The 71824-nt window shown below is 39.4% G+C and overlaps 4 protein-coding genes, 1 long non-coding RNA gene and 2 pseudogenes across 13 annotated transcripts in view; 3 read left to right on the forward strand and 4 right to left on the reverse strand.

The window, feature by feature from the left end:
* Nucleotides 1–24100: 24100 nt before the first annotated feature.
* Nucleotides 24101–24709, reverse strand: LOC148296723 (uncharacterized; annotated as a pseudogene).
* Nucleotides 24710–27920: 3211 nt separating this feature from the next.
* On the forward strand, nt 27921–29186 carry LOC148296724 (uncharacterized). Its single transcript, XR_015833736.1, has 2 exons — nt 27921–28500; nt 28790–29186. It is a non-coding gene; the product is annotated as an uncharacterized LOC148296724 (long non-coding RNA).
* Nucleotides 29187–40095: 10909 nt separating this feature from the next.
* Nucleotides 40096–47029, reverse strand: LOC110744609 (rust resistance kinase Lr10-like). The gene is made up of 6 exons (XM_088248739.1): nt 46252–47029; nt 45993–46025; nt 45840–45869; nt 44813–45729; nt 44083; nt 40096–40539 (listed from the first exon to the last, which is right to left on the reverse strand). Exons 1-6 carry the CDS (start codon nt 46985–46987, stop codon nt 40331–40333), a joined length of 1926 nt encoding a protein of 641 aa, XP_088104865.1. The 5' UTR covers nt 46988–47029; the 3' UTR covers nt 40096–40330.
* Nucleotides 47030–47851: 822 nt separating this feature from the next.
* LOC110773238 (rust resistance kinase Lr10-like) lies at nt 47852–50509 on the forward strand. Its single transcript, XM_021977740.2, has 3 exons — nt 47852–48584; nt 49048–49074; nt 49157–50509. The coding sequence occupies exons 1-3, from the start codon at nt 47912–47914 to the stop codon at nt 50272–50274; spliced, it is 1818 nt and encodes a 605-aa protein (XP_021833432.2). The 5' UTR covers nt 47852–47911; the 3' UTR covers nt 50275–50509.
* Nucleotides 50510–51294: 785 nt separating this feature from the next.
* Nucleotides 51295–57905, reverse strand: LOC110773240 (rust resistance kinase Lr10-like; annotated as a pseudogene).
* LOC148296725 (rust resistance kinase Lr10-like) lies at nt 53320–55870 on the forward strand. Its single transcript, XM_088248738.1, has 3 exons — nt 53320–54082; nt 54557–54583; nt 54666–55870. Exons 1-3 carry the CDS (start codon nt 53410–53412, stop codon nt 55775–55777), a joined length of 1812 nt encoding a protein of 603 aa, XP_088104864.1. The 5' UTR covers nt 53320–53409; the 3' UTR covers nt 55778–55870.
* A 10697-nt stretch (nt 57906–68602) lies between the features above and the next one.
* LOC110745240 (S-adenosyl-L-methionine-dependent methyltransferases superfamily protein) overlaps nt 68603–71824 on the reverse strand; it is a 12518-nt gene continuing 9296 nt past the window's right edge. For 6 of the 9 annotated variants that reach the window (XM_088248434.1, XM_088248436.1, XM_088248437.1 and 3 more), the window contains 2 exons: nt 69140–69270; nt 68603–69001 (listed from right to left, as the gene is read on the reverse strand). The gene's annotated coding sequence lies outside the window, so the exon portion shown is untranslated. The other 3 variants (XM_088248439.1, XM_088248440.1, XM_088248438.1) reach the window with 3 other exon arrangements.

A 71824-nucleotide genomic window follows, 5' to 3' on the forward strand; every position in this document is an offset into this window, starting at 1 on the left:
GACGACTACCATGCGTGGCGCCGGTACTGTGCGACGAGTGTGTTCGTGATTAAAATATTTGCGCAACGAAATAGTTTTGTCGCATGTACTTAGAGAGACAACTTCTTTCGTCGCGCAAAATAAAATAAATTCTTTAAAATTTATTTTTACGGTTGTGTATTTTGAAAAACAATTTGCGCGACGGAAACCGTCGTCGCGCTAAAGCAGAGGGACGAGAGTATATTCGTGTCTAGAATATTTGCGCGACGAAATATAGTCGTTGTAAGGACACTGCGCGACGAGTAACGTTCGTGGCGCAGGTATTGTGCGACGAGTGGATTCATGTTTAAAATATTTGCGCGACGAAATATTTTTGTCGCATTTACTTAGAGAGACAAATTATTTCGTTGCGCAAAATAAAATAAATTCTTTAAAATTTATTTTTACGGTTGTGTATTTTCAAAAAAAATTTGCGCGACGGAAACTATCGTCGCGTAAAAAATAAATATATTATTTTTAATTTAAAATTAAATTGAATTATTTTGGTAAAAAAAATAATAATGAAATGAAATTGCAATTAGAAAAGGTAATAAAGAGAAATATGTAAAATGTTATAACATAATGTATTTAGTACAATAGAAATATTTAAAATGTAATTAAGAATGTCAAAATCTAATCAAACAACCCTCCAAGATCTACATTGTCGTCTGGCAAATGCAGCTCGGAGGTCTGGACATTGTTGACAGGGGGAGAGGTGTGGTTGCCATGCTCGGAGGTCGACGGGGGAGTAAAAGGCGGGATTGAAATGCCGGAGTGAGCGAGGGACTGTAGAATATGAGACAAATGACTCTTGAGGTCCGCCACCTCTGTCTTCAAAGCAGTCACCTCTTCATTTGACTCTGATGATTCACGGGGTCTAGGTGGCCGCTGCCTGGCATTCCCCATCCCTCGACAATATGTCCCTGAGCGCCTCCCGAGACTCTGATCCAAGGTTTCAGTCTGGATTTGAAACCCTGCATCCGATGGAGGAACCACGGACTCGAGCGGCGTATCGGGAGGAAGCTGGGAGGCGGACTCCTGAAGAACCAACTGGCTCCTCTCAATCATAGTCGTATGTTGAACATAACATAAAATATGAATTAAAACATTCATATAATAACTATAAAAACTTGAAGGCTTACATAATAATTTAAATTAAAGGCTACTTACATGAAGGGACTCCGCCAACTCATTCCCAGGTCGAACATAAACGTCGCCAAATACGTCAATCTCTGGGAATTTGGACCCCCCCTTAAATTGAGCAGAAAAAAAAATGTTAGTACGAAAAAAACAAATTAATATTAATGACATATTAAAAAATAAATAAAAACGACTTTATTATTACCTGGCGCCGCGCCTCCATCCTATAAGAGAAGGGCCTGGAACCTGAATGGTGGAGAAGAGTCTTCCTCTGCCTATTGCCCTTATTTGCTTTGGCCTTCTTCTGTTATACAAAAAATAAAAAGTATTAGTTGAAAGTGAATTTATAAAAAATTAAATACACATTAGTAAGAAACATGTAATAAGTTTCAATTTAATATATAAAAATACCACATAATCGGCCTCTTGAAAATGACCGCAGAGCCACTGCCAACTATCCTCCCGGCCCTCAAGCTCCTTCGGGCAACCCTCTTGAAGAGCAACCTGCGTATCATCATATGCCTGAAAATGGTGATGCAGGTCGCTCTTCCACTGCTTGTACCTGTCAGCAAAGAGTCTGTTGATGTAGGCTAACAACTCTTCGCCGACGTTCTCCAAATTGTAGTTTGTCTAAAATAAATTCATTACATACATTAAATATTAGAAATAAAATTTGAAGGGAAAAACAATGAAAAGGTATAAAATACATACCGACAGGTGTCCTAACATCTCCATCCGCACCTGATCAGGCATGACCCTCCAGGACTTCCATTTGATCGGGCAATAAGTCCGAACGACGGATCCAATGTCATGGGCCAACGAGCTGTGCTGGTCAGCCGTTGGTGCAGCCCGATGTCGTGCATCGTATGCGATGTTGATACGACTGTTGTTCACCCGGGTGACTTTGGCCGTCATCAACTGGCGACAGGGTCCTCGGGTGTTCTTCTTGGCTGCAAAGAAATATAAAATTAACATTAAATAACAAATCCTACTAACATTCTTGGTCTGAAACAACTAGAGTTGAAGGAAAATCTTTACCTGGTTGTGACCCCGACGCACTAGCAGTAGATGGTGACGTGGTGTCGGTCGTGCTGGGAGGGCGGTGACGCCGCCTGGCACTAACTGGTTGCGCCACTGATGACTCTGATGACACCGGGGCCTGGGAGACGTGGGGAGAAACTGGCATATCCTGCGACTGTGCTACACCAGTGGGAGCTGACACCGCAGTCGGGGGAGCTGAACTAGGTGAAGTCATCACCGTCTTACGACGTCTGATAAGTTGTGACATCTGATAAGGTCTTACAATTAAAAAAACATCCTTGGGTAAAATTATTATTTTGTAAAAAAAAAAACCTCAAAGCCTAAAGAACAACAAATTCAATATTTAAAAAACAAACAGAAACATGTATTCTTTATATGGCAAAAAACAGAAGCACATTTTTTAAAGCAAACAAAATAGAAACATGTATGATATTACAAAAATCAGAAGCACATAATAAAGAAAAATCAAATTGCTGCCCAATTTTGAAATAGTTTGGTTAGTAGCACATAGTTTAAAGCCCCCGAAAATTAATCAAAATACAAAAAACAGCAGCAAATGCTCCAATCAAATCTGAAATCTAACAGCAATACACCTAAAAATTCACAAATCGTACACCACAATGCAATTTCAATACAAAAACAAATCTGAAATAAAAAATACAAATCCAATAAAAAAACAAAATTGAAACAGCAATTTAAACACTTAATATGCCGCAATACAAATCCAATACAAATCCTAACCAACCATCAGACTAAGCAGCAATTTAAACAATTACAAAATAAATATACAAATTGAAACAGCAAAACAATTCCAAACTTAATCCGAAAATTTCTGAAATAAAACTTAAAAATTGAAAAAATATATATCGGGGAGCGTTGGGAAATTTACCAACTGGGTTTTGAGGGAGACCGGAGAGCACGGCAGTTCGGCGGTGGCGAGCGAGACAGAGAGTGGGGGGCCGCCGTCTAACAGGGATGAGCGGAGACGGAGGAGGCGACAGACTGACAGGGGACGGAGGAGAGAGGGACTGAGAGGGATGCGAGGGGACGGAGAAGAGAGGGACTGAGAGGGATAAGTGGGGACGGAGGAGATTGAGAGGGATGAGTAGGGACGGAGGAGAGAGAGCGGGCCGGAGGAGCCACGATATGCGAGGGATGAGAGGGTTCCGGGGAGAGAGGGACTGAGAGGGATGAGTGGGGACGGAGGAGAGAGGGATAGAGAGGGATGAGATAGAGGGAAAGGAGAGAGAGCGGCTGCGAGTTAGGGTTCGAATCGGAAATGGAGGCTGCGATTTTGATGTCGAGACTGAGAGAGTGAGAGAGGTTGAAGACAGACCAAAACTGCGCGTTTCTTTCCCTAAATGTTTGCGTCATTGCGCGACGAAAACACATCGGTCGCGCAAAGTTAAATTTCGTACTTTGCGCGACGGATAAATAAATGGCGTCGCGCAAGAAATTTTTAATACGCGGGATTATAACCGCCAAAAATTTGAGAACTTGCGCGACGAAATGAACAAAATCGTCGCGCAATATAAACCCTAAACCCTAAACCCTTTCAGAACCCTAAATCCTGAGAAGTACATTGAGCGACGGCAATTTCATTACGTCGCGCTATCATTTATTGCGCGACGAAACAGACATATTCGTCGCGCAAACTACAAAAAGTAAACAATATAACATGTTAGTGAATATGTTGTTTTAATGGGGCTACGCATTGTACGATGGGTGTTTCACCGATCCAACCGTCAAACTTGTTTATTTATACTTAGAGATCGTGCACACCAAAAATTGAAAAAATGCAAGATTCATAGATGATGTTACGGGATCAAAATTTTCGACGGTTATAAACTAAAAATCACGATTTAACGGTTTTTTTTAACTCCGATTTTGATGATTTTTTACAGGTGCACTCCTTTACTGTATATGAATACAATGATTGAATTGGATCGTCATTTAAAGATATTTACAATAGTGGATACCACAAAATTGTATGTTCTATTTAACAAACATATACAAAATGTATTCATTTTTTTTTAATATAGTGTTTTCATGACACACGGATTCTAGGAAAGTAGTTTCAACGATCCAACCGGTAGAGTTGTTGGTTTATACTCAGAGATCGTACACGCCAAAATTTAGAAAAAATATACACTCACTCATGATGTAACGGGACCAACATTTTCGACGGTTACAAATGAAAAATCAAATTTGAACGATTAATTTAACTCCAAATTTGATGATTTTTTACGTCTACAAACCTTGACCCCGTATGAATATAGTAACTGAATTTGATGTTCATTTAAAAATATTTACAGTTTAATTTCGACTTTTTTTTTAAAACACACTTTGCGCGACGATTATATACGTCGCGCAAAGTGAAACAGAAAATAATAAATAATTTATATTGATTATTTTTTAAACGATTATTGCGACGAGGCTGTATACATCGTCGCACAAGGTTCTTTTTGTTATTTCGCACTAAGTTGAGATTTGTAGGGACATGTCTTTTGCGCGACGTGTAAAGTTTTTCGTCGCGCAAGATTATTTTCTATTATTTCAAAAATTTGTTGCATATTTGTTAACTGCCGCGACGAAATCCGTCGTCCTGCAAAACCTCCTCTTACGACGGGTAAATATTTTCGTCGCGCAAGATTATTTTCTATTAATCAAAGATTATTGCATATTTGTTAACTGTAGCGACAAAATTTTTCGTCCCGCAAAACCCTCTTGCGCGACGCTATAATAGTATTCGTCGCGCAAAAATGAGACCGGTCAGAGACGACCGGTCGTTTTTTTACAGATTCTTTGGCCCTTTTTTGCAATTCCGACCTCTGTTCAGTTTTTAATCTATAACTTTCTGACCGTATGTTCAAATTTCGATTTCTTTATACGGTTCGATTCAGCACAGAAAAACAAACAACACTAAGCGGACCAAAAGTCAAAAACAGTTACGGATGAAGATTTCCGTCCCGCAAAAATGACGACCGGTCGTTTTAGACAAAAGTACTTTTTTTTTTTTAGTACAACTCAAGTACATGAGCATTGAGATTCTTTCTCAATTTGAGATGTCGCTGACCAATTGGGAAGACGTGCAACTTTTCAGACACGAGATTCATTTCCTAACCGTAATAATTTGCATTTACGCCATAATTAAATGTAAAATAATTTAATTACAAAAGTATGAATGACTTGAGTTCATTGCTTTTTACATTAATCTTCTCAGTAAGTATATCCAAATTTTTTAAACTTCGTTTTATTTTTCCACATACATATATAATTGGAAATTAGATATAACAAGTACATATATTCAACAAAAGTAGAGTTGCCAATATATTTATACTAACGTAATTACATTACAAGAAATTACCAATACTAAAACATATTAAGCAACAAATAAATTGCATTATTCATCATCCGAACTATAATAACCTTCGTTGTCTTCGCTATCATCACTTTCAGTCTCCCAATCATCCTCATCCTCCTCCTCCTCCTCCTCCTCCTCCATAACTACATCGTATCTAGGAAGATCACCGAGGTCAATTGTAATGGATTGAATTGGTATTTCTCTTGAAGAAACTCCTTCGAGCTGAAATGGTTCCTGAACAACATTTGTATCGCGAAGCGTTTCCGCATCATTTTCCATGCAAGATTCTGACCGTTGGTCAGCGACATCGACGTCAGATGGGTCTAGTTCTGGTATAGCATATACGTTCCTGTGATCCATCTGCTGAACAACTTTCCACCCGCTCCCTGCTTTAGGGTCATCTACATAGACAATTTGTTTTGCCATGTTTGCCAAAATGTATGGGTCGTCATCGTACCAAGTTCTGTTCATGTTCACAGATAGTAACCCTTGATCGATTTTAACAAACTATCGACACTTAAACATGATGACTTGGTATCGGTCTTTGTAAAGCAATTGCACGACAGTTGTGAGTTTGCCATAGAAATCAATGTCCGTACTTTCCCCTCCACCTGGAACATGGACACCGCTGTTTTGCGTACACAACTTGTCATCTCGTGCAGTCCCTAAAAACTTGACGCCATTAACATGACAACCCGAGAATAATTCAGCTCGAATTGGGCCGAATGCCAAGTTATACGACTTTTCACTGTAAGTGGGGGAATTATCTGATTTCAACTTATTCACCTAATATTATACAACAACATTCACATGTTAGTTTGAGAAAATGAAATACTACAATATATATGTCAATTACAAAACACTTATAACTTACATATTCCAAAAACCATTTTGGAAACAATTCACGGTGTTTCTTGGAATACAAATGCGATGGATGTTCTCGCTTCATCATCTCTTCATGCTCATCTAAATATGGCATTATCTCATCACAATTGTTCAATACGAACCAATGCGCCACCTCCATGTCATTTTTGGAAAACGACTCTCCTCGTACAGGATCTCCAAAGGGTCGTGCACTTTGGGCAAAAACAGAAAGTTGCTCATTTCTCACACCTCCGTCATTATTGCGCTGAGGTCGATTGAAAGCCGTGTCCACGTCTTTTAAATACATTCCACAAAAAGTAAGCGCCTCATATTGAACCCAAGCCTCTACAATTGATCCTTCGGGCTTCGCTCTGTTGCGTACGCTTTTTTTCAGCTCTCCGAGTAGCCTGCCAAAATAAAATGAAAAGATGCAAATTAGCAAGTAGAAATCATTCACAGTCCACATAACTGCCGCCCGCAAAGTGAACATCTTCCCAGTGGATTTATCGTACATACGCACACCGTTTGTCCATAAATCCTTGAGCTCATCAACCAACGGCCTTAAGTACACATCGATTGACCTGCCAGGATCCTCAGTTATCAAAACATTCATCATCATGTACTCTTTTTTCATGCATTTCCAAGGCGGCAAATTATATGGGAATACGAAAATCGGCCAAGTGCTGTGGTGTTGGTTTAGAACCCCGTACGGATTGAATCCGTCAGTGGCAAGTCCCAACCTAACATTTCGAGGATCAGCAGCAAACTCGGGGAACGTTCGATCGAACTCTTTCCATGCCTCCCCATCTGCAGGATGCCGCATCACATCGTCGTCTACCCATTTTTCCTTATGCCATCTCATGTCTGTGGCAGTGTGTGTCGACATATACAATCGCTGCAATCTTGGCTTCAGGGGCAAATAACGCATGACTTTTTGTGGAACCTTAATCATTCTATTCTGAGACGTCTGTTTGAACCTCGACTCATTGCATATAGGGCATGTATCCAATGTTTCATACTCTTTGTAAAATAACATGCAATTGTTTTTGCAAGCGTGGATTTTTTCATAACCCAATCCAAGACCACTCAACATCTTCTGTGCATGTCTGTGGTCTTTCGGCAAACAATTGTCCGTCGGAAGCATTCTCTTGAAAACCCCCAAAAAGTAATCGAAACACAGGTTCGACATACGATACTTTATTTTTCCGTGCATTAGCTCCACAATCGCCGTAAAAACGGAAAAGCTCTCGCACCACGGATATAACTCTTGGTTGGCATTTCTTAACAGTTCTTCATACTGTTCAAACTCTGTACTATCCATTGGTGTAGGCACGTCATCTTCCCCTTCCTGATTGCTGCTGATTGATGCAAATGGAAAAGCATCATGTATAATATCCATGACTTGTTCATTAGCATCCACAATAGGTTCAACATTGTCCACTCTTGTGGCCCTTGAAGACGAACCAATGTCTAATTGTTCCCCGTGATGGTTCCACCTGCTGTATGTCTCAATCATTCCATTCCTTACTAAATGAAATTGAACATTTTCAATTGTATCCCACAACATGTTGTTACACCTCCTACAAGGACATCTGATTCTAGTTGCACCCAGGTTGTGTGACCGTGCAAAGTGAATAAATTCCTCGATTCCATCCAAGTATTCGTCTGCGCACCTGTTAGGGTTCTGTATCCACCTTCTGCTCATAATTCCTGGAATCACAATCACAATACAACAATTATGTTGTATTCTTAGAAAATCACAACGTCACCTTATGCCTCCGGTAAGGGCCCTATCCCATTCGGAAATGCATAGTCATGCCACGTAATTTACAGCTACATGAGATTAGATTTCGACGTGGATGAATTTCGGCAGCATCTCGCTACAGTTCTTGAGGTGTACAGTAGATATCAAATACCTACGTACCACCCGAAGAACGTACCGAGATGACACCGAAATCTCCACAATCGAAACCTAATCCTGTAGCTGTAAACTACGTGACACGACTATACATTTCCAAACTGTCCAAAATATAGGACAATTCAAGAATTAATTGGACCGTAGTCGTGGTTTACCCACCCATGCGCGGTCCAACTAACCTCGAACGGGAACTAAGCTTTACAATAAAAAATGTATGAAGTTAATTTCAATTAACTTCGTACATTGCCGTGCATAATTTAACAACAGAATACAAATATAATTTCACAAAAACAATATATAAAGAAATTAAATTGATATTTTAAATAAATACAAAACAAATAAAATACCTTCTTCAATATGTCCTGAACTGATTTGCAGCTGAGAAAATGGAGAGAACGGACAGAGAGAGGGGCAGAAGCAGAGGCAAAACTGATTTTTCAGTTTGCCTCTGCAATGGCTGAAATGAATCTGTTATAGAAGACGGCTTTGAGCGACGAAGGCTTAATTCGTCGTGCAAATAAATAAGTCGCGCAAATTCCATTTCAGCGACGCGCAAAGTCCTGCCGACATCACATCTTTGCGCGACGAACACAGATATTCGTCGCACAAAAAAAATTTGGTCGCGCAAAATCGACATGCTTGGCGCGCAAAGACGTGCCGACATCACACCTTTGCGCGACGCCAAAATTGTTTCGTCGCACATGATATTAGTCGCGCAATAGAGAATTTCCGTCGCGCAAAAGTCCAGTTTGACACGCACGCAGCCACGCTAGCCTCCTTGCGCATCACTTTATTTTCGTCGCGCAAAGTTGTGGCGCAAAACACCTGGAACACTGTTTGTTTTCCCGCAACTTATTTTGCGCGACGTATGGATTTTTTGGTCGCGCAAAACATCATATGGCGACGAATAACTAGTCGTCGCGCAAACGTGTTGATTTATAACATTTTAATATTTTGTCCCATTTCTAGATCTCTGAATATTTGTTATTTGCGATTTTTGGGGTATACAATCTCACAGTATATACAAACACGTTTAACAGTTGGATCGTTGAAATTAGTTTTAAATAGTTGAATGAACACTTTTTAGTTTCAAAACATATGGAGGTTGATAACCCTACAAAAAGATTCATACGTAAATTGATAACCCTGAAATTTATTCGTATGGAGGTTGATAACCATACAAAAAGATTCTCCTCTACCATTCCCATAATTAAAAGGGTATGAATGATGATCTTCACTAAAATCAATGAAAAACATATGATTTAGATGGCAAAATTAAAATTAAGGCTTAGGATTAATGGTTTTGTATATCGTACTTTGCGCGACGGACAATTTTTGTCGCGCAAAGATGTCATTTGCGACGAGTTTAGTCGTCGCGCAAAACATCCTAGAGCGACGAATACGTCGTCGTCGCGCAAACAGTTGTCGCGCAAACGTGTTCATTTATAACATTTGAATATTTTGTCCCATTTCTAGATCTCTGAATATTTGTTATTTGCGATTTTTGGGGTATACAATCTCACAGTATATACAAACACGTTTAACGGTTGGATCGTTGAAATTAGTTTTGTAGAGTTGAATGAACACTTTTTAGTTTCAAAACATATTTCGCGCTGTTCTCTTCGTAGGGAAATTGATAACCCTGAAATTTATTCGTATGGAGGTTGATAATCATACAAAAAGATTCTCCTCTACCATTCCCATAATTAAAAGGGTATGAATGATGATCTTCACTAAAATCAATGAAAAATATATGATTTAGATGACAAAATTAAAATTTAGGCTTAGAATTAATGGTTTTGTATATCGTACCTTGCGCGACGGATAGTGTTTTGTCGCGCAAAGATGTCATTTGCGACAAGTTTAGTCGTCGCGCAAGAATTAGGCCCCAGAATATTTGTTCGCGGTTTTTTCACCTTGTTTTACGCGACGGTCGTTTGTTCTGTCGCGCAAAGTTGTTTTGCGCGACGAAATTTATTGGTCGCTCTATTTTGCGCTACGCATATGATTGTCCGTCGCGCGATGATCTTTTATACGACGAAATTTCTTCGTCGCGCTAGTCTGCGCTACGCATATTATTGTCTGTCGCGCGATGATCTTTTATGCGACGAAAGTTCTTCGTCGCTCTTGTTTGCGCTACGCATATGATTATCCGTCGCGCGATGATCTTTTATGCGACGATTTGTCCTTCGTCGCACAAACTATCGTCGCGCAAATAGAAAAATGTAGTAGTGCTCGGGGGTTGTTCAAAAACTCCAAAGATTTTTGTGCAAAAACTCAAACCCTAAGAGGGTGTTAATGTGAATCTATATATATAAAGCAAAAGGTAGAGAATGGTGAAACATTCAAAATACCAGAAAATGCCCTTAGTTAATGCAAACATTAAGAATTGAAATTATTAATTAAATGAGGAGAATATGGTAAATTCACACTTTTTCATATTAAAAAATTTTAAAATTAAAAGAAAAATCAGATAATGGATCCTTAATAAACTAAAGTGCTAAAAGTTCATAACTTAATATTATAAGGGTAAAATGGTAAAATGCTTATCATTTAAGTCAAATTGAAAATATAAAACACAAAACCAACCCACTCAGGATGTGCCATTTACCTCCATCTCTCTACCTCTCTGATGCTTTTTCATTTGTTTTAATAATTAAAACTACAAATATAAAACACGTAAAGATTAAAAGAAATATGTTAATTATGTAAATAAATAAAAAAGCCGGTTGGCGCTCGTGAGTGCGTACTAAGACACTAGTAATTCATTAAAACATTATAGAAAGAAGAAACTTTAGAAGAGAGATCACTTACGCGATAACCTTGTATACCGATACGGAACCACACCTTCAATGATAAAGGAAAAAATAAAATAAAATTAGCAAACGTGGTCACTAAAATTCAAAATTTTCATTTTTGTTAAACTTTTATCAAATAAGAACTTCAATTTCTTTTTCTTTTCCTTTTTTAACAAAAATTCAGAACTTCATTAGAAAACTTCAATGATACAATATTAAAGCATCAACAAGACATGCAAATCACCAAGCTAGAGAATGCAACAAAATTAACATGCTAAAGAAGCCAAACTAAAGCAAACACAACAACAACTACTAGCCCGCAACACTACAATTAAGCATAATCTCACATAAAGTTCACAAACCCAAAATAACAAAAACCATAAAGCAACACATGAACCCTACTGCCACCACCTGAAGAAGAGAAAAGTGTTCAATACCATGACCCACTCTATTTGTAGTCGAGTGGATATGGGTAAAACCTTCTCAAGTGATCTGTGATAGCAAGCTCTTAGGCCCTTCATCACAGAACCAACAAAGGACATATCAATGAAGGGAATCTTAAGAGTTGAGACGATCTTAAGAGAATCACTCTAAAAAACTACATCACTAAAGCCTCTTTCCACCACCAAAGCCGCATCAGGCCTGGATGCCATTGCCTCCACCTAAAGGGCCAGAAAAACATGATCATAGTGTATTGTTCGACTTGCCACAAAGTGCCCATCTAAATTGTGAACCACTATCTCCACTCCTCTTTTTGTGCCAACTGACTTCCAAACCCCATCCATATTGATTTTGAGACTACCAAATGCAGTCTTGTTCCATAATTATGTCTTCAAATGATGGAGAGCAGCACCTCTATCTATTGAGTTCATTCGCATAAATTCTTTTAACTGCACAACAACTCCATGACAAACAATAGCAGGGGTAAAGTACTTTTGCTAACTTAGTTTACTATTCTGAGCATTGATCGGTTCATAATTGTATATTATTTCTTACCCTTCTAGCTTATGATTTGGTTATGTTTTTGAGTTAAACTTGTGCTTTTAATCCTTTTTGTGTTTATCTTTCAGTTAATTGAGCTTTAGGTAACAATGATGGCTTTGGAGAACATAATTCATGCAATTCAAGCATGTTAAGGCCTAATTTGGATGAATTGATGAAGAGCTTAAAGACAAATTCATTATGGCTACAGCCCCCTGCCAGTCCAGTTCCGTAGGTCATATTGCAAGCTTTGTTTCAGCAACCTACATAGCTCGGATGAGGCCACATTCTTCATGAAAGTTGCTCCAATTGGTGTGTACTATAACATATCCAAAATTCAGCCCCATTGGATAACTCTGGAGTCCGTTACCTAGCAAACACAGAACCATGCTCAGGATGGATCTTATCAGCGCGGAAAATGAGTTAGCAATTTGTTTCGGCCTTAACTTCTTCCTCCGACCTTGGATTGGCCCAAATAACATATGGCTGGAAAGAAGACATTCTGAACTTCAATTTAGAGTGCTTAAAGTCCTAATTTGATTAAGAGAAGCCCAAGTTGTAAGCCCTTGAAGTTGCTGGTCATGCTGACCTCAGCATGTGCTGGTTGGATGCTTGGTCATGGTGAGCTAGGTATGAGCTATCATTTCTGGTTGGAAGCTTGGTCATGGTGACATGAAGATGAGCTAGGGCTGCTGGTGGGATTTAGTGGTGAAGTGCATCAACCAATTCAAGATTTTCTAATACAAGTGCATCACCCATTTCAGATTTTCTAATACAAGTGCATCAACCATTTCAGATTTTATAATTCAAGTGTTGTATGCATTAGTCTTATTGAATTCTGATTTTCACTTCCCCTAGGCCTATAAATAGGGAGGTTCTCTAAGCTTGTAAAAACACCCCAAGGGGGGGAGCTCTCAAACACTTCTCTAGAGCTCCCTTCCCTTCTCTCCCTCAAATTCTCTTAGTTTCCCTTTGTAGTTCTCAATTGTTGTAATAAGATCATTCTATTAAATTTTCTTTGTACTAAATATCAAACACTTTTCCTTTCTCTTCTTCTAAATTCTTCAAATACTCTCTTCTCCAAACACTTCCCAAACACTTCTCCCATTTCCTTCATCAAATTCTCTAAAGTTCCTAAACACTCTCTTCCAAAATCCACAAAGCTCTCAAAACACCTCTCTACTTTCTTCTCCAAATCCTCCAAGTTCTCAAACACTCTCTTCCAAATTCCCCATGTCTTAAACACATTCCCTTCCAAAATCCTCAAAGCTCTCAAACACATGTTCTTCCAAAATTCTCTAAAGTTCCCAAACACTTTCTTCTCCCTCCTCAAAGTTCTCAAACACTTCCTTTCTTCCTCAAAGTTCTCTTAGTTTCCTTAATGTTTTCTTAGTTGTAATTTATTTTTCTTGTAATGTACATTCTTTCTTCTTGTTTTGTTCCTTTTGTTTTCATTTTTGTTTTGTGTAGGAAAATTGAATTGGATCATTCAATCACCAATCCCTGTGGAATCGACCTCGCACTTACATATGCTAAACTACCAACGGCTCGTGCACTTGCGAGTATCACAAGTTGAGGATGCAGCTGAATCCATTTTGGTGCAGCTGAATCTACGCAATAAGTTTTTGGCGCCGTTGCCGGGGATCGGTAACATTGTTTGATTCTATTTGGCTTTCCTACTTTATTTTTTTTTTCTTAACTGGACAATTTCAAGTTTTAAAGTTAATGACATTAATGGACAAGTTGTGTTTGTAGTCCAACAGAAAAGGACAATTGCCCAACAAGCAAGAGAACTGGGTTTAAGTCCCAGCTTACACAACCCATTGGTGCTTGTTGCTTTGAAGCATGGAATTGGACATGTGTTGATTTTTCCTTTTCATTTTTAGTTTTTTTTTTATATTTCGTAATCCTTTAATTCTGTTTCAAGTTTTTTGTGTTCGTTTTAGCAATTTATGATAGCTTAATAAAAATGGAGAGAGATGGCAACCTCAATCATAAGAATGGGGAGTGTGGAGCAGTGGGAGAAGTCGCGACCTCCAAATGCATCATGCTCGACCTAATCGCTTCAAGGGGGAGTATTCCAATCCTTTCTCTTTAGTTGTTTTGTTATTACTTCAGTAATTTTAATTTTCTATTTCTTTTATTAAAAAAAAATTAAAAAAGATTTTTTATATTAGCTGACTCGTGGTAACTCCAGTGAGCGTCTCCGTCAATACAGTGTCTAGGAGTTCTTTAGGCGACACCTTCGGTGTCTAAGAAGTTTGGGTTTTAAGTGGGACCTTTGTGACCCCTCCAACCTTCCCGGATCCCCTGGCTGTGTTTTCTGAGGCCCTTAACTGGTCATCCATGAGTTGCTTGTATATTTGTGTGTTTTTTTTTCAAAAAAAAAAAAAAACAAAACAAAAATTAAAAAATTAAAAAGTTTAAAAAAAAATTGAAATTTGAGTTTTTATTTAATTTTCCTTGTAAATTGCAATTTGGAACTTCTTTGTTGTTTTTTTTTTCTTTGTGTGGTCAGTTAGTTGTAAATAATAATAAATTAAAAAAAAAAAAATCAATTTGGAAGTTCTTTGTTTTCTTTTATGTTCTTTTTTTTGTTTTGTTAGGTTAGTTTATTTATTTACGTGGTGTGGTTAGTTAGTTTATTTCTGAGTGTTAAAAACACATTTTTATTTCATTTCAAACATTACAAACAAAGAAAAAAAAAAGTAAAACAAAAAAAAAACAAAAAAAACAAAAAACAAAAAAAAACATTCAAGTAAATTAAAAATAAAAACAACTTCTTCATCTTCATCTTCATCTTCATGGCATGCCTCTATTGTCTCTTACTTGCAGAATCTGCAGCAGCTCCACATGGTCCTCATTTTTTCTCTGCAGTGCTTCCACGTGCTGATTGGCACAGTAGAGCCGCTTCTGCAAGTCCGCCACCATAGCCTTCAAGGAAGTTATTTCCTCGCTCATCGCGGCACACTCCCGTGTTCTCGCCAGCAATCGCATACCCAAATTGGTAGCCGAGACCGCATGGAGAACAGTTAAATTATTGGACTCCTCCACCGCTGCTTTGTCAGACCTCTGTGCCACATGCAGATGATCTGTCGGTGTGAGCTTGCTGCCAATCATGCCTCCAAGCAGCGCTGCTCTGTTCGGCATTGCCTCAGAAAAGTTCGGTATTACCTCAGCAAAGTTTGAGGCCGTACCGTGATGATATGTGGAGTTTGGGAAGACATGGTTTTGAGGAGCCCTTATCTGCGCATTCGGTGGTGCAAGGGACAGTTCAAGGCTAAGATCATCAAGGTGAGTGCATGAGGATGCCATTGTTTTGTTTTTGGATTTTTTGATGTTTTTCTCTGAATTTGCAGGAAGAAATGCGGGGTGCTCTTCTACTTCACCGAGATGAGTTTAAATAGACTTATGCAGATGAGGGAGCCGAAAGCACTTCGGATCTCGAGGGTGTTATCCTGTGCTCTTTTCTCTCGGATCCCTTCATTTCTGGCGCAAATTGCGAGCACGTTTTTTTTTTTTTTTAAAGGGAGCATGTCTACACTTTCACTTACTTTTGCCTCCCTGTTTTCTGATGTTTGTGTTTTTGCTTTTTTCAGTTTTTATTTTATTTTATTTTATTTTATTTTATTTTCAATTATTTTCTTCTTGTTTGACTGGTTTCTTAATAATGTAGTTGGAAGAAGAGACAAAATTAAAGATGCGTCTTGGACACCTGGTGCAAGAATCCCAACTCTTCTTTTAAATTATTGTTTGAATTGCGTGTTTATTTCAGTTTATTTATTTATTTATTTATTTTGTTTTTTATTTAATTAGGTAGTATAATTTAAAACTCATAGGATATTCTTTGAAGGAGCTAAATTTTTGGTAACTCCAGTGAGCAACCGCAGTCTATACAGTGTCTAGGAGTTCTTTAAGGCGACACCTTCGGTGTCTAAGAAGTTAGGGTTTTAAGCGGGACCATTGTGACCCCTCCAACCTTCCCGGAACCCCTGGCTGTGTTTTCTGAGGCCCTTAACTGGTCATCCTTAAGTTTTTCTCTTAAAAGAAGAAGCAGTTATTTGTGTATTTACTTAACTAAAAATAAAAATAAAAAAAATAAAAAAAATCTTGTTTGGGTTTTCGTGTTTTTGTTTGATTGTCATTCTTTAAATTTAGGGTCAATCGTTTCTTTGAGATAGCTAACGTTTTTATTTCCCAATTAAAGAAAAAAAAAACACACATACACTTTAAAATTAAATAATAAATAAAAACTGAAATCATTTCTTCTTGGCGCTCGGTGTCTCGACCATAGGAGCTTTGAGTTTGGCCCTATGGCTGTCCTCTTCCGGGGCTTCACGCACAGCCTCTTGGGGCTCATCACTTGAGCTCCCAAAGATCGCAATCTTAGCTTGAGCGTAACTACTCTCGCGATCCGCTTGCTTGCGTTTACCCGGTCGGTCTAGGTCCTCCAGTTGCTTTCTCATGTCGCGAGAGTACAACTCTACCATCTTTGATAGATTTTTATTCTCGTCTCGCAATACTTCTAGCTGGTGTCGATTCACCTCCACAATCCTTGACCTCTCCCTTTTCAAGCTTTTTATAGCACTCTGACAGTCTTCAACCAAACTTCGCTCCGCCGCCAACTGAGCTTTAAGCACCTCTACCTCATGGGACTTCGCAAGTAGGCGATGACCCAAACTTGCGACACATGCTGTACTCTGCACGCTCAGTGCCAGGGCATCACTCGTGACCCGGTTGTCATCCCTTGTCCCGAACACACGTATATCTTTGGGAGTCACTAAATTTCTGCAAACTCCAATGGCAACATCGTTGTCCAGGAGTATTGAGTCATTGACAGTCACAGGCCCCCGTGCGGAGGCAAAGTAGGGCATCCATACTGGTGCTACTGCTTGGCCTCGTGTCTGAGTCGGTGGAGCTAGGTTGAGATCTAACGAAAATGGGTAGTTAGAGGCCATTTGATTTCTCACTCTCTTTTCTTCTTTCTTTCTTTTCTCTTTTGTGTGTTTCTGAGTTTGTGTTTTTTTTACCCTTTCTTTTTACCTTTTATAGACTTAGTTTGCTAAACCCTAGCCGTTGCGGTTCTAAGTTCTGTGCGGCCCTTACGGCTTATCTCTATATGTCGCCGCACCCGTTTCCCAACCCCCCTTAATTGCATTTTCACCTTTCACCACCTTCTAGTGAAAAAGTCATCCCGCTTCACCCAAGAAGCCAATAATTCTGGCTTGGGGGATGTGACAGCTGCTTCTGCGCGTCGACACGTCCCTCACCCCTTTCACCCGTGACTTCCCATTAACCAAGGCATCAGGGACCACACACTTTCTTTTCAGAAATCCCGCCTTTGCGCTCCCAATTCAAGTTTCATTTTATTTAAAATAATAATAATAATAATAATAATAACAAACGTGTGGGCTTCAGATTTCATTGTGGGTTAGGTTTTCACCGTTGTTAGGTTTCAAGGTGGGTTAACTTTCTTTTGGGTTGGGCTTTCAATTGTTTGGGTTTCAGTTTGTGTAAGACTATCTGTTAGGGCTTACTGTTTTGAGTGTTTTACTGTTTCGTGTTTTTTTATTTATTTATTTTATTTTATTTTATTTGATTGTTTGTTTTGTAATTTTTATTTTGTAATTGTTTTATTTTATTTTTGTATGTTTTGTGATTTTTATTTGCTTTAATACCCTTCATTTGTTGTTATGACATTGGTTGTGGCTAATTTTTAAACATTGAGGACAATGTTCATTTCTAGGTTTGGGGGTATTGGAGTTTAGCAAGTAAATTTGGTTTTTCTTAAAATTAAAAAAAATAATAATTGAAAAAAAAAAAATATTTATTTATTTTTTTGCTTGTTTTTATTTTAAGTATTGTTTTGTTTTGTTTTTGTTTTGAGTCACTTTCCGAACACTTATGATGAGATAGTGATAAATGTTTGCATGACTTAAATAAAAATTGGATTTCATTTTATTTTAGTGTTTTTTTTTTCTTTATTAAAAAATAAAAAAAAATTTGGCATTGTTCTAGCATGATATGTTTGAAACCTTCTTTACACTTGCCATTTGTTTCATAATTTTCCAATTAAAGGATTTGCATGACCCAAAGAATTGTATCAAGCACAAATTAGACTTATATAACCATATAAAGTGAGCTTTTGAGCCTTGTACTTCAATTCATGAGTGTTATATACATACTCTTATTTTCTTGTCATCAAAGTTGTTGTTTGATCTCATTATTTATTGATTTGGTTGAACACTTAAAAGTCATTCATTCTTATGCAATTTGACTTCACGACATTTAAGAAGTGATATTAAGGCCCTCTTTGGATCGTTTGTGCCTTTCAAGCTAACCTTATGCATGCTTAAGCATGATTTTCCATTGTTAACCATTTTGAGCCTACATGTAAACCTTTTCTTTCATTTAACCAATTATATTTCCTCGCCTTAGCCTGAAAAACAAATATTTACCTTTCTAAAGAACTCATGAGCTTTAATTGGGATGTGTTTTTCATACTAAGTTTGGGAATTTCGAAGAAAAAAAAAAATCACACAATTGGTGAAAGAAAAGAGAAAAGTTGTGATTAAGTGGTGGTTGAATGAAATTTCATTTTTGGGCCTTCAAAATAAATTGGTGGTTGTTCAGGAAAGGAGTGAATCAATGTAAATGAAGGGTATAAGGAGTTTTGATCAGGTAAAAGAAAAAAATCTAATCGTGATGATTCGAAGTCTTGTAAACAATTATTTTATGCTCTTGCATTGCGAGTTCCTTGGACTTTGTATTATCCATATCCTTCATTTCTTACTCACCTTACACCCTTGGCCCCATTACAACCCATGTTAAAGACCTAAATTGATCTTAAATGTCATGTGGTTGAATTGCATTCATTTTTCTACTTTTAAGTGTTTGACATCCTTCTTGAGATCATATTAATGCAAGTTCTTCATATTTCTATTGCGAGTTAAGTCCCTTATGGTTTAACTCTATTCTCATGTTTATAACTGAGTGTGCATTATAGCCCTCTTCTGAGTGATTCATTTGTGAGAGGACAACTTTGGTGAGATTTGAAGTTGAACTTATGCTTTGTATGATTTTTGAAATTGTGTGAAAACTAAGATTGGGGAATTTGTTGCATTTGGCTATCACACTACTACACTTTGAGCATATTGTGTTTAGAACTTTGCCGCTTTGTAAATAATGTCTAAAAATTGAGCTTTTATTGTTAAAACGTTTAAGTCATGTGCATGAGTCATTTCTCTTCAGAAAATGTTCGGAAAAATTGTTTTAAGTTCTTTGTGTTTTTGTGTTTGTTTTTGTTTTTGGTTTTGCTTAAGGACTAACAATCTTTAAGTTTTCTAATTACTTTGTTTTACAGAGTCAGTAAAACGTTTGTGGGTATCGTATCTGTTAAACCCTCAGGAGACACAACTCCTCCTACTAGGGATGCCTAGAGGTTTAAAGGCTTGTTGCATATGCTAAATGCAATCGAGTTACCTACGAAAGTGGTTTAGTTAACTTCTAGTTTTGTTTTTAACTTTGTTTTGTGTTGTTTTGCTCGAGGACTAGCAAAATCTAGGTTTGGGGGTATTTGATCGGTTCATAATTGTATATTATTTCTTACCCTTCTAGCTTATGATTTGGTTATGTTTTTGAGTTAAACTTGTGCTTTTAATCCTTTTTGTGTTTATCTTTCAGTTAATTGAGCTTTAGGTAACAATGATGGCTTTGGAGAACATAATTCATGCAATTCAAGCATGTTAAGGCCTAATTTGGATGAATTGATGAAGAGCTTAAAGACAAATTCATTATGGCTACAGCCCCCTGCCAGTCCAGTTCCGTAGGTCATATTGCAAGCTTTGTTTCAGCAACCTACATAGCTCGGATGAGGCCACATTCTTCATGAAAGTTGCTCCAATTGGTGTGTACTATAACATATCCAAAATTCAGCCCCATTGGATAACTCTGGAGTCCGTTACCTAGCAAACACAGAACCATGCTCAGGATGGATCTTATCAGCGCGGAAAATGAGTTAGCAATTTGTTTCGGCCTTAACTTCTTCCTCCGACCTTGGATTGGCCCAAATAACATATGGCTGGAAAGAAGACATTCTGAACTTCAATTTAGAGTGCTTAAAGTCCTAATTTGATTAAGAGAAGCCCAAGTTGTAAGCCCTTGAAGTTGCTGGTCATGCTGACCTCAGCATGTGCTGGTTGGATGCTTGGTCATGGTGAGCTAGGTATGAGCTATCATTTCTGGTTGGAAGCTTGGTCATGGTGACATGAAGATGAGCTAGGGCTGCTGGTGGGATTTAGTGGTGAAGTGCATCAACCAATTCAAGATTTTCTAATACAAGTGCATCACCCATTTCAGATTTTCTAATACAAGTGCATCAACCATTTCAGATTTTATAATTCAAGTGTTGTATGCATTAGTCTTATTGAATTCTGATTTTCACTTCCCCTAGGCCTATAAATAGGGAGGTTCTCTAAGCTTGTAAAAACACCCCAAGGGGGGGAGCTCTCAAACACTTCTCTAGAGCTCCCTTCCCTTCTCTCCCTCAAATTCTCTTAGTTTCCCTTTGTAGTTCTCAATTGTTGTAATAAGATCATTCTATTAAATTTTCTTTGTACTAAATATCAAACACTTTTCCTTTCTCTTCTTCTAAATTCTTCAAATACTCTCTTCTCCAAACACTTCCCAAACACTTCTCCCATTTCCTTCATCAAATTCTCTAAAGTTCCTAAACACTCTCTTCCAAAATCCACAAAGCTCTCAAAACACCTCTCTACTTTCTTCTCCAAATCCTCCAAGTTCTCAAACACTCTCTTCCAAATTCCCCATGTCTTAAACACATTCCCTTCCAAAATCCTCAAAGCTCTCAAACACATGTTCTTCCAAAATTCTCTAAAGTTCCCAAACACTTTCTTCTCCCTCCTCAAAGTTCTCAAACACTTCCTTTCTTCCTCAAAGTTCTCTTAGTTTCCTTAATGTTTTCTTAGTTGTAATTTATTTTTCTTGTAATGTACATTCTTTCTTCTTGTTTTGTTCCTTTTGTTTTCATTTTTGTTTTGTGTAGGAAAATTGAATTGGATCATTCAATCACCAATCCCTGTGGAATCGACCTCGCACTTACATATGCTAAACTACCAACGGCTCGTGCACTTGCGAGTATCACAAGTTGAGGATGCAGCTGAATCCATTTTGGTGCAGCTGAATCTACGCAATAAGCATCCCAAGTGGAATCCAAGCGTAAGAAAGAGATCAAAATCTGATTGCTTGAGAGTTGCAGCTCAAGACAGAACCCACTTGTTTGATCAAAATTGATTCCCAACTCATCAATATAATCCTCACAATTTAGGAATGAGAATGTGCATTACTGATGCGTGAATTTTGTACAAGAAATTATGATGAAGTCAGCTTTCTCCCTTGAGAGCGTTCTTCAGCTGACTTGGGTGTTTGAAGATGTATTTTTGGTGTTACTTGGAGTGGCCAAGTAAGGGTGAAATTCTAGCTGCCAATTACTGCAAGAAGACAAAGAATGGTCATTGCAAAATGGTGGTGAGAGAGCCATTAACCACCCTCTCCAATGCCTAACTTAGCGCTTAACCACCCTCAAATGCCTAACTTAGCGCTTTCTTAAAAGAAGCTATGAAAAGTACTGTACTCAAAATTGAGGAAATTTATATTACCTTTAAGGTTGAAAAGTGCGCCTATTTTATACTTGAGAAGATGGCTTCTTTTCTTGCATTGTTACGATGTTGGAGTGAAGGGTCGTTAGTGACGTGGCATCCTCTCGGTGGTTGGACAGTTGTAGGCAGACATGTGTCTCCTCTTTTGGAGGAATCAATCTTCAAATGGAATATTCATGGGATAATTGGTCCTTTCAAGTGAGCAGCACGTGGACTTCTGGGTGAAGCACTAAAGTGCTCAATGCACCAAGGGCGGTGTGGTCCATGAGTTGTTCCTTCGAGACCGCCTGCATGAGTGAAATGGGCACAGTCAACTTGTTTACCACGTGCGCCTCCTTAAGCATGGATAAGGGCCTTTTTAGGCCTCGTTCCGGCCTTTTAGGCTCGGCCACTTCCGTAAATGATGGAGGCTAGTTACTCGACTTTTTGTCGTATTCCCTCTTTGTATTTGGTATCAACAGAAGACCCCTAAGTCCTTAAGTAGTCCCGTTGATCGAGTACTTTCGCCACGTATAGAGAGGGGAGAAACAATGTGTTGTTTGGCTGTGCGGGAGCAATTGCTTTCATCATGATGGGGACACGTCATTTGTGGCTTCAATGTCTGAAGCATTCAACAATCACCTCAGTCTCCTTATGTCCCCTTGTCCAAATTTCATCAACGGGCACACCGTTCCAAGTTTTTGTGGAAAAATAGAAACATTTAGGCAGAGAAACTTCATTTCCGCCTTCTAAATTCTAAGCTAGAGCCTCTTCTAAATTTCTCTACTGATTCTTACTTGTTGTCATTCATATCATTTCTCTGTTGTCAGTATTTTAAGTGAGTTACTTGATGTGACTTTCCATACGTGTTATTGCTTGTGTCTTGTGTTTCTGGTTCTTTCTAGGTCCTCCACTGAAGTTTCGCTATTTTTTTTGGTATGTTGGTGAGAAATTGAGTATTGTGGTCAAGGAAATGGTGGTAGAGTAGTAGGCGAGTCCAGATTTTTAGTGTATCTCACGAAGCATCTAGGCATTGGGCGCTTCGACGGCGGTGAGGTCCATGCATCATCCTTTCGGAACCGACATCATAAGTGAAATAGGCCTAGTCGGCCTTTTATATCCTGAGGGCCTCCTTAGGAGCGGAAAGTTAGATGTCTAAAGCATTCAACAATCACCTCAGTCTCCTTGTGTCCACTTGTCCGACTTTCATCAATGGGCACACCATTCCACCTTCTTGTGCATAAATAGAAACACTTAGGCAAAGAAACTTTGTTTCTACCTTTTGAATTTCTAAGCAAGAACCTCTTCTAAATTTCTCTACCGATTCTTACTTGTTGTCATTCGCATCATTTCTCCGTCATCGGTGTTTTAAGTGATTTACTTGTCGTGACTTCCATGTGTGTTATTGCTTGTGTCTTATGCTTCTGATTATTTCTAGGTCTTCCACTGTTGTTCCACTATTGTTTCTAGTCCGTTGGTGAGAGAATTGAGTATTGTGGTCTAGAAAATGGTGGTAGAGCAAGCGAGTCCAAATTTGTAGTGTATTTTGACGAAGCACCTAGGCATTGGGAGCTCCGAGGGCCGTGAGGTCCATATGCATCATCCTTTCGGAACCGACATCATGAGTAAAATAGGCCTAGTCGGCCTTTTATATCCTAAGGGCCTACTCAGGCGTGGAAAGTCGCAAATCTTTGGGCCTCATTTGGTATTACCAAAAGCCCACTAGTCAAAGACTTCACTTGGTCATGATAAAATCGGTACATGCCAAAAAGAGCTTATTCGGTTGAGCATGTCTTTCCTTCTTTCTTCTTATTCTTTTTCTTGTTTTTTTTGACATGCACATCACGTAGGAGCCCCAACGTCCTTGGTTAGGGGAACTACATTCTCTTCCACTAAAGTCGCTTGCACAGGAGCAACCATGATTCGAAAAATGGCCGATCTTCAGTGAGGAGCACCTTTTGCACAGGAGCAACCATGATTCGAAAAATGGCCGATCTTCAGTGAGGAGCACCTTTTAGTGGTTGAGCTGCGTGTAGAGAGGGGAAAAACAATGCATCGTGTCGGGTTCATGTCGTGTCGGGATAATAAACATGTCAAGAATCCTCAACCCAAACCTGACCCGTTTAACAAGTTATTAAACATGTTACCTGGTTAATAACCTGTTTACTCAGTCTTAGTTTCCAATTTAAAAAGGGGAAAACATTAAAAAGAGGAAACAAGGGACTACATCAGGTTAACAAACAAGTTATTTCACATTAAAAAAAAAAAAAAAGGAAACATGAGATTACATTAACTTAAAAAATTTATTAAAAAAATAAAATCAGGGCGCGCTTCTTGATTCCACAATAAGAGCCTTTAGTTTAGCCATATGGATCTCTTCTCTTGGGTTTTCACGCACAGCTTCTTGGGGCTCATCACTTTAGCTCCCAAAGATTACACCCTTAGCTTGAGCGTAACTTGTGTCGTGATCTCGATGCTTGCGTTTACCCGGTCGATCCAAGGCCTCCAGCTGCTTTTGCATATCTTGAGAGTAAAAATCTACCATATTTTATAGCTTTTGATTCTCTTCCTGCAATATTTGAGGCTGATGTCGATTCGCCTCCGTCGTATTTTCCCTCTCCCTCTTCAAACTCCTTATCACACGCTGACAATCTTCAACCAAATTCCTCTCTGCAACCAATTGAGCTCTTAGCACCTCTACCTCATGGGATTTCACAATGAGGCGATGCCCCTCACTTGCGACAGATGCTGTACTTTGCACGCTCAGTGCCATGGCATCACTCACCACTCGATTATCATCCCTCGCTCCCAGCACACGCACATCCCTGGGAGTCACCAAACTCCTCGTAACTCTAACAGCAACATCGTTCTCAAGGAGCAAAGAGTAGTTTATGGTAACTAGACCTCGTGAGGAAGCAAAGTAGGGCATCCACAAGGGTGCAGCCCCTTGCCCCCATGCCTATGTTGGCAGATCTAGGTTTAGATCGAGAGATAAAATGGGAATGAAGAGGGCATTTTATTTTTAAGTTTGAGGAGATAGATTTAGTTCGAGAGAAATGGGAAGGAAGAAAATTGGCAAAGTTAGGTTTTTTTTTCCTTATGATTTTGTGTTTTCCCTTGTTTCCCTTGTTTCCTTTTATTGAAGAACTAGTTCTGCCTTTTGCAGGACCGCTCCATAATAATAATAATAATAATAATAATAATAATAATAATAATAATAATAATAATAATAATAATAATAATTTGTGGGGACACTCTGTGTTTTCCTCTCCGTGTTTTCTACCTCGAGCTCCATGCCTCTGATAATGATGGTCTTAATAATAATAATAATTGTCTGCCGCGCAAATCTCACGGCCTGGAGTTCCGGGCCGAGGGGATGTGCGTTAACACGGGGTTTCCTGCTTTTGGGTGCGGTGCGGTTGTGCGCGGGCGTGCCAGCACGGTTTACCGTGCGTTGATGTTTTGGTGAGTGTTGGATGGGTGAATGGTGCGCCTGTTTGATCTGTCTTCTTGGTCAAACGATTGTAGCCGAGAGAGGAACTGGTCTCGGCTGTTAGGTTCACGGCCTGAACTACAAGGCCGTTGAGTGATGGTGTTGGTGGTGGGTTTTGGGGGTTGCTCCGGCGCGCTGCTCAGGGAGCGACGGTCGTGTGATATATGGGGTGAGTGAGCGAACAAACAGAGATGGTGCTTCGGCGCCTTGAAAATCAAGGGTCGTATGATATATTGATGAATGGATTCTGCTTACAACCTAACACTACTCCTAGGAAATCAAGTAAAGATATTGAAAGTGCATTACAGAAGAAAATAAGTTGCTCCGTGGGAGGCTTGTTTTGGTGTTTGAACCCTTTGAATGTAGCTCGAGTCTTGTATTTATAGGAAGAGTCCCTGGATGAGTAATCGAGGCTGAATTTACGCATAGTGGAGTCTGATTAGCGCAAGTGGGCAATCCAATCGACATTTGGGATCGTGAAGTATGGTGATGAGACCCCAGAAATCCTGGTGAATCTCGGCCGCCGCGCTTAATCGTGGGTTTTGAACCTCTGGCCGTGGAGACGCATTTATTGCCTGGATAGCTGGTGAACCAACATCTCAAGCTGTCAGAATCCTTGTGAGAATGTCCACGTCTAATCACTCTGATCTTCATCACCAAATCCTGACTTCAGTCACTTCCCACCTTCCCTCATGCATTAAATGCTACTTTATGGCCAATGGGTTTTGCTGCATTAAACAGGCACTACTTCATTAAATGAAGCCTGGGACCCTGCTGTCACGTGATGGTTTGCCTTTAATGCCTTGGCCCCAAATTTGTTCGGCCTCGGCCTCGGTCTATGCTTGAGGCCGAGATGATCATGCCTAAGCATTTCCTTCTTTTATTTTTAAGAAGGCGAAGTACCCTGGCGAAACGCTGCGTTTCAGCCTCTGCGAACAAGTGCCAGGGCCGAAAGAAAGGGCTCCTTCGGCCAGCTCGTGGCCGTGATTTATCAGGCACAAACAATAATAATAATAATATTTAATTTGATTAGTATATATATATAAGTTACTTAGAAAAACGAAAGAGAGATGAGAAAATAGAGAAGGAAAAGAAAAAAAGAAAGAGAGGACAAAGAAAAGAAAGAAAAAAAAAAGAGGAGAGAGGAGAGAAGGAAAAGAAAGAAAGAAAAAGAAAACAAAACAACAAGAGCAGGAGGTAAGGGGTTTCAAACCCATGATCTCGAGAAATTATAGAATGATACGGTATCACCACGTCATCTGGTGATACTTCCAATCAAAATGCGCCATTTGTACTATTTTTTAAAGAAAAAGTAACTATTTATACAGTTGGATTTAAAATTTTAATTTTATAATTTAAAACCATTAAAAAAACTATTTAAAAAAAACACTCATTAATAATAAAAATCCCCAACAACCACTTCCCTGAACTCGCTGACAAAGCCTCCACCTGCCCACTTTCTGCCATGGCTCTCCTTTCGTTCTTTCATTTTTCCAATCTCTCTCCCTTTCTCCCTCTCCATTCCTCCTCTCTATTATGGATTTAGGGTTCATGGAATTTTCTCTCTATGATGGCTTTAGGGTTCAAGGAATTTAGATTGAAGATTTGTTGGGGGTGGGTTTATGGTCTTTGAGAGATTATTTAATTTCATACGCGAAGGTCAACAAGTCTAAAAGTTTTTTAGGAATTTGATAAGCTTCCAAAGTCCTACAAGGTATGTGGCCATTGAGATTATTGACAAGAAAAGGAAATTTTACAGTAGGTGAATAGGAATCCAATCTTGGTTGCATGGCTTTCCATGTATCAATAGCTGAATCAAATTTTTCTTTTTCTAATGATTGTGAAAGTGGAATCATCCATGTGTTGGGGTGTCATCAAATTCACACAGAGAATGAGGCAGTAGTCATGGAAGACAGTGGTGGTGGGTCACTGTCGATGAAGCGGGTGGTTTTTGGGTGTTTTATTTCTAAAGTTCTTTAAAAATCATTTTATTTTTATTTTAAAAGTAAATATGAGTGTTGAATCTAGTTGTCAAAAAATAATACATATGGCGAATTTTGAATGGAAGTATCACCAGCTGATCTGGTGATACCGTACTATTCTATAATTTCTCCATGATCTCTTTCTTTAAAGCCCAGCAGATTACCACTACTCCACAAAAGATCCTTGTATTATAAGTGCATAATGATAATATTTATTATAATATAACATAATTTAAATGGGTTAGTAAGAATTTAAATGTGTTGGCGGGTTGACTTGATAACGGGTTGACTCGAAAATTAGCCAATTATTAATCATGCGGGTTCGGGTCGTGTTTTTCTCGTGCACATTTCGAGTCGTGTAACGGGTCGTATCGGAAATTGCCACCCCCCAACGTCTCATTTGAAGATTGAATGTTTCAAGTGTCGCTTCAATAATCAATATTTTTTTTTTCATCTTTTAATATTTTAATATTTTAATATTATTTCTTAATTTTCAATTAATTTGAAAAACATTTATTCATATTTCATTAGACAAGCTAAAAAAGCGGACCCACAAATGACATGTCATCACCTAATTTCACTATGGAGGTATCTCATTGTTAAAATAAAAAATGCAAAGACAAACATGTCCTAAACGTACAATTGCAGGTAGGGGTGGGCATCAATCCGGCCGATCCGATTACACCGGCCGAACCGATTATATTGGTTTGGTTTGGTTTGGTTTTGACCAACGAAAAAGTCAACAGTTTGAAAAACCGATCCGAACCGGGTTGGTTTGGTTCGGCTGCGGTTTGAGTGTTTTTGAAACTGTCCTAAACCAAACCGAACCGATATAACTCCATTTAATATTAATTTTATTTAATATACATGTGTCAAACAACAATTGGTTAGTAGAAAGGCATATTATGTACCCTTTCACACCTAATTGGACCCCAAAAACATAACAAAACCAAGAAAACCCTCCACTACACTCACATTCGAAGCCTCTCTCTTCTCTTCTCTACAACTAAAACTCAAACCTAATCTGAAAAAAAAACCCAAGCGAAGCAGCCGCCAGATCTCATTATTAGCCTCAGCACCTCCAAGTTGTTGACCTCATCTCTTCCTTCTTCGAAAACCCAGTTGTGCCTCTTGGATCTTTCTCTTAATTCGCAGCTGCAAAACCATGTTTGAGATACTCAATGGGGCTTGGAGAAAATAGCTCATACCACTTCAATGATTCAATCCCACCCTCTTAGAACTAAGGTTTGTTTCAATTCTTGAATCATACCCAGTTTTTGTTTTTGTTTTGTTGTCTTACTCTGCTTTGTAAGATGTCAATTAATCAATTAGGTTTTGAAATTTCTAATTTGATTTGTATTAATCAATTATTTGTATTAATGAAAATATGGGATTGGGTCTGTCAGGGTGTGGGAAGAGCTGAGAGAATTGGGTTATGGAAGAATAAATGATTTGTCTTTTCATTGCACTAGTTTCCAAAAGGCTATTAATTTTTTATTATTAATACCTCACTTGCATGGTCCCTATGTTGTAGATTTTGTATTCAATCAGAGAGATGATTTCTGGAACGAGGCCATTAAACTTGCTGATTTGCACCACCTCAATGTGGTAGCTTCTATGGTGTTGTGCTTGATGGGCCGGGAGGTTCTGTGCCAACAGTGACAGAGTATATGGTTAATGGCTCTCTCAGAAATGCCTTGCAGAAGAATAAGAAGAAATGTGTTTGTTTGGCTTTTTGTTCTTTGCATTAATTTGATAAAATCAGAATGAATGTTGTATCTGACTAGTTGGTATGTAATTTCCAATTGTATTAATCAATTGGGTATTGAAATTTGTTTGTATATGTATGAAAATATGGGATTGTATGTTGAAGTTTGTTGCTGGAATTTTGGATGAACTTTGATGAAAATGTTTATGTTTGTTAGGAGCAAGTTCAGTTTTAGGATTATTTGATGGAATACAGATGTTAACAGGTTTTGTGTTATTGTAAGCATGTTTTCTTTTATGCCTAAACCGGCCGAACCAAACCGCACCAAACCGGATATGAATGGTTTGGTTTGGTTTGGTTTTCATTTTGATTTTAGCTCAAACCGAATCACACCGGACCGTAAAAGTTTAATTGGTTCAGCTGTGGTTTGAGGGTGAAACCGGACCAAACCGGACCGTGCCCACCCCTAATTGCAGGGTACCAAATTGAAATTAAATCTAAAATAAGGTTTTGGTAGGTACCAATTTCTAGTAAGAAATTTTTTTATTCGAAGTTTGGTACATTATTTGCTGTCCATTTAGGTACAAAGTCACTAATCCTAAGTGTTGAAATTTAGGGGGATGTATTCATTCCATACTTATAAAGACTTTGGGTAATTAACTGAGTGACTTTCATAGAGTTGACATATTCTTAAATACTTTCATAGAGTTGATAAAAGTCACTAGTTCATTAACAATTAGCCTTAAAAGTATACGAAAATCATTCATTGACTAAGTTTTTTAAAGTCATTAACTTTTTGGATACCACCAACTTTTAAATACTTTTTAACAGTCAAAACTGTATACCACCAACTTTTAAATAGTTTTAAAGTCATAATGTCAATATATTATTTGTTCAAAATATGTATCCTAAAGAAATTGAAATTGAATCAATTACTCTTCCTAGACAATCCAATTTCTAGTTTTAAGGGTACAAGATTAGGAATTTTAATATGGAGCCCACGTATGATTATTTATTTCTTATCCTCTGGTAAATGCAGAAAGTCAAGAATTTGAATAATTCTAATATTTATTTGTAAACACTAGGAGTTAAGGAATTATAATAATTCCAATACTCATTCCAAATAAATTAACATGGCATGAGTGAGAAGACTCGTTTAGTAATCCATCTTGGGCCACCCACCACATTCATGTCCATGTGTCTCCTTTACTAAAGAGGGATGGACATTTCATCTTTACTCTCAGGAATGGATATTAGTTCTTTTTTCCTGTCTGTTTACTAGCACATGGGTATTAGAAATAGAAATAATACCAATTACTGATTTTCCACTGCATTTATTAACAATAAAAAAAATATGTAATTAAGTTGACCGTGTTAAAATCCATAATCAAATACCCTTAAGATTATAGAACCAAGTGGAGCTCATTCTATGCGAGATTGAGTTGGATAAAGACTTGGTGTGTGTATTCACATACCTGTGCTGTACTGAAGCTCAAAGCCGTACACTAGAGCATTGTGTATGCGACTATAAGAAGCGTTTCGATCTTTTTCATTCAAGGAAGCCATAGCCGTCCACCCTATACTGCACCCATCCTCCAAATCCCATGCAACTGTTGGGCCCACAACGACGTAGCTATACGTTCTCGGTTGGGACAAAGAAGTAGCTCCCCCAGTAATACTATTCATGCATGGAGCAGTGTCCACATAGAGAGATGAATTCACTGGATTCGCACACATGATGAAAGTTACAGCTCTTGATTTCCATCTATCCATGCTACTATATTCATAGTCATAAACACTATATGGAGATCGAGCATTTATGGATTCAGATGACAAAGAATAGAGAGGAATGGAGGTGCAATTGTTCTTCTTAAAGCCAGGATCTACGACTCAAATTGTGTTGTTATTGTAGTTGATTGACATTACGTGGAATTTTGCAGAATGTAGTTGCAACACTGTTCACAAGACAGACAGTAGGCTAAATCGCCGCAATTTTTCAGGTCGTCTTTCAGCTGAAAAGGGCAGCTTATGTTATGGATGTTGCCGCAGGAAGAAGGAGAACACGCCTTGGCGTTACAAGTTTCACCAAATATTAAGCCAATAACAAGAAAGCCTACAATTGCAAACCTCCCACACAAGACTCTTCTACCTTCCATGGAGATCCCAGAGGTTAGAGCTAGCTAGCTAGGTTTTTGTTTGACAAGTCTAATAGTTTTAAGGTCCCATTCAAACTAGAACTAATTTATATCTGGATGAACAAGTCAAAACAGCGTTGAGAGAGCAAGCTATGAAGACCGGCATTAAAAGTAGATGGTATTTTCTCTGAAGCTTTATTCAATTATTTGGATCTTAAATCGGGACTTCGCCGTAATCAAAACATTTTGAAGTTAAGTGCTCTATTCAAATCAAAATGTGGAATTAGTTGCTTCAATTATTTGGATCTTAAATGGGGACTTCGCCGTAAAGAAAAGGTTTTGAAGTTTAGTGCTCCACTACTTTTCAAGTCAACATTGTGGAATTAGTTGCTTCAATTATTTGGATCTTAAATGGGGACTTCGCCGTAAAGAAAAAGTTTTGAAGTGAAGTGCTCAACTACTTTTAAAGTTAAAATGTGGAATTAGTTGCTTCAACTTGGTTTTGTTTTGGTCAAAGTGACTAATTGTTTCTTGATGGTTTAATTGTGTTCTTACTGTTTCTACAAGAAAATGCTACTTATTCCACATTTTTTCTTTCAAATTGTTTTTCCCCGACATGTCAAAAGAATGAACAATCTTATAGAACCAAAGTGAATAGGTATTGGGCACCCATTCATAGAATGCGATAATGCAGTCCATCTATTAGTGTTATTAAACAATAAAATATGGATGCAGAAGGACGAGTAATTATAGTGTGGTATTAGAGTACAATCACGTGATGTACCTCATTCACGTGTTATGATGTAAGTGGATATTTATTGATTAATATCAACTATATCAACCACCCATATTATAACACATGAACGGATTATAGTATTATGCAATCGTATTCCCGTATCAGAACAAATAGGGAGGAGGTGTGAATGGGACTAATAATTAACAAAGCCATTCCAATAAGATTTAGAAGTGTCATATTATATAGCACCGTAATTTGATTGTCCAGTTGAAAAAAGGTCAGATTTATTGGCCAAACAATCCATCCAAATATAACAGATACAGATACGACCCTTTTTTTAATGCTTAGAAGATTTCCATGGGCATTAACACCTCAGAAATGCAGCAAATGCTCATCTCTTCCTGTTGCATATTGTTAAGGCTTTCTCCAAAGTTCTCGGAGAAACACAAAATACCTGCAAAGAATTGAATGTCAAATTAAGGAGAAATATTGAAGGTTGAGTAGAGATAATGGAGAGTGTAGAGATTTTTGGGAGCTATGCATATTTTCTGATTTCAACTTATGTTCATTCTATTACACATCAAAACATATATACATGTAATAACCCTAAAACATTCCATGAAACATTCCCTAAGACATTCCATGAAACATTCCCTAAAACAAGGATTACATTGCTCAAGAAAAGTATTCCCTAAAACAAGGAATGAGACAAGTGCCATGAGACAAGGGGTGTCTTGTGTTTCATGTCTTTGTGTTCCACAAAGGACAATCACACAAGAAGCCAATATTGCTAACACTCCCCCTCAAGTTGGTGCATAGATATCACCAATGCCCAACTTGACCAGTGAGTTGTGGAATACCCTGCTAGAAACTGCTTTTGTCAAAATATCGGCCAGCTGGTCTTCGGACCTGACAAACGGAAGCTGAATTTCTTTATTGTCAAGTTTTTCTTTAATGAAGTGCCGATCCACTTCAACATGTTTAGTACGATCATGTTGGACTGGATTGTGTGCAATGGATATTGAAGCCTTGTTATCACACTGTAGATGCATTCCTAATGTAGGTGCATATCCAATCTCTGTAAGCAATTTCTTTAACCAAAGGAGTTCGCAAATTCCTTTGGTCATGCCTCTGAATTCGGCTTCTGCACTAGACAAAGCAACAACATTCTGTTTCTTGCTTCTCCAAGTAACCAAGTTACCACCAACAAATGTGAAGTACCCTGAAGTTGATCGTCTATCAGTGACATTCCCTGCCCAATCTGCATCTGTATAGCCACTGATATTTAGATGACCATTTTTAGAGAACATAAGTCCTTTACCCGGTGCGGACTTCAAATATTTAAGAATTCTAAGAACCGCATCCATATGATCTTCACTCGGACAATGCATAAACTGACTAGCAACACTTACAGCATACGCAATGTCGGGTCGAGTATGGGATAGGTAGATCAGTCGTCCCACCAATCTCTGATATCTTTCTTTGTTAGTGGGTACTTGATTGGGATATTCCCCAAGGCGGTGATTCTGAACGATTGGAGTGTCCACAGGTTTGCAATCCAACATTCCCGTTTCTGCCAATAAATCTAGAACATACTTCCTTTGGGAGAGAAAAATGCCTTGCTTTGATCGAGCAACTTCAATGCCCAAGAAGTACTTGAGTCCACCAAGATTTTTCATTTCAAACTCCTTTGCTAAACGTTGTTGGAGTTGAGAAATTTCCTGCTTATCATTCCCAGTAATAATCATATCATCAACATAAATGATAAGAGCTGTTACCTTTCCTCCCTTGTGTTTTAAGAACAGAGTATGGTCAGAATTACTCTGCTTAAAACCATAATTCTTCATTGCCAAGGTAAAACGCCCAAACCATGCCCGGGGAGACTGTTTCAATCCATATAATGCCTTCCGTAATCTGCACACCACATTAGCAGGAGTAGATGTAACATATCCTGGTGGGATATCCATGTAGACTTCTTCTGTGAGTTCTCCATGGAGAAAGGCATTCTTCACATCAAATTGGTGGAGAGGCCAATCAAGATTTGTTGCAAGGGACAATAGCACTCGAACAGTGTTAAGTTTTGCAACCGGGGCAAAGGTTTCTTCATAGTCAATACCATATGTTTGCGTGTAACCCTTTGCCACAAGTCGTGCTTTGTAGCGTTCAATTGACCCATCAGCATTGTATTTCAAGGTGTAAACCCATCTGCATCCGACAGTCCTTTTTCCCCGAGGTAAACTCTCCAGTGTCCATGTGTGATTTTTCTCCAGAGCATGCATCTCTTCCTTCATTGCGTGAACCCATTTTGGATCCTTCAATGCCTCACTCACTTTGGTTGGAATATAAATTGCAGATAATTGGTGCACAAAGCCTTGGAGAGGTGCAGATAATTTTTCAGCAGAAACATAGTTTGCAATTGGATACTTCGATGCTTTGCCATTATCCGGTGAATAACGAATTGGTGGTTTTCCACGGTTCTGTCTATTGGGTAATTGATAGCTAACAGTGTTATCAACTAAAACATTAGATGTAGTAGAATCACGTACCTCAGGAGTATTCTCAGGAGATTGATCAGCTGGTACTGAGATGTGAGGGGGGTCTTCATCATTATCATCGGCGAAGTAGGAAAAAATATTGTGCTCTCTGCTGTGGAGCGACCGGTCGCTGGGCTCCTGGCGACCGGTCGCTTTTGTACAGATTCGAAACTCATCTTCAGCGCTTGGAAGCGACCGGTCGCTGGGCTCCTGGCGACCGGTCGTTTCTGTACAGATTCGAAACTCATCTTCAGCTCTTGGAAGCGACCGGTCGCTGGGCTCCTGGCGACCGGTCGTTTTTGTACAGGTTCGTATTTCAGCTTCAGCGCTTGGAGGCGACCAGTCGCTGGGCTCCTGGCGACCGGTCGTTTTTGTACAGATTCGATTTTCTCCTTCAGAACTTCTGAGCGACCGGTCGCTAGGCTCCTGGCGACCGGTCGCTTTTGGGCAGGTTACATTTTCTTCTGGACTTCTGGAATCCGTTTTGCTCCAATCTTCAAGTTCTTGAATTTCCAGGGCCTCCTTGCCTAGTGGTTCTCTTTGTATGTCTCTGTGAGGCGGAGAGTTGGACATCGGATCATGAAAAAACATTTCCGATTCCATAAAAGTGACATCCAAAGTGACATATGTACGACGACTGGAGGGGTGATAACATCGATATCCCTTCTGATGGGCAGCATAGCCTACAAAGACACATCTGATAGCACATGGATCAAGCTTGCCACGTTGATTCTTATGGAGGTGTACGAATGCCACACAACCAAAGACTCGGGGCGGAAGCATCTGAACAGAGGGCAAGGGCCCATGTTGGGCAAGTGCTTGTAATGGAGTCCGGAAGTCTAAAACTTTGGAAGGCATTCGGTTGATGAGGTAGACTGCAGTGACTATAGCATCATCCCAATGATGGCGAGGAACATGAGCTCCAATCAAAAGAGCTCGTGCTGTTTCAAGGAGGTGTCGATTTTTTCTTTCCGCAACACCATTCTGTTGAGGAGTTTGAGGACAAGTGGTCTCATGAATGATGCCATGCATTTGGAAGTAGGTCTGAAAATCATGGTTGATATATTCACCTCCATTGTCAGAACGGAGGACTTGAATCTTGGTAGAGAATTGAGTGTCAATTTGCTTATGAAATGACTGAAATATAGGGAACACATCAGTTTTATTTTTCATCATGAAGAGCCAAGTCATGCGAGTACAATCATCCACAAAGGTAATAAACCATCGGAAGCCAGAAGTTGTGGAGATAGGTGAAGGACCCCAAACATCAGAATGTATCAAAGCAAATGGAGCACCACTTTTATTTGTACTTAATGGATAAGAGGCTCTGTGGCTCTTGGCCAAGATACAAGTATCACATTGGAAATCAGTGGTACAGGAATTTGAAAACAAATCATGAAATAGATGTCTCATATAGCCAAAAGACGGATGCCCCAAACGTCGGTGCCATAGCCAAAGTTGTCGATCCTTCCAAGTCGATGAGTGCTTCACACTATGTGCCTTTCCCATACTGAAATCATCCACATAGTACAACCCCCCTCTCTTAGTACCACGACCAATGATCTCCTTCGTGAGAATATCCTGAAATAGACAGAAATCGGGATACATGAGTACACAACAATTTAGTTGCTCAGTAGCTTGGCCAACAGACATCAATTTATTAGACAACGATGGGACAAGCAAAGTATTTTGAAGAGTAAGGGATGGAGAGAGGCCAATGGTTCCAGCACCGACCACGGGAGAGGTAACACCATTTGCGTTGGCAATACTTGTTCGTTGTGGTGTAGTTGTACTTAGAAAATCAGTTGGATCGAACGTCATATGATCTGTGGCTCCTGAATCAATAATCCAACATGTGGAGTCACTTGTATATGATGTATGAAATACATATCCACAGTTACCTGAGTCACTAAAAGATGGAGAGTTCTTTTCTGGTGCTGAGGTAGATTCTTCATGAGGAATTAATGTTACCGGAGAGTCCATGGTGACAAGGGCAGCACGACCCGTTCCTCCAGTAGCAAGTTTACGAGCCTTGAGACCCTCCCACCATTCTGGATAGCCATGTAGTTTAAAACAGGTTTCTCGAGTGTGTTTTGGATTCCCGCAGTGAGTGCAACCATTCCCATTTGTGGGAGCCTTGGGTCGAGAGGATGGTGGAGTAATCGACTTGTTGGTAGTGGTCTGTAGTTGGAGAGAAGCAGCAACTGGGGTTGTAGTTGGGCGAGAGGGTCGGTATGTTCCTTTTGTTGCCAATCCTACTCCGGTTGGTGTTGGAGCTCCTAACATCACAGCTTGTCGAATATCTTCTCGTCGAACATGAGCATAGGCTTGCTCTACTGTAGGGAATGGACTCATTTGGAGCACATCACTTCGGGCTTTGTCAAGTCGGTCATCCAAACCATCCAAGAAAATATAAACTCGATCTTCTTGGATGATATCATAGTATTTCTTGATATCCAGCTCACACTTCATTTCATTTGGACGACGAAAATCGACTTCTCTCCATAAGCCTTGGAGATCATTGTAGTAAGTTTCAATCGAACCTCCCCCTTGTCGCATACGGGAGATTCGCCTTTTAAGATCATACACCTGGGAGGTGTCAGTGCCATCAAAGTAAGTTGTGGCAATTGCATCCCATACTCCTTTGGCCGTCGGGAATCTAATGAAGTTGCCAATCAACCTTGGCTCCATGGAGTTGATTAGCCACCCTTTCACAATTGCATTTTCTGTCCGCCATCGGTTGAATGTAGAGTCTGTTTGAGGAGGTGCTGGGAGCTCACCCGTGAGATATCCCAGCTTGTCTTTGCCAGCAACATACATCTCAATAACTTGAGACCATAAGGCATAGTTGGAGCCATCCAATTTAATGCCAATTTGTACAGAGGAGGTTTCGTAGGTAATTGTCGGAGTCGGAGTCGTAGTCGATGTTGATGCTTGTGTCTTCATCAACTCAGCCATTTGAGTAGCAAATTCTGTGAAGGTAGGTTGATAAGGAGTAGCCGGATCGGTGGTGCTACTTTCAGTGGGAAAGAAATCGTTTTCTCCCATGATTGCAGCAACGATTCGAGACTAGAGTCAGCAAGATCGCTGCTCTGATACCATGTCAAATTAAGGAGAAATATTGAAGGTTGAGTAGAGATAATGGAGAGTGTAGAGATTTTTGGGAGCTATGCATATTTTCTGATTTCAACTTATGTTCATTCTATTACACATCAAAACATATATACATGTAATAACCCTAAAACATTCCATGAAACATTCCCTAAGACATTCCATGAAACATTCCCTAAAACAAGGATTACATTGCTCAAGAAAAGTATTCCCTAAAACAAGGAATGAGACAAGTGCCATGAGACAAGGGGTGTCTTGTGTTTCATGTCTTTGTGTTCCACAAAGGACAATCACACAAGAAGCCAATATTGCTAACATTGAAGTGTGGGGATAAAGGCCCGCCTATCCATTTCCCTTTCAGCCTCAAAGATAGGCAACCAGATCACTGTGGCTATCATGGGTTTGCTGTGTCTTGCAATGAGAGACATCAAAGCACAGTGTCAATGACTTTGGTTTGGCAAAGTTATGTTCCAAGGATCAAAGCACAGTGTCAATGACTACAGCTATGGGGACCATGGGCTACATTGCACCTGAAGTGTTCTCCAGGAACTTTGGAAATGTGTCCTATAAGTCAGATGTGTATAGTTTTGGAATGCTACTGCTTGAGATGGTAGGAGGAAGGACAAATATCAATTCACCCACAGAGAACACAAATGAAATTTACTACCCTGAATGGATTTATAATTTTCTAGAAGAGGGAGATGACCTACGAATCCATATGGGTGAAAAAGAAAGATGGTAAAATTCCAAACAAACTTGCAATTGTAGGACTCTGGTCAATCGTCCGTCAATGAAAGCTGTGGTTCAGATGCTGGAAAAAGGAGAAAACTTAACCATGCCTCCCAATCCTTTTGCCTCTACAGGTGCCGCACAAACAAATGCGAGTAGGCCTGCAAGAAATCTTAACATTCAGGTAGAAGCGATTCCTGAGTTGGAGTAACATGTGTACTTATATATGTCTATGTACTTATGTATGTAAAATTCATAATTCTATTGGTTCTGTTTTCTACTCAAAGAAAGTGTAACCATTCTTCCTCAACAACACGTGCCTGCAATGTCTTGGGATAATTAGAAACGAAAAACAAACAACAATCACAATAAGGCATGTGGTGCTATTTGATTGTCTTCATGTTTGAGAACAGTTTTGTGAACGAGGTGTTCCTATGACCCTAGCACTACAATGAGTAATAGGAGTGCTCCTATGAACCTATGAACCTAACATAAACCTCTAACAAAGGCACAAAGCATGAGCAGGAGAAATAATACCCAAACTATTTTATGACCATCAGGCTTTGCACAGAAATGATGTTAAGATCATATGTGAACCATTCCTGTAGAAAGGTGGAACTTGCAGTAAATCAAATTCAAAGAGTTCCCTCACCACTACAAGTGGTGGACCGATAAGGTAGTACTTATATGAAAATAGTTCATAGAATATTTTAATTAACTCCATGAATTATATTATTACTTAATAAATAGTAATTCAATTTTTCTTTTTCTTTTTTTCCTTTAACATTCACTAAGTAAATAATAACTAAAACATAATTACTAATCAAAGTAGTTAAAAAAGAGAAATACATATTATGCTAATCAATGCAGAGTACCAAACTTCCAGAATTCCCTTTTAAAAGAAATAAAATAAAATGAAAAGAGCACAAATTCAATGTACGTACATTGAAACTTTTGGTTATGTATGGAAACTCCTAAGAGACACAATACACAAACTATTTTATGACCGGTGCACACAGCCTTCAATTATTTTCAAGTTATCACACCATCAGGCCGTGCGCAGAAATGATGTTAAGATCATATACATTCCTGTAGAAAGGTGGAACTTGCAGTGAATCAATTGATTTAGATGAAAACTAAATTCAAAGAGTTCCCTCACCACTACAAATGGTGGACCGATAAGGTAGGACTTTAGATTTATCTCAAGCCTTGGTGCAGCCATGTATTTATAGGAGCCTCAGAGGCTAGGGTTTTAGAAGAATAATTCCACATATGAAAAAGAATTATTCATCCCCAATTTGGAGAGATTGACGTAATTAGGTATTTGATTTAAATAACTGTTAATTAGGCCAAATAATCCCAAAATGGAAGGAAATATTTGACCTAAGGTTTGGCCCATAATGTAGGTACAATACCGTAACATTGTTGTCGCAGTGCAACGTATACCTCCAGTGGACGGTGAAGGGGCCTTATTCCACTTCCCATTGAGAGAGAGAGAGAGAGAGAGATTGTTCAGAAATTAGATTTACAAGTTCTGGAGATATCTATGAGTTTGTGGTACAGAAAAAGCAGCACCGTCCACTCAAATCGCTACTATTGATGTCAGAAAGTCAGTCAACGGACAGGTAATACTAATCCCACACGCATTTGGCCATTTTCATTCCACGTCTTACAGTTTCAATATCCTCCATTCCATATTGGACCCATCTATTAAATTCAAACCAAAACAGTAATGCTTGTATATAGGTCGGGTTGTTACTGCATAAATGCATAACCAATATAATTCCTCTTGATTTTGAAGATGAGTTTTTTTATTTTATTCAAACAATATAGGAAGGGAGAAGGGGGAGTAAATCATTGGGTTGGGTTCCTCAAGATTGCACATTATAAGTTTTGAACCCAGCCCGGGTGCCATGGGAGGGGGGAGGGAACCACGAAAACCACTGTGGTTCAACCCCACTGGCAAGATGAGAGCTTTTTCAACTTGGTTAAGTTACAATCAAGGTCTAAAATATCGAGAGTTTCGGTGGTCGAAAAACACGGATATATCGATGGAAATATTAAGGAAATATCAATGGAAAACCATTTGTTTGACCAGCATATGGCTCTATTTTTTTTTTCATCACCTAGCTGACAGAGTGCATGTTAGCTCCCTGTTAGAACAACTTGGATTGGAATTCTCTTGAACATGGCCTACCGGCATCTCTTCCGCACTTAGGAAAGGTTTGTTAGGCGGCATTCGTAGGTTTTCAACATCTCCTTCGAGCATATTTATGACTTTGTTCATTGAAGGACGATCACTTGGCTTCATCTGTATACACCACAAGGCAACTATTTGTTGTGAAAAATGGACAAACACTTTCACTCACTCCCCTAATGATCTTGTTGTTGATGGACTTTGTGACACACACAATGATGGATGAATCACACACACACACTTGAGACAACAACCAAGCACAAAGTGACACAAGAATTTATAGAGGTTCAGCAATTGCCTACATCCTCTTGGTGATCCCCTTGAGAAATTCACTTCATGAAAGAATAAGTTACAACTTTGGTTTTACACAGAAAACCCCCTTAGAACTCTATTCTCTCCCCAAGCTCTCTTTTCTCTCACACCCCTTGCTCAACACTTTGATGCACTTGTGAAACACTCTCACAACCCTTGGTGTTCCCCCCCTTTGTGTCTAGACTCTCAAGACCCCAACTCAGCTCTAAACTTGAACTGATTGCTCTCTCTCACGTTCTCCCTTGGTGAGTTAACCTCCTTTGAACACAATAGCACCCAGCTACTTGGCCACCTTGAGATTAACCACCTTTAACTTCAACTTGCTTTCTCATCTTATAATGTCTTGCTTTATCTCCATTACCTACACAAACCAATGGACACAAGATAAGGCACCATCTTGTCTTCCACGTTCCTTCCTTTAGTCTCCCACTTAGACTAAAGATCAGATCATGCAAGTAAACAAATCCCACTTCAGCCACCTTCCACAAAACCAGAAAATGGAGAATGGATTCTCCAAACCAAGACAACCAATTGGCAATGAGTGCTCTCCCAACTATACAGCAGGTAGTCCACCTTCTTTTACCTCAAAAGTGACCCATTAAACACCTGCAATCTTGTGGAAAGCGATAGCCACCGAAAAAGTAGTTGAAAACACGTAAGGAAAACATCAGCACAGCACAGGGGCGACCGGTCGCTGATACCTTGCGACCGGTCGCTACGACCATTTGGATACATAGCGACCGGTCGCTGATACCTTGCGACCGGTCGCTTCCTGCGAATTTTTCAGACTTCGACTCTGCTTCTAAACGACCGGTCGCCCAAACCTTGCGACCGGTCGCTCACTCCTTCGCTTGCATACTAAATGTGAGCCTATTTTACAACAATCTCCACCTTGGCGAACCATTTAATCAACCCGTGAACCATTGTTGACCTCTAGAACCTCTTCAACCTCTTAGAAATCGTTCTAGTAATTTCCAAGAACTCCACCATGGCAATACACCTCTTGCCTCAATGCACCTTTGGTGGAAGGTGCTCCACCCAAGCCTAAACTTGAGTAACTTGGACCTTTTGTGCAGAGAAGAGTTCCCCCTTGCCAAATTCGTTGCTCCTTGCCTCCTTGGAACCTTGAACCTTGGACTTCCCTTGATATGCAAACCACATACCAAACATTTGTTCACTAAATCCCCACTTAGCACTCCTTGCTCTTGGATTTAAGAACACATTTCTTTTCATCAATGCACTTCTCCAACTTTCCCGCTTCATGCTCCCTATAGCACTCCGAAACGTGGTTGGAACTTCTTGGTCCATCCATCCAAAACCTAAGGACGGTTTGATGGATTCCTTGGGCTTGGACCTTGCAATTGATGATGGCTCTACCTCAAGTAGAACCTCTTTGTGAGTTTGTTGTTGTTGCCCTCCTTCTTCAGCCCTTGTGTCAAGCTCCACCTCAAATGGAGTCCCTTCCATGACCACCTTGGCAAGAAGCTTCTCTTCAACAACATCCTCCCCATCATTCCTTGTCTTGATTTCACCTTTGTGGATATTCCTCTCCACACTTTCTGCAGCTTTGAAATCAAGCACCTTTGATGATGAACCGTTAGTCATACAACCTTGACTAACCTTCCTTGCCCAACATCTCTTGAGCACACTTGCAGCTACATCATGTTGGACCGGCTCCTTGACATTAAGACTTGTTGCTTGCTCTTCCTTGGTACAAATCTCTGCACCACCCAAGAGCTTGTATGTGTTGTTTGGTTGAATCTCCCCCTTCATAACCACCACAGAACCTTGTGTGACCATGAGCTTCCCTCCTTTGGCCTTGTAAGAGCAACCTTCTCTATCCAAAGAACCAAGAGAGACTAGATTCGTTCTTAGTGCAGGTACAAACCTTACCTCACTAAGAGTCCAAACTTCACCACCTTGCAACTTGATCTTCACAGTCCCTATGCCCAAAACTTCACATGTAGTTTTGTCTCCCAACATAATCTTGCATGCATCCTTATCCTCATATGTGTCAAACATCAACTTATTTGCACACACATGATATGAGCACCCGGAATCTAAAATCCAACTTGAAGAAGAATCCTTACACGAAGAACTTGCCATGACTTCCCCGTTACTTTCATCCGTAACCGTCAAGAGTTCATCACATGTGTCCTCATCACACACGTGGGCTGAACTTCCAGCTTTCTTCATCTTGTTCAGCTTCTCCTTCCATACCGGACAATCTCGTCTCCAATGATCCATAGATCCACACTCGAAGCACCCTTCATTGTCCTTGGACTTAGTATTCCTTTTTCTGCCCTTGCCTTCTTGCTTGCTTGAACGACTCTTTGCGAACAAACCAGCATCTTGAGAGTTCTCCTCCGAACGTTGAGACATCCTGTGATGCGACATCACATCTTGCACCACCTCCTCAAAATTCAAAGTACTCTTCCCGAACATAAGTGTAGTTCGGAAATGCTTATAAGACGGAGGCAAGGATGTTAGTAACATGAGTGCCTTATCCTCCGTATTATACAACACATCCATTCTTTGCAAGTCAGCAACACATCTATTGAAGCTGCTCAAATGCTCCATTAGATTTCCTTCCTCCGCCATCCGAAGATTTAGGAGTTCCTCCTTGAGGAAGAGCTTGTTGGACAGCGACTTCCCTGCAAACATCTCTTCGAGCTTCTCCCATGTTTGCTTCGCTGTGTCCTTCATCACGTTGATGAGCACCTCATCGGAGATGAAGTTCTCGATGGCTCCTCTAGCCAACTCATCTAGCACACCCCACTCCGCGTCTGTCATGGTAACCGGCTTCTTCTCTTTGCCTTCCAAGACAACACTGAGATTTTGTTGTGTAAGGGCTGACTTCATCCTCCTTTGCCAAAGTGTGAAGTTCTCCTTCCCTGTGAAAGGCTTCAACTCCACCTTCATGCTGACAGATTGTGGTAGCCTCTGATGCATAGAGCTACTTCCACCTTCAGCTTCCTTGTCACTTGCCATCTTCAACACACTAGCAATTGCTGCTCCAACACAGCTCTGATACCACTTGTTGTGAAAAATGGACAAACACTTTCACTCACTCCCCTAATGATCTTGTTGTTGATGGACTTTGTGACACACACAATGATGGATGAATCACACACACACACTTGAGACAACAACCAAGCACAAAGTGACACAAGAATTTATAGAGGTTCAGCAATTGCCTACATCCTCTTGGTGATCCCCTTGAGAAATTCACTTCATGAAAGAATAAGTTACAACTTTGGTTTTACACAGAAAACCCCCTTAGAACTCTATTCTCTCCCCAAGCTCTCTTTTCTCTCACACCCCTTGCTCAACACTTTGATGCACTTGTGAAACACTCTCACAACCCTTGGTGTTCCCCCCCTTTGTGTCTAGACTCTCAAGACCCCAACTCAGCTCTAAACTTGAACTGATTGCTCTCTCTCACGTTCTCCCTTGGTGAGTTAACCTCCTTTGAACACAATAGCACCCAGCTACTTGGCCACCTTGAGATTAACCACCTTTAACTTCAACTTGCTTTCTCATCTTATAATGTCTTGCTTTATCTCCATTACCTACACAAACCAATGGACACAAGATAAGGCACCATCTTGTCTTCCACGTTCCTTCCTTTAGTCTCCCACTTAGACTAAAGATCAGATCATGCAAGTAAACAAATCCCACTTCAGCCACCTTCCACAAAACCAGAAAATGGAGAATGGATTCTCCAAACCAAGACAACCAATTGGCAATGAGTGCTCTCCCAACTATACAGCAGGTAGTCCACCTTCTTTTACCTCAAAAGTGACCCATTAAACACCTGCAATCTTGTGGAAAGCGATAGCCACCGAAAAAGTAGTTGAAAACACGTAAGGAAAACATCAGCACAGCACAGGGGCGACCGGTCGCTGATACCTTGCGACCGGTCGCTACGACCATTTGGATACATAGCGACCGGTCGCTGATACCTTGCGACCGGTCGCTTCCTGCGAATTTTTCAGACTTCGACTCTGCTTCTAAACGACCGGTCGCCCAAACCTTGCGACCGGTCGCTCACTCCTTCGCTTGCATACTAAATGTGAGCCTATTTTACAACACTATTATCATCTTTTTTATTATTTTCTTTTCCTCCTCTGTACCTTCGCCAATCTCCAAGTCTTTGCCCTCACTATATTGGTCATGCGCCCATGGAGGAAAGTAAACTTGGCTTGAATGCTCCACCAATGCATTGAAATTCTTTCTTCTACTACCCATTTCCATCAGCAGCATTCCAAAACTATACACGTCTGCTTTGTACGATACACCTCCAATATTTTTGTAGAACAACTCAGGAGCAATATATCCCATTGTTCCCCTTGCCGCTGTCAAATTCACAATGCTGTTATCTGTTGGGTACAATTTTGCAAGACCAAAGTCAGACAATTTCGGTACAAAATTCTCATCAAGAAGAATGTTGTGTGGCTTGATATCGAAATGCAGAATTTGCATGTCACAACCTTGATGTAGATATTCGATTCCGAGAGCCACTCCGAGAGCAACCTCATACATTTTCTTACAACTTAAAGGGACACTTCCATCTTTTGAATAAATGTATTTATCAAGAGAACCATTAGGCATGAAATCGTACACTAGACCGCGATTTGATCCTTCAACACAGTAGCCAACAAGTTGTACCACATTAACATGGTGAATCCTCCCAATGGTCGCTACCTCATTGATGAAATCTTGCCCATTAGCTTTGGACTTGCCCAACATCTTAATTGCTACAAATCGGCCACTGCGTAACTTTCCCTTGAAAACAGTGCCGTAACCTCCTTCACCCACTTTTTCCCTGAATTTACTAGTCATCTTCTTAACATCTGAGTAAGAGTACCGTATTGGTGCAAAGTTTCTTTCACTTTGCAGAAACTCTTCAATGCTGCTATACATAGACAGATGCCTTCTTCTCCATTTATAGACCAAAACCACTATGACAAATGGAAGGCCAATTACAAATCTTGCCATAACAAAAACTCCTGCGCAAGAACATCACCATAGGGTTATTGAGTTTTTTGCCATTGTCCTTTTTATATATGCTTGCTAAGATGAAAATAAATGTTCGCTTAAAGAAGATACAAGCTCTTACCGAGGATTAAGAGTACTGCATATCGTTGGGCTGCAAGAAATACCCAAAAAGAAAAAGAACAAAATCAAATTCTTGACTTACTTCCAAAACTAAGTGCAAAACAAAATACCGGGAATGAAGAAATGAAGAAAATTTTGGGCAGAAATTGCTTACCATCCATCCATTCAAATAGAGACTGAAAGAAACCTGCAATGACAAGGAAAGAAAACATTTAACATTAGAAAATTGAATATGCACTTTTAAGCAGTTCCTTTAACCCGAGGCCGTGTGTTTGAATTCCAATATCGCTTATATTATAAAAAATTAAAAATGAAGATACCACTTTGATGTGTGCAAAAAATTAAGGCATTGTTTTTAAATTGAAGAGAAAAATATATTAATTTGAGAACTCACACACACACACGTGACATACCTATGAACCGGTTTGGAAAACAAGTGTTAGAAAAGCTCCATCCTCTGCAGGAGTAACGCGTATACAAATCAGGGCGCCACTCAAGCTCAAACCCAAACACCAGGGCCTCATGTATATGCTGATACGAACCGTTCTGATCCTTTTCATACAACGTCGTTATAGCCGTCCGATCTACCCTGCACCCGTCCTCCAAATCCGACGTCGTTAGGCTCCGCGCCTTCACATAATAATAACCCCTGCTACCAATGCAAGTACTTGCGTCCACATACAGCGACAAATTGGCTGGAACTCTTTCACACTTCAAATAAATAATTGGGCTCGAACTTCTGCATATTTGCGTGCAATTTGAACTTGACCATTTGTACGGATCTAGGAAGCTGAAGTTGGAAGGCGACAGAGAATAGCGAGGAAGAGAGGAGCAGTCGTTTTTGCGGAGGCCGGGATCGACCGCTCGGATTGTGTTGTTGTCGTAGTTGATTGATCGGACGGTGTATTTTCCGGAGTATAGGTTTAGGATTGTGAGGTTGTTTTCGCATGAGAGGGTGTAAAACGACACTCCGCAGTTGGTTGGATCGCCGTTGAGTCGAAATGGGTAGCTTATGTTCCGGATGCTGCCGCAGGATGAAGGAGGGCAGACGCGACCGATAGTTTTCTCGTTGGAAGCTTCAGAGGATGAGGTGATGGCGAGAAGAGATAGAATTAGAAACCATGATGAAGAGGATGTTTGAGTTTCCATGGAGAGGGAGGGAGATAAGAGTTCATCTGTGAGTAGATTTTATTGTGCGTCACATCAATTTGTAACTAAAAGTTCGAGTAATAGCTGATCTTTTTCAAGAAAATTGAAACCAATAGCTGGTGTCTTGCAAGTTGCAAGAAAATAAGATGCCGTCTTTTTTTAAGAAAACCGATAGTAGGTGAGTCAAGGATATCACATGATTGGTTAGTCTACGTTGACAGCTTCACAAATCATTTAAGATGCCTTTTGGAATGAAAATGAAACTAGCATCATAGATCCACTATTTGTGACCGTTGTAGATGTGGTCACTGAGAAATTGGTCACTATAGACTTTTTTTCTTGTAGTGTCTATTTTGTCGATAAAATGTTAATATTTTGTTGATTTTAACTTTAACAATATTGATGAAACATAAACAAGGTCTTTGTGACCATTGTAGATGTGGTCACTGAGAAATTAGTCACTATAAACTTTTTTTTCTTGTAGTGTCTATTTTGTCGATAAAATGTTAATATTTTGTTGATTTTAACAATATTGATGAAACATAAACAAGGTACAGAACTTATCCATGTAATGCAAATTGGCATTCAGTACCAGCCAAAAGCAATAGAATAATGCAGGTCATCCCTTATCTTTAGTTTGTACTTGCTGACTCATCATTTCAAACAGACAAACAGCGGCCTTGGAAGTTTCTCTGCATTCTTCTTTCCATGATAAAATAATTATAATAAATTGAATCTTCAATTCAGTGAGTCTCGAATGTGACATGTCGTGGCACCGCCAAGTCAACTGTTGACTTTTATAGTCTTTTCATCCCAAACATTTTTTTTATTATTTTAATTTTCTTTTCCTGGTTATTAAAGTGTTAATTGAATCATGGCAGGACATCTTGTTGGATACCATTTCGTTTTTCTGCAGCCTCAGATATGGTAAAAATTATCATCTCTTCCTTCTGCTTAATCTTTCTGGCTTTCTCCACAGTGCTTGGAGAATCCCAAGATACCTGCAAAAAATTGAAGTGTGGAGATAATGGCCCAGCTGTCCGTTTCCCTTTCAGCCTCAAGGGCAGGCACCCAGATCACTGTGTCTTTCCTGGGTTTGTTCTGTCATGCAATGAGAAGCAAGAAACAATTCTTGACCTTCCAATTCCATTCAAATTCCCAGTCAAAAGCATAGATTATAAGGCTCAGGCAGTCCAATTATATGATCCAGAAAGCTGTCTTCTGGTGAAGCTTTTGAAAGTCTTCAACAAGTCAATCTCTCCCTTCCACTTCTCAAAAGATTTCATGTATGATATTACCTTATTCAATTGTTCCTTAGCTGAGAGGCAATTAGATGAACCAGTCCCCTGCTTCAGTGGCCCTGGCTACCAAGTTTATTCTGTTGCTTCTTCCTACAGCATTGAGAACTTGGCCCTACTGTCTTGTACAAAGATGTATAATTTGTCATCAGTTCCATATTTTTCAGACAAGCCTGCCAATCTTTATTTGGAGTGGTCTGAACCAAATTGTGGACAGTGTGAGGCAATGGGAAAGATGTGTAGATTGAAGAATAATGGCACCAAAAGTGAAATTGAATGTGTGGACTTCAGTAAAGCAGGTTCACATATATTTAACTTATTACAGATTCTTAATATTCTGCTTACTACTAGTCACTTTTTGCTTGCTTACTTGGAAGTTGAGAGCAGAGTTGCAGCATTATTTATTGGCTTTTTATCGCAAAACGTCTCTGAGGTTGATGAATCTATCAAGTTGTATCCTTCTTTTCTTTTTTTTTTTTGGTGTTCGTGGTCCTCGAGGTTAACTTGGCTAATGTATATTTAATTGGTTCATATATATTTGAATTGTTACAGATTCTTAATATTCTGCTACACTAGTCAATTATCTGCAGATGCAAATAATACAATGCATTCATGAAAGGAGATATTATCATTTGCAATCCACTTTTTGCTTACTTATTTGGAAGTTCAGAGCAAAGTAGAGCACTGTTTATTTAAAGGATATTTTCCAAGCAATAGCTCATTCTAATTACTTAGTTTGACAGTGTTTTTTTTTTTTTTCAGGTACAAAAAGGAAATGGGTGGCTACAGGTGAGTTGTTTAATTGGAGTTGCAGTTTGTTTCATCTGTATATATGAGATCGTGGTGATATTTACAAAGGATTCCCTTGCAGGTGCATCCCTGGGTTCATTTTTTGTGTTACTCCTTGTCGTTGCGGCCTATCATGTCTATAGTTCTGACACAAAAGAAAAGGAGAATCAATTAGAGATTGAAAGATTTTTAGACGATTACAGAGCTCTCAAACCTAGCAGATATTCATATGCAGATATTAGGAGGATTACAAATGACTTCAACGACAAGTTAGGGGAAGGAGCCTACGGAACTGTTTATAAAGGAAAGCTTTCTTCTGAACTCTTTGTTGCTGTGAAAGTCCTCAATAGTTCTAAGGGAGATGGGGAAGAGTTCATCAATGAAGTGAGAACAATTGGTCATATCCACCATGTCAATGTCATTCGCTTGGTTGGCTTTTGCGCTGATGGATTTAGACGAGCTCTTGTTTATGAGTTCTTACCATATGGTTCACTGCAGGATTTCATTTCATCACCAGACAATAAGAACAGTTTCCTTGGTTGGGATAAGATACAAGATATTGCTCTAGCCATAGCCAAAGGAATTGAATATCTTCACCAAGGATGCTATCAGCGAATCCTCCATTTTGACATTAAACCTCATAACATTTTGCTGGACCACAACCTCACTCCAAAGATTTCTGATTTTGGTTTAGCCAAGTTATGTTCCAAGGATCAAAGCATAGTGTCAATGACTACAGCTAGGGGCACCATGGGCTACATTGCACCTGAAGTGTTTTCCAGGAACTTTGGAAATGTGTCCTATAAGTCAGATGTGCATGTGTATAGTTTTGGAATGCTACTGCTCGAGATGGTAGGAGGAAGGAAGAATGTCAGTTCAGCAACGGAGAACACAATTGAAATCTACTATCCCGAATGGATTTATAATCTTCTAGAAGAAGGAGATGACCTACGCATCCATATCAGTGAAGAAGGAGAAGGTAAAATTCCAAAGAAACTTGCAATTGTAGGGCTCTGGTGCATCCAATGGCATCCAGTGAATCGCCCTTCAATGAAAGCCGTGGTTCAGATGTTGGAAGGAGGAGAAAGCTTAACCATGCCTCCCAATCCCTTTGCCTCTACAGGTGCTGCAGGAACCAATGCAAGTACGGCTGCAAGAAATCTGAACATTCAGTTAGAAGCAATTCCTGAGTTGGAGTAACATGTGTACTTATACATTACATCATTACATGTAAACACACTTATGTATGCAATCAAGAATGATCATATAGTTCTTGATGTTTGTACTTGACCAGCACATGCCTCATGGTCCAGCACTACATAGAATTTAGAAATAGGGGCGTTTCAATGACCCTAACATAGTAACACTGGACCTATTGCTACCAAACAATCACTGGCTGCCAAATCCAATATTATGCATCACTGGAGCACATAAACTATTGTGTAACAATCTTGCTTCAAGTTTGAAAATGACAGTCCTTCACCAGCTTCCATAAAATTTCTGTTGTCCTGCTTGCTTCATCATGTGATCCTTGAAGTTTCAAAGTTCCCCAATAATGTGTCTTGCAGAAATATTGTTCTTCTAGTATTTTAGAGTGTATCTTTGCATTGGAGATGGAAGCTTAACATACAAGTGTTTAAAAATCTCGACCCTCCCTGCGCAACCCCAGTTGATTGAGAGATTAATTTTGAGAGGGTGGTGGGGTTGGGATGTTGAACCATCAGCGACTACTTTCTAAAATGCCTAGAAAGGCAACCATTGAACCTGTAAAAAAAAAAAAAATGAAATACGGGGAAAGATTGAACTTTGTTTTTTGATTCCTCGTTTTGCTGTTCTCTAGCTTCAACGACCTTTGTCCTCTTCCATTAGAAAGATTTCATCACGAAGGTCAATTAATAGACACAATTTCAATTGAGTTGACCGTCGGAGAGTCTTTGATGAAAAACAGAAGTAACTGGTGAAGGTAAATTTTAAAACACACTGATTCATGTCTCTTCAAACTTGGAAAACAAAAAGTTATACCTCATTACTGACACTCTGAACACCATTTTCAGCTTTGTAAACAAGTCTATTATAAATGTGGTCTACAAATGTGATACGCTCTGTTTCTTTTTTGTTCAAAACGGCAGATTCCATACTAGTGATCATCACCAAGCTAGTTAACAGAGTCTGGGGTTTCAAAAAGAAAAAGGAAAAAAAATAGAGTCCATGCCTATTTGATCATGACCTAGCTGAAAAGGTCCATGTTAGCTCCAAGTTAGAACATGCCGGATTTGGACTATTTTGATGATCGCTTATCAGCATCTGTTGTGGACTCATATTAGAGGCTTGGGAGGCATCTGTAGGTATTCAACATGCCCTTCAAGCATCTCTATGACTTTTTTCATTGATGGACGATCACTTGGTTTTAATTGTATTAGAAAATTAGTTAAATACCCATTTCTAGACATAAAAGTATAAAAATACCCTATACTATTTAGGGTTAATTACAGTTTGGTACCCAGAAGTTGTACCATTAAGGCATATTAGTCCCTATCTTTTCAATTTTAACAATCACGTACCCTTAGTTTGTAAATTTTTTGCAATGTGGTTCCGCCGTTAGGGTTTCTGTAAATTTTAACAATCACGTACCCATAGTGCCACGTAGGCAACTAACGGAGAGATTTAACGGAAACCCTAATGGCAGAACCACATTGCAAAAAATTTACAAATTAAGGGTATGTGATTGTTAAAATTGAAAAGATAGGGACTAACATGCCTTAAGGGTACAACTTCAGGGTACCATACTGTAATTAACCCTACTATTTAATGTATATAAACACACCCAAAATAAACCCAAAAATCGACAGCTGTATATTTTTTAATTTAATTATTAAGATGAAATACCTTTATTACCCTTTTAAGATTGTGAGGTTGTTTTCGCATGAGAGGGTGTAAAATGACACGACGCAGTTGGTTGGATCAATGTTGAGTCGAAATGGGTAGCTTATGTTGCGGATGCTGCCGCAGGATGAAGGAGGGCAGACACGACCGATAGTTTTCTCGTTGGAAGCTTCAGAGGATGAGGTGATGGCGAGAAGAGATAGAATTAGAAACCATGAAGAAGAGGATGTTTGAGTTTCCATGGAGAGGGAGAGAGATAAGAGTTCATCCGTGAGTAGATTTTCGGCATGGCAATGAGTAATGAACAAGTTGTAATTTTATAATAGGCAAAAGGTCACTTTGGGTTCCTGTAGTTTTTCACTTTTACTACTTGGTCTCTGTCGTTTCAATTTGGTCAATTTTGTCCATGTACTTTCAATTTTGAGCAATTTAAGGACAAATTCCAATTTCTGTCAAAATAGAGCAACTGCGGTTAATTGTTGAGGGGCATTTCGGTCCATAAACAAAGGATGTAAATATTTTTTTTTAAAAAAATAACAAAGAAAAGGAGGTGGTCAACTGCCTAGCCTTAGCCGCATCCCGGCGACTGAGTCTTCAACAATGGCGGAGGAGGTCCTTCTAGATCTCTCAACATCTCTTGGTTCTCCCCATCCACCTCAACCTCTAGATCTCTCAACACCTCTCTCAACAATGGCAGTGTTCGTTTGTGTCATGAACATCAACTGTGAGGTGGTCCTTCTAGACCTCTCTGATAAATTGTTTGATGCTAAATATGAAAGCTTTCCAGGTAGGAAAAATAGATTCCAAGTCTATGGCCATCTTAACAAAATCTCACCCAAGTCAGTCTGTTTTTCCAGCAAACACTTGTTGTAGGATAGAGCAGCAATCTTGATGATTTCAACATTGGTAGCTTCTGGCAATACTCATTACCCAGCAACTCATGCAAAGTAAACTTTAGCCACTCTGATTCCTGGATAGATAGATAAATACATATCATTAAATCAAAACAATCAAATAAAAAACAATCTAAATTTAATTTCTATAAATTAAAAGAAGAAATTGTACCTCCAAGGCCTTGAAAGGGACCAACCAGCCAGTGCTCTAGGACCACAAGGTCGTGAACTTGGGCATCTGGGTGTCTCCCAGGTCATCCCTTATCTTTAGTTTGTACTTGCTGACTCATCATTTCAAACAGACAAACAGCAGCCTTGGAAGTTTCTCTGTATTCTACTTTCCATGATAAAATAATTATAATAAATTGAATCTTCAATTCAGTGAGTCTCGAATGTGACATGTCGTGGCACCGCCGAGTCAACTGTTGACTTTTATAGTCTTTTCATCCCAAACATTTTTTTCATTATTTTAATTTTCTTTTCCTGGTTATTAAAGTGTTAATTGAATCATGGAAGGACATCTTATTGGATTCCATTTCGTTTTTCTGCAGCCTTAGATATGGTAAAAATTATCGTCTCTTCCTTCTGCTTAATCTTTCTGGCTTTCTCCACAGTGCTTGGAGAACCCCAAGATACCTGCGAAAAATTGAAGTGTGGAGATAAAGGCCCAGCTGTCCATTTCCCTTTCAGCCTCAAAGGCAGGCACCCAGATCACTGTGTCTTTCCTGGGTTTGTTCTGTCATGCAATGAGAAGCATGAAACAATTCTTGACCTTCCAATTCCATTCAAATTCGCAGTCAAAAGCATAGATTATAAGGCTCAGGCAGTCCAATTATATGATCCAGAAAGCTGTCTTCTGGTGAAGCTTTTGAAAGTCTTCAACAAGTCAATCTCTCCCTTCCACTTCTCAAAAGATTTCATGTATGATATTACCTTATTCAATTGTTCCTTAGCTGAGAGGCAATTAGATGAACCAGTCCCCTGCTTCAGTGGCCCTGTCTACCAAGTTTATTCTGTTGCTTCTTCCTACAGCATTGGGGACTTGCCCCTACTGTCTTGTACAAAGATGTATAATTTGTCCTCAGTTCCATATTTTTCATACAAGTATGCCAATCTTTTTTTGGAGTGGTCTGAACCAAATTGTGGACACTGTGAGAGACAGGGCATGAAGTGTAGATTGAAGAACAATGGCACCAAAAGTGAAATTGAATGTGTTGATTTGAGCAAAGCAGGTATGGCTAACATATATTTTAGTTTGGTTCACATATATTTAACTTATTGCAGATTCTTAATATTCTGCTGTACTACTAGTCACTTTTTGCTTACTTACTTGGAAGTTGAGAGCAGAGTAGCAGCATTATTTATTGGCTTTTTATCGCAAAACATCTCTGAGGTTGATGAATCTATCAAGTTGTATCCTTGTTTTTTTTTTTTTGTGTTCGTGGTCCTCGAGTTAACTTGGCTAATGTATATTTAATTGGTTCATATATACTTGAATTGTTACAGATTCTTAATATTCTGCTATACTAGTCAATTATCTGCAGATGCAAATAATACAATGCATTCATGAAATGAGATATTATCATTTGCAATCCACTTTTTGCTTACTTATTTGGAAGTTTAGAGCAAGTAGCAGCACTGTTTATTTAAAGGATATTTTCCAAGCAATAGCTCATTCTTAATTTGACACTGTAATTTTTTTTTAGGTGCAAAAAGGAAATGGGTGGCTACAGGTGAGTTGTTTAATTGGAGTTGCAGTTCGTTTCATCTTTATATATGAGATCGTGGTGATATTTACAAAGGATTAACTTGCAGGTGCATCCCTGGGTTCATTTGTTGCGTTACTCCTTGTCGTTGCAGCCTATCGTGTCTATAGTTCTGATAGAAAAGAAAAGGAGAATCAATTAAAGATTGAAAGATTTTTAGACGATTACAGAGCTCTCAAACCTAGCAGATATTCATATGCAGATATTAAGAGGATTACAAATGACTTCAAGGACAAGTTAGGGGAAGGAGCCTACGGAACTGTTTATAAAGGAAAGCTTTCTTCTGAACTCTTTGTTGCTGTGAAAGTCCTCAATAGTTCTAAGGGAGATGGGGAAGAGTTCATCAATGAAGTGGGAACAATGGGTCGTATCCACCATGTCAATGTCGTTCGCTTCGTTGGCTTTTGCGCTGATGGATTTAGACGAGCTCTTGTTTATGAGTTCTTACCAAATGGTTCACTGCAGGATTTCATTTCTTCACCAGACAATAAGAACAGTTTCCTTGGTTGGGATAAGGTGCAAGATATTGCTCTAGCCATAGCCAAAGGAATTGAATATCTTCACCAAGGATGCGATCAGCGAATCCTCCATTTCGACATCAAACCTCATAACGTTTTGCTAGACCACAACTTCACTCCAAAGATTTCTGATTTTGGTTTAGCCAAGTTATGTTCCAAGGATCAAAGCATAGTGTCAATGACTACAGCTAGGGGCACCATGGGCTACATTGCACCTGAAGTGTTCTCCAGGAACTTTGGAAATGTATCCTATAAGTCAGATGTGTATAGTTTTGGAATGCTACTGCTTGAGATGGTAGGAGGAAGGAAGAATGTCGGTTCAGCCACGGAGAACACAAATGAAATCTACTATCCCGAATGGATTTATAATCTTCTAGAAGAAGGAGATGATCTACGCATCCATATCGGTGAAGAAGGAGAACGTAAAATTCCAAAGAAACTTGCAACTGTAGGGCTCTGGTGCATCCAATGGCATCCAGTGGATCGCCCTTCAATGAAAGCCGTGGTTCAGATGTTGGAAGGAGGAGAAAGCTTAACCATGCCTCCCAATCCCTTTGCCTCTACAGGTGCTGCAGGAACCAATGCAAGTACGGCTGCAAGAAATCTAAACATTCAGTTACAAGCAATTCCTGAGTTGGAGTAACACGCGTAGTTATACATTACATCATTACATGTAAACACACTTATGTATGCAATCAATTATGATCATATAGTTCTTGATGTTTGTACTTGACCAGCACATGCCTCATGGTCCAGCATTACATAGAATTTAGAAGTAGGGGCGTTTCAATGACCCTAACATTCGACCTATTGCTACCACACAATCACTGGCTGCCAAATCCAATATTATGCATCACTTGTGCACATAAACTATTGTGTAACAATCTTGCTTCAAGTTTTAACATGACAGTCCACCAGCTTCCATAAATTGCCGTTGTCCCGCTTGCTTCATCATGTGATCCTTGAAGTTTCAAAGTTCCCCAATAGTGTGTCTTGCAGAAATATTGTTCTTCTAGTATTTTAGAGAGTATCTTTGCGTTGGAGATGGAAGCCTAACATACAAGTGTTTAAAAAATCTCGGCCCTCTCCGCGCAACCCCAGTTGATTGAGAGATTAATTTTGAGATGGTGGTGGGGTTGGGATGTTGAATCATCAGCGACTACTTTCTAAAATGTCTAGAAAGGCAACCATTGAACCTTTCTTTTTATTTATTTTTTATTTTAATGAAATAGGGGGAAAGATTGAACTTTCTTTTTTGACTCCTCGTTTTGCAGTTCTCTAGCTTCCATGACCTTTGGCCTCTTCCATTAGAAAGATTTCATCACGAAGGTCAATTAATAGACACAATTTCAATTGAGTTGACCGTCGGAGAGTCTTTGGTGAAAAACAGAAGCAACTGGTGAAGGTAAATTTTAAAATGGGGTCAATTGAAGCTCACATCATTGTGGTTTGGGCGTGCACACACTGATCCATGTCTCTTCAAACTTGGAAAACAAAAAGTTATACCTCATTACTCTGACACTCTGAACACCATTTTCGCCTTGTACGAAACAAGTCTATTATAAATGTGGTCTACAAATGTGATACGCTCTGTTTCTTTTTTGTTCAAAACGGCAGATTCCATACTAGTTGATCATCACCAAGCTAGTTAACAGAGTCTAGGGTTTCAAAAAGGAAAAAAAAGAAAAACAGAGTCCATGCCTATTTGATCATGACCTAGCTGAAAAGGTCCATGTTAGCACCAAGTTAGAACATGCCGGACACATTAGAGGCTTGGGAGGCATCTGTTGTGGACACATTAGAGGCTTGAGAGGCATCTGTAGGTATTCAACATGCCCTTCAAGCATCTCTATGACTTTTTTCATTGATGGACGATCACTTGGTTTTAATTGTATACACCATAAGGCTGTTATGACCATCTTTCTTATTATTTTCATTTCATCTTCATTGACATCACCCATCTCCAAGTCCTTTCCCTTGATATATTGATTGAACACCCAAGAAGGGAAGTAAATTTGGCTTGAATGCTCTGCCAAGGCATTCAAGTTCTTCCTTCTGCTTGCCATCTCCATCAGCAACTTTCCAAAACTGTAGACATCGGCTTTGTATGAAACACCTCCAAGATTTTTGCAGAACAACTCAGGAGCCATATATCCCAATGTTCCCCTAGCTGCCGTCATAGAGACAACGCTGTTATCTGTTGGATATAGTTTTGCTAGCCCAAAGTCAGAAATCTTTGGGTTGAAATTCTCGTCAAGAAGAATGTTGTGAGGCTTGATATCAAAATGCAGAATTTGCATGTCACAACCTTCATGCAGATATTCAATCCCTCAAGCCACTCCATGAGAAATCGCTTACATTTTATCGCAACTTAAAGGCATACTTCCTTCTTTTGAATAAATATATTTATCTAGTGACCCATTGGGCATGAAATTGTAAACTAGAGAGCGCTTTGATCCCTCCACACAATAACCAACAAGTTGCACCACATTAACATGGTGAATCCTCCCAATTGTAGCTATCTCGCTCATGAAATCTTGCCCATTAGCTTTAGACTTGCCCAAAATCTTAATTGCTCCAAAAAGACCACTGCGCAAATTTCCTTTAAATACAATGCCAAAGCCACCTTCACCCAGTTTGTCCTAGAATCTACCAGTCATCTTCTTAATGTCTGAGTAAGAGTACCTTATTGGGATGAAGTTGTTATCAGCCTGCAGAAAATCTTCTATGGTGCTATACATTGACAATTTCCTTCTCCGCCATTTATAGATCAAGAACCAAATATAAATTTCAAAATAACAAGTCCTGCGCAGTAACATTACTAATTAATCATGAGTAAATGAACTTTTTTTGGTGCTCTATATCCACAGATTTCAAAAGGCACCGGATATATGCCCTTACCTATGTCAATAAAAGTGCACAGTATCAATCTACCTCCTGCAAAAAATACAATAAAAGTGAACAGTATCAAGAGACCTGAGGACGTTTGAGAAGTGCAAATCCCAAATATAGTAAGATGATTAACTTTACACAGATTACCCGTTGGCCTTGCTTTTACTTTTGTTAGTGTGTGAGCTTCCTCTGAAATGAACAATGCTTGACCCATTTGAGGTGGTTTATATCAGAATAGCAAAATAATACTTGCAGTACTAATTACTTGGCTGCCACACTGAACCACTCCAGTCCGAAATTAGAAATTTAATCCACAATTTTGCTTTCCTCATTCTTTCTCAATTTCCTACTTCTTTTATGATATCAACAATCGAAGTTCATAGGAACTACATGGTGAACCATCTTTTGTGGTGAGCGAATGTCTTTTTTATTTCAACCCATTACATTTTGCATTGAGGAGAGTAGCCCAACTCCATATAAGCCAATTGGCAATGGGGAGAGTAGCCCAACTCCATATAAGCCATTGATAGGTTTCTCGACTTTCCAAAATGGGGCTTTTTACCTTCACATTCTCACACCGTCCATTAATTTTTCGTGCAACATTATTGATATAATTAAAAAGATTCTTCAAATTAAAAAATTAATTCACCTCGAGTTAATTACCCTCAAATGACAAAATTATGTGCACTCAAATCTTTGAGGTTAACTTTGTCATTCGTTGAATTTTTTTCATCAACAATTTTTGTATGAATTTATATATATATACAGTTATTCTCTTATCCGGATGTCCGCACATTATTATCGTACGGATCCTATTGTAAACATGCAGGAAAACAGAAAGGGGTAGTACAAAATACACAGCGTCCGCACGATAATAACGTCCGGATGTCCGCATAAGAGAATTTCTGTATATATATATATATATATATATATATATATATATATATATATATATATATATATATATATATATATAGAGAGAGAGAGAGAGAGAGAGAGAGAGAGAGAGAGAGAGAGAGAGAGAGAGAGAGAGAGAGAGATTTTGTATAAAAAATTAACACAAGGGTTTTTGTCAAAACATTTTGAAACCTTGGGGTTGTGCAAAAACTCCAAAGATTTTTGTGCAAAAATTCAAACCCTAAGAGGGTGTTAATGTGAATCTATATATAAAGGCAAAGGCCTCAAATGGTAAAACATTGAAAAAGCAAAAAAACCCTTAATGAACTAAAGTGCTAAATGTTCATAACTTAATATTATAAGGGTAAAATGGTAAAATGTTTATCATTTAAGTCAAACTAAAAATATAAAACACAAAACCCACTCAGGATGTCCCATTTACCTCCATCTCTCAACCTCTGTTGTTTTTTCATTTGTTTTAATAATTAAAACTTCAAATATAAAACACATAAAGATTAAAAGAAAGAGCGTGTACGAAGACACTAGTAATTCATTAAAACATTATAGAAAGAAGAAACTTTAGAAGAGAGATCACTTACATACAATCCTTGCATACGGATATGCATAAATACCTACAATGATAAAGGGAAAAATAAAATAAAATTAGCATACTTGGTCACTAAAATTCAAAATTTTCATATTTTTAAACTTTTATCAAATAAGAACTTCAATTTCCTTTTCTTTTTCTTTTTTAACAAAAATTCATAACTTCATTACATAACTTCAACGATACAATCAAAGCATCAACAAGACATGCAAATCACCAAGCGAGAGAATGCAACAAAATTAACATGCTAAACAAGCCAAACTAAAGCAAGTACACAACAACAACTACTAGTCCACATCACTACAATTAAGTATAATCTCAAATAAAGTTAACAAACCCAAAATAACAAAAACCTTACACATGAACCCTACTCCCACCACCAGAAGAAGAGAAAAGCGTGCAATACCATGACCCACTTTATTTGCAGTCGAGCGAATATGGGTAAAACCTTCTCAAGTGATCTGTGATAGCAAGCGCTCTTAGGTCCTTCATCACAGGACCAACAAAGGACATATCAATGAAGGGACTCTTAAGAGTCGAGATGATCTGAAGAGAATTACTCTAAAAAAACTACGTTACTTAAGCTTCTTTCCACCACCAAAGCTGCATCAAGCCTGGATGCCATTGCCTCCACCTAAAGGGCCGGAAAAACATGATCATAGTGTATTGTTCGACCTGCCACAAAGTGCCCATCTAAATTGTGAACCACTATCTCCACTCCCCTTTATGTGCCACCTAACTTCCAAACCCCATCCATATTGATTTTGAGACTACCAAATGCAGCCTTGTTCCACAATTATGTCTTTAAATGATGGAGAGCAGCACCTCTATCTATTGAGTTAATTCACATAAATTCTTTTAACTGGACAACAACTCCATGACAAACAATAGCAGGGGTAACGTCCTTTTGCTAACTTATTTTACTATTTCGAGCATCCCAAGTGGCCCATCCAAGCGTAAGAAAGAGATCAAAATCTAATTGCTTGAGAGTTGCAACTCGAGATAGAACCCACTTGTTTGAGAATGCCACTTGATTTAAAGTATCAAAATTGATTCCCAAATCATCAATATAATCCTCACAATTTAGGAATGAGAATGTGCATTACTGATGCGTGAATTTTGTACAAGCAAGTAGGATGAAGTCACCCCCAGTCAATTCTCCCTTGAGAGTGTTCTTCAGCTGACTTTGGTGTTTGAAAATGTATTTTTGGTGTTACTTAGAGTGGCCAAGTAAGGGTAAGATTCCAGCTACCAAAAACTGCAAGAAGACAAAGAATGGTCACTACAAAATGCTGGTGAGAGAGCCATTAACCACCCTTCAATGCCTAACTTAGCGCTTCCTTAGAAGAAGCTATGAAAAGTACTGTACTCAAAATGGAGGAAATTTATATTACCTTCAAGGTTGAAAAGTACGCCTATTTTATACTTGAGAAGATGGTTTCTTTTCTTGCCTTGTTTCGATGTTGGAGTGAAGGTTCGTTAGTGACGTGGCACATTCTCGGTGGTTGGTCAGTCGCAGGCAGACATGTGTCTCCTCTTTTGGAGGAATCAATCTTCAATGGAATATTCATGGGATAATTGTTCCTTTCAAGTAAGTAGCACGGACTTCTGGGTGAAGCACCCAAGTGCTCAGCGCACCAAGGGCGGTGTGGTCCATGAGTCATTCCTTCAAGATCGACTGCATGAGTGAAATGGGCATGGTCAACCTTTTTACCACATGCGCCTCCTTAAGCATGGATAAGGGCCTCTTTGGGCCTCGTTATGGCCTTTTAGGCCCTGTCACTTTCGTAAATGATGGAGGCTAGTTATTCGACTCTTTTTCATAGGCCATCTTTGTATTTGGTATCAACAGAAGACCCCCAGGTCCTTAAGTAGTTCCGTTGATCGAGGACTTTCGCCACGTATAGAGAGGGGAGAAACAATGTGTTGTTTGGCTGTGCAGGCGCAATTGCTTTCGTCATGATGGGGTCAATGTCTGAAGCATTCAACAATCACCCCAGTCTCCTTGTGTCCACTTGTTCCACTTTCATCAACGGGCACATCGTTCCACGTTTTTATGTATAAATAGAAACATTTGGGCAGAGAAACTTCATTTCCACCTTATTGTCATGTCATTTCTCCGTTGTTAGTATTTGAAGTGAGTTACTTGATGTGACTTTCCATACGTGTTATTGCTTGTGTCTTGTGTTTCTAGTTCTTTCTAGGTCTTCCACTGATGTTCCACTATTGTTTCTGGTCTGTTGGTGAGAGAATTGAGTATTGTGGTCAAGGAAATGGTGGCAGAGTAGTAGGTGAGTCCAGATTTTTAGTGTATCTGATGAAGCACCTAGGCATTGGGCTCGCTGAGGGCAGTGTGGTCCACGCATCATCCTTTCGAAACTGACATCATGAGTGAAATGGGTATGGTCGACTTTTAAATCCTGAGGGCCTCCTTAGGCTCGGAAAGTTGGATGTCTAAAGCATTCAACAATCACCTCAGTCTCCTTATGTCCACTTGTCCGACTTTCATCAATGGGCACACCATTCCACCTTCTTGTGTATAAATAGAAACACTTAGGCAGAGAAACTTCATTTCCACCTTCTGAATTTCTAAGCGAGAACCTCTTCTAAATTTCTCTACTGATTCTTACTTGTTGTCATTCGCGTCATTTTGCCGTCGTCAGTGTTTTAAGGGAGTTACTTGCCATGATTTCCATGTGTGTTATTGCTTGTGTCTTGTGTTTCTGGTTATTTCTAGGTCTTCAACTACTGTTCCATTGTTTCTAGTCCGTTGGTGAGAGAATTGAGTATTGTGGTCCAAAAAATGGTGGCAGAGTAGGCGAGTCCAATTTTTTAGTGTATTTGACGAAGCACCTAGGCGCTGGTCCCTCCGAGGGCAGTGAGGTCCATGCATCATCCTTTTGGAACCGACATCATGAGTGAAATAGGCCTAGTCAGCCTTTTATACCTTGAGGGCCTCCTTAGGTGTGGAAAGTCGCAACTCTTTGGGCCTCCTTTGGTATTATCAGAAGCCCACTGGTCAAAGACTTCACTTGGTTGTGATAAAATCGGTCGTGTCAAAAAGAGCTTATTCGGTTGAGCATGCCTTTCCTTCTTTCTTCTTCTTCCTTTTCTTGTTTTTTTGGCATGCACATCACGTAGGAGCCCTCACGTCCTTCGTCAGGGGAACAACATTCTCTTCCACTGAGGTCGCTTGCACAGGGGCAACCATGATTCAACAAATGGCCAATCTTCAGCGAGGAGCACCTTATAGTGGTTCAACAGTGTGTAGAGAGGGGAAAAACAATGTGTCGTTTGGATGTGCAAACACAACTGTTTCCATAATGATGGGGGTGTCTCATTTGAGGGTTGAATGTTTCAAGTGTCGCTTCAATAATCAATATATATTTTTTTCATCTTTTAATATTTTTTTTTAATTTTAATATTATTTCTTAATTTTCAATTAATTTGAAAAACATTTATTCATATTTCATTAGACAAACTTAAAAAGCGGACCCACAAATGACACGTCATCACCTAATTTCACTATAGAGGTATCTCATTGTTAAATTCGAAGTTTGGTACATTATTTGCTGTCCATTTAGGTACAAAGTCATAGATCCTAAGTGTTTAAATTTAGGGGGATGTATTCAATCCATACTTATAAAGACTTTGGGTAACTAACTAAGTGACTTTCATAGAGTTGACATATTCTTAAGGGAGATTCACTATTATACCCAATATAGGAGCCCAAATTATATATAAAAAAACCCTATATGAAATGGACTTTAGAAACACACCCAAAACTCATTTACAACATAATAAAAAGGCTTTTAACTCCTTTTAAATTACAAAACTGTCATTGATTTCTTAAAACAAACCCAACCCCAAAACCTCATAAAAAAGCCCAAAACACTCAATAGGGCATCAAAGTAATTTAATAATCAAAATTAAATTCAATAAGGCCAACTATCATTCTTTGGGGTTTTTTTGGGTTTGTTTATAGAAATTAAATGGTGTAGGGTTTACTTATAGTTTTAGTGCTAAGAATGGGTATTTGACTAAATATCTCTATTCTTAAATACTTTCATAGAGTTGACATATTCTTAAATACTTTCTGTAGGGGCCTTTTTCTTCCGGCAGCAAGTGGGCTGGGCTGCTGCAAGGAGCAATCTGATGCAAGTGTCCCTTTTGTGTCTGAGTTCGAAGATTAAGCCCCAAAGATGTCTCGAAAGGGTGATGACGCCTTAGGAATCTCCTTGGTTACCTTCACCAATGAAAACAACAACAAATTACAGATAAATCTTCTAGCTTGGCATGAGTGACTTATGGCATGGGAGCAAAAATTATCATGGGTTTAGCACTTAATGAGAGAGAGCTGTGGGTTCCTATGAAGGACAGAGGTTCTAATGGAAGGAGAAAGGGGTTCTAAGGAAGGTTTGATGAAGAGGGAGAAGTATGGTGAAGAGTTTTGGGTGACTTTCGCAGTTTCCGGCAGCCTGACAGTGACTCTGTCAAAGCTTCTGTCAATCTGCCAAAACAGGGGAAATAAAGGAAATGGGTAAAGGAAGCACGAAAATCACTGAGTTTGCATGTAGGAGAGGAAGCTTGCTCTCTGAAAATGTGGTGTGTTGTTGAGTAGAAGAGGCCCTATTTATAGCTACTGAGATTTGTTCTTCTCCAAGAAACCCTAATGGTTTCCTCCCAATCTAGCTAAGCTTTCCTCTTTCTTTCTCCTCCTCCCTCTTGACTTACCTTATGGTGGCAAAATCAACTCTGCCCCTTCCCACAAAATCTGGGATTTTTGGGAGCTCAAAGCTCCTTCCCGCGGCTGCTTCAGAGCAGGGCCTCCATTTTCACCCATCTTCTTTCTCTTCTTTCTTCCTTTTTCCATGGCCAAATCTAATGAAGGAAAGAAAATGGGTATGTATGCTGGTTCAAGGGATGGAATCCTTCCTTGCGTGCTAATATCCCTTGGTTCCTTGAAGGACTTTTGCTTGGAACTTGCTCTCTGGCCTCTAAGCATCCCTTCACGTGTGGACTCCCCAAGCTCCCTCGTGATTTTCTCTCCCAGCTGAGTGCCAAGACTTGCGCTGCCTCTTTATTCTAATTTCATAGGCTTTTTAAGACCACCACATGATTCATCCAATGGGTGGGATAATCTGATCAAGTGTTGGGCCTTTTAGTTGGCTTATTCTAATTGGAGCAATGGGCTATTGTGGTTGGGTTATTCTAATTGGAGCAATGGGGCTATTGTGGTTGGGTTATTCTAATTGGAGCAATAGGGCTATTTTGGTTGGGCTATTTTAGTTGGGGCAATGGGCTACTCTCTCTCTCTTGTGCTTACCCATGTTTGGGCCTAAAAAATGGGCTTGAGTCCCGAGGCCCCCAAGCGATCTGAGACTTCCATCTCTCGACCCATCGATGGGCCCCATGATAACTTGTTACCATCCATACCACAACCCACTCAAGCAAGCCCCGGGTATTTGAGTGGCTTGGGGCCACTTAAGCTTGTAGTGTGATTGGGTGTGAAATAATAATTTCCCACTTGGCATGGCATGTTGCTTGGCATGCTTTTAATTATGACACTTGATAGGATAATTAGCATGGATTCGCTGAGCTAAATGCATTTTTATAATTTTAATCTTAGTTTCTAGCATGATGGATTTTTTATTTGGCAGGGCATGTGAAGTATAACTCGTGCATGACAGATTTTTGCGTGCTCCAAATCGGGTCTTTTCTCAATAATATATTACCTTGGGCTAGGAATTTATTCGGGCCCAATCATGGATTTTTTGGACCTCAACACTTTCATAGAGTTGATAAAAGTCACTAGTAAATTAACAATTAGCCTTAAAAGTATACGAAAGTCATTCATTGACTAAGTTTTTTAAAAGTCATTAACGTTTTGGATACCACAAACTTTTAAACATTTTTTAACAGTCACAACTGGATATCACCAACTTTTAAATACTTTTAAAGTCATAATGTCAATATATTATTTGTTCAAAATATTTAGGGTAAATTACTCAAATGGTCCCCAAACTTGTACGCGATTTACATTTTGGGGCCTGAATTAAATTTTTCGTTCAAATGGTCCATCAACTCTATATTAATTACTCAAATGGTCCCACCGTCTAATTTTCTGTTAGATTTAACCAAATTTTAGGGTAAATACGACTTTTCATAATTAACAAATAAAATAGGGTTAAAATAAATACAAAATTAGAAAATAATTGAAGAAAAAGAGAAAAAAAATCATGAGACCCAAACCCCATCCCTTCGATTTCTTCTCCCCCATTCCTCAGACTTCTCCAATTGCTGCGTTTGTAAAAGATGGTTTGTCAATGGACTTCAACCATCCAGCCCAACAATTAATGTCCAAAATAATACTAACAAAGGTCTGAAGGAGGATGGAGAAGGTTGCTGAAGAGACGCAGAGACGCAGAGGAAGAGAAAAACTCCTGAGGAGGTGAAGGTTGCGGAAGAAATTGCTCGCCTTTTTGGTGAAGTGAGTGGTGGGAGTGTTGGCTTTGGTATTGATGGCATAAATGCCCAAAACCCTCGCAGCAATTTCTGCGTCTTGGCCGAAGACCCGGTACTTGTACTTGGAGGGTGAGAAATTGACAGTGACAGTGATTTTGGGAGGTGGGGTTGGTGGGTGATGGGGTGGGGAGGAGGGTGGTGGGTGGTTGTCTCTCAACAACAAAGGGAAATCAAGAGGGAGGGGGAGAGGGTCTAGGTGGTTGTTGAGTTGGGGTTCTGGGTTCGTTGGGAGGGGGTTTGTGGAGGATTTTTTTCTTTTCTTTTTCTGTAGTTGCTGGCTTGGGTGGAGGGTGGGGAGGAGCTGGGGTTTTGGGTTCATGGGGCCTGGGGTGGAGGGTGGTTGTTGGATGGGTTTGGGTGGAGAGTGGTTATGGGATGGGTTTGGGGGTTGGAGCTTGAGGGTGGTGGCCATGGGGGAAGAGAGAGAGAGAGAGAGAGAGAGAGAGAGAGAGAGTTTTTATTTGATTTTTCAGTATTTATTTATTTTTAACGTACGAAATGACCAATTTGCCCTCATATTTAACAGCAACATTGACAGAATGTAACGGTGGGATCATTTGAGCAATTAATATAGAGTTGATGGACCATTTGAACGAAAAAATTAATTTAGGCCCCAAAATGTAAATTGCGTACAAGTTTGGGGACCATTTGAGTAATTAACCCTAATATTTATCCTAAAGAAATTGAAATTGAATCAATTACTCTTCCTAAACTATCCTAAAGAAATTTAATATGGAGCCCACGTTTAATTATTTATTTCTTATCCTCTGGTAAATACAGGAAGTCAAGAATTTGAATAATTCTAATATTTGTTTGTAAACACTAGGAATTAAGGAATTAGGGTTAATCGTTGTATTAGTCCTCGAACTTAGACCCGATTTGCATTTGAGTCCTCAATTTCCAAAATTGTTCCCATGGCCCTTCAACTTCAGTTTCGTTAGGACAAATGGTACTGCCGTCAATTTTGTTAACTTTTTTGTTAAATGCAGGGGCAAAATGGTATCTTTACAGCGTTTCGGTCTTTTTCATTCAAGGAAGCCATAGCCGTCCACCCTATACTGCACCCCTCCTCCAAATCCCATGCAACTGTTGGGCCCACGACGACGACGTAGCTATACGTTCCCGGTTGGGACAAAGAAGTAGGTCCCCCAGTAGTACTACTAATGCATGGAGCAGTGTCCACATAGAGAGATGAATTCACTGGATTCGCATATTCTGTCCATGCTACTATATTCATAGTCATAAACACTATATGGATATCGAGCATATATGGAATCAGATGACAAAGAATAGAAAGGAATGGAGGAGCAATTGTTCTTCTGAAAGCCAGGATCTACGACTCGAATTGTGTTGTTATTGTAGTTGATTGACTTTACGTGGTATTTTGCAGAATGTAGTTGCAACACTGTAACGCTGTTCTCACAAGACAGACAGTAGGCTAAATCGCCGCAATTTTTCAGGTCGTCTTTCAGCTGAAAAGGGCAGCTTATGTTATGGATGTTGCCACAGGAAGAAGGAGAACACGCTTTGGTGTTACAAGTTTCACCAAATATTAAGCCAATAACAAGAAAGCCTACAATTGCAAACCTCCCACACAAGGCTCTTCTACCTTCCATGGAGATCCCAGAGGCTAGAGCTAGCTAGCTAGGTTTTTGTTTGACAAGTCTAATAGTTTAAGGTCCCATTCAAACTAGAACTAATTTATATCAAGTCAAAACAGCGTTGAGAGAGTACGAAGACCGGCATTAAAAGTAGATGGTATTTTCTCTTAAGTTTTATTTAATTATTTGGATCTTAAATGGGGACTTTGCCGTAATCAAAACTTTTTGAAGTTAAGTGCTTTTTCAAGTCAAAATGTGGAATTAGTTGCTTCAATTATTTGGATCTTAAATGGGGACTTCCCTGTAAAGAAAACGTTTTGAAGTTAAGTGCTCCACTACTTTTCAAGTCAAAATGTGAAATTAGTTGCTTCAATTATTTGGATATTAAATGGGGACTTCGCTGTAAAGAAAACGTTTTGAAGTTAAGTGCTCCACTACTTTTCAAGTCAAAATGTGGAATTAGTTGCTTCGACTTGGTTTTGTTTTGGTCAAAGTGACTTATTGTTTCTTGATGGTTTAAATGCGTTCATACTTTTTCTACAAGAAAATGCTACTTATTCCACATTTTTTCTTTCAAAATTTTTTTCCCCGACATGTCAAAAGAATGAACAATCTTATAGAACTCAAGTGAATAGGTATGGGGCACCCATTCATAGAATGCGATAGTGCAGTCCATAGTGTTATTAAATAATAAAATATGGATGCAAAAGGACAAGTAATTATAGTGTGGTATTAGAGTAGAATCACGTGATGTACCTTGTGCATGTGTTATGATATAAGTGGATATTTATTGATTAATATCAACCATATCAACCACCTATATTATAACACGTTGACGGATTATAGTATTATGAAACGGTATTCCAGTACCATACAATAATTTCTCACAACAAATAGGGAGGAGGTGTGAATAGCAGTAAATAGGGAATAATAATTAACAAAGCCATTCCAATAAGATTTAGAAGTGTCATATTATATAGCACCGTAATTTGATTGGTCAGTTGAAAAAAGGTCAGATTTGTTGGCCAAACAATCCATCCAAATATATCAGATACAGATACGACCCTTTTTTTTATGCTTAGAAGATTTCCATGGGCATTAACACCTCAGAAATGCAGCAAATGCTCATCTCTTCCTGTTGCATATTGTTAATGGCTTTCTCCAAAGTTCTTGGAGAAACACAAAATACCTGCAAAGAATTGAAGTGTGGGGATAAAGGCCCGCTTATCCATTTCCCTTTCAGCCTCAGATAGGCAACCAGATCACTGTGGCTATCCTGGGTTTGCTGTGTCTTGCAATGAGAGACATCATACGGTTCTTGAGCAGCCAATTCCAGTCAAACTCTCTGTCAAAAGCATAGATTATAAGCATCAGTCAAACTCTCAGTCAAAAGCATAGATAATTGCCTGCTGGTAAAAGTTTCAGAAATCCTCAACATGTCAATCTTTCCATTCCACTTTTCAAAAGAGTCCATGAACATTACCTTATTCAATTGTTCTTCTGTTCTTGAAAGATGGCCATATAATTATCAGGTTCTAAATGGCCCCTGCCTCAGCAACCTTGGCAATCAAATCTATGTCGTTTATGATGACTACGAAATTGATAACCTCCAGCCTTGCACAAAGATGCATAATGTTTTATCAGTTCCAGTTTTTGATTTAGACAGATCTCTTAGTGTTTTGAGATGGTCTACACCAAATTGCACAAAATGTGAAGCAGGAGGTAAGAAGTGTATGCTGAAGAACAATGGCACCCGAGTTGAAATTGAATGTGTTGACCTGAAGAAAGCAAGTAAGGCAATAGTACATATTTTGCTTCACATATTTCCTGCTCAAATTTTTACACATCTTGTAAAGTGCCGGCAATTATTCAGGGAATGTTGCCCAGGAGGCAATATGTATAAATGAATTTCACGAACATGACGATCTGCTTTATGTCATTATCTTTTACAGGTGCAGCAACGAAATTAGCGGCAACCAGTGAGTCACCTAACTGATTATTTTGCTGTGACATGTCTAGAAGACCGGGGTATATATTTACTTTTTAATGATTATTTTGTAGGTGCAACCATGGGTTCATTCGTCCTCTTACTACTGGTTGTTGCAGTCTATCAGGTCTATAGATATGATATAAAGGAAAACGATAATCGATTAAAATTTGAAAGATTTCTAGAGGATTACAAAGTCTTCAAACCAAGTAGATATTCCTATGCAGATATTAAGAGGTGTTGGAGCAAGATTTCTTTCATGAAGAAATACTTCCACAGGTTCTTGACTCCAGTCCGCACACTTCCTTGGTTGAAAAGAACTACGGATCGCGTTTCCGAGAATGAACGATGGAAATGGGGTGAGTACCTGCAAAAGCCACTCTGACGCTCAAGACAGTGTTTTGCAGCGAACTCTTAGTGCTCAATTGAATTTCTCGTACCTTTGCTGGAGGTATGGTTAGGATTTTACAGCGCTCAGAGCCCTTTGGGTTTAGCTCCACCTCCCTAGCTTTGCGCATCCCATCCTCCACTCCCCGATCATTCCACCCTCCGCACTTCTTTGGTGGGAGGGAAGCTCGACCGCTCCACGTCTTTTAATTATGGCATACGGGTTAGGTCATGCTACGTGGGATTTGGTCTCCACAGAGCTACGTCATGCTATGTGGATTTTGGTCCCCACAGTGCCCCCCTTTTTTTCTCTCTACACGCTTCACGGGTGGAGGGAAAAATAATTTGATTTAGATTTGAATTCCTTCATATTGAGCCTATGATGTCGTCAGGGGTTCATGGCTGAACCCGAACGAACAATTCGTCTTCCTCTCTTGGACTTGCTAAGTCCGAATAAACGACTATATTATTGCCAAACCCACTAAAATATCACTTGCTGAGCCTAATTCTTACCTTGGGTTTAACGTTGGGCCCAATCCCCATGTTCAGCCCACATGCACAAGGGTTAGTTGAAATTTAAAATTACGTGGGAATCCAATGCATGAGTGCCGAACCCAACTGTGGGGCCTACGCGCTGCAGAGTGCAAACCTATAGCCGATCCGCTTGTTGAATGCCCAGCGCCAACCCGCATAGAGTGTACCCTTGGGAGTTTTGCATTTCAGCCGATGTCGTGGGCCCCAAATGCGCTTCAAATGATGTGGTGGACCCCATACTCTTTGCTATTCTCTTTGCTAGCCAATCCCAAATGGACCCCAGCTTTTGGGTTTCCTCTTCTTGCCCTTGAGCTGACCTCGTGGACCCTAGCGCCTTTCGTTTTTCACTTTGCTCTTTCAACCGATATCCAATGGCCTACAAGTTTGGAATGTTTTTTTTCTATTATTTTTTAGGTGTGCTTGCGCTTTAGCTGACTCCCTGGACCCCAACGCCTTTCGTTTTTCAGCCAATCCCCGGTGGTCCATGACTTGGGTTTGTTTGTTTGTTTGTTTGTTTTTTTTTTTTTTTGGGCTTGTTGGCCAAACCCAAGTAAATAACACCCCTCATCCATGCATGTTGCTTTTTCATGCACCCTTGTCCTTGCTCTTATTTTCACATGCAACGCTTTATATCATGCACTTTGGCTTATATATGCAATCCAGTGGGCCTCTAGAGAAATCTTAAATTTTTCTCTTGGCTTTTCAACCAACCCGATGGACCCCAGCTCCTCTAGATTTTTCCCTCTCACTTCAGTCGATCCCAGGTGGTCCACAACTTAGTCTTTGCGTGAAAAAGAGAATAAGCCTAGCTCCATAGATGATACTCATTATTTGGCACTATTTATTGCTTATACATGTTGCATTCCTTTGTCTTTTTGTCTGTCTAAGAAGTGCATGCATCTTTCTGTCAAGGAAATGCATGTGTTGGGTAGAATAACTTTGATTGGTCATATCAGACCAAGCCTTTGTTGCGAGAGCCTAAGGTGAATATCTGATTCGGCCGTATCAAGTCTTATCCTTACTTTTGAAAAGAACTTCTCCCCATGACTTTTTGTCATATATTTTTCTGTAATGCTCATGCCTTCTGATATAAAAGGTCGGGCGATAAAAATACATTTCATTCACAAAACCGTTCATATTTTGCTTTTGTTCCTCATATAGGCTCTAGGCTTGAAGGGAAAGGAAAGCGTTCTGTGCATTTCAAAATTATGTCGAAGGTCACTTGTTCTTGCTATGACCCAGTAAGTATTATTTCAATCT

This window comes from Prunus avium, chromosome 2 (genome assembly GCF_965620075.1).
Source record: "Prunus avium chromosome 2, drPruAviu1.hap1.1, whole genome shotgun sequence".
Taxonomy (NCBI): Eukaryota; Viridiplantae; Streptophyta; class Magnoliopsida; order Rosales; family Rosaceae; genus Prunus; species Prunus avium.

Coding starts and splice junctions, on each gene's coding strand:
- LOC110744609 (XM_088248739.1), bottom strand. CDS start 46,987: ATGGAAACTCAAACATCCTCTTCATCATGGTTTCTAATTCTATCTCTT. Junction 45,870..45,992: donor TCTATTTGAATGGATGGATG/GTAAGCAATTTC, acceptor TATTTCTTGCAG/CCCAACGATATGCAGTACTC. Junction 45,730..45,839: donor TGCAGTACTCTTAATCCTCG/GTAAGAGCTTGT, acceptor GTTCTTGCGCAG/GAGTTTTTGTTATGGCAAGA.
- LOC148296725 (XM_088248738.1), top strand. CDS start 53,410: ATGGTAAAAATTATCGTCTCTTCCTTCTGCTTAATCTTTCTGGCTTTC. Junction 54,083..54,556: donor TGTTGATTTGAGCAAAGCAG/GTATGGCTAACA, acceptor ATTTTTTTTTAG/GTGCAAAAAGGAAATGGGTG. Junction 54,584..54,665: donor AAGGAAATGGGTGGCTACAG/GTGAGTTGTTTA, acceptor ATTAACTTGCAG/GTGCATCCCTGGGTTCATTT.
- LOC110773238 (XM_021977740.2), top strand. CDS start 47,912: ATGGTAAAAATTATCATCTCTTCCTTCTGCTTAATCTTTCTGGCTTTC. Junction 48,585..49,047: donor TGTGGACTTCAGTAAAGCAG/GTTCACATATAT, acceptor TTTTTTTTTCAG/GTACAAAAAGGAAATGGGTG. Junction 49,075..49,156: donor AAGGAAATGGGTGGCTACAG/GTGAGTTGTTTA, acceptor ATTCCCTTGCAG/GTGCATCCCTGGGTTCATTT.